The 72,089-nt window shown below is 31.1% G+C and overlaps 2 protein-coding genes and 2 long non-coding RNA genes across 4 annotated transcripts; 3 read left to right on the forward strand and 1 right to left on the reverse strand.

The window, feature by feature from the left end:
- Positions 1–35,047: 35,047 nt before the first annotated feature.
- On the reverse strand, positions 35,048–35,572 carry LOC130950069 (cytochrome P450 94C1-like). The gene has a single exon (XM_057878629.1). The coding sequence runs from the start codon at positions 35,570–35,572 to the stop codon at positions 35,048–35,050; it is 525 nt and encodes a 174-aa protein (XP_057734612.1).
- A 12,884-nt stretch (positions 35,573–48,456) lies between these two features.
- LOC130947519 (uncharacterized) lies at positions 48,457–49,724 on the forward strand. The gene is made up of 3 exons (XR_009072702.1): positions 48,457–48,632; positions 48,758–49,101; positions 49,580–49,724. It is a non-coding gene; the product is annotated as an uncharacterized LOC130947519 (long non-coding RNA).
- On the forward strand, positions 49,725–53,332 carry LOC130950070 (uncharacterized). The gene is made up of 3 exons (XM_057878630.1): positions 49,725–50,392; positions 52,228–52,341; positions 53,157–53,332. Exons 1-3 carry the CDS (start codon positions 49,725–49,727, stop codon positions 53,182–53,184), a joined length of 810 nt encoding a protein of 269 aa, XP_057734613.1. The 3' UTR covers positions 53,185–53,332.
- An 8,970-nt stretch (positions 53,333–62,302) lies between these two features.
- On the forward strand, positions 62,303–65,668 carry LOC130948057 (uncharacterized). The gene is made up of 4 exons (XR_009072912.1): positions 62,303–62,866; positions 62,974–63,514; positions 63,617–63,728; positions 65,235–65,668. It is a non-coding gene; the product is annotated as an uncharacterized LOC130948057 (long non-coding RNA).
- Positions 65,669–72,089: the final 6,421 nt, after the last annotated feature.

Genomic DNA, 72,089 nt, shown 5'->3' on the forward strand with positions numbered 1-72,089 from the left:
TTCCTCTGACTAAGGTCTGATGGTCAAAGAGAGCAGCTCCAATTAGTCTTTGCCTGTCTGTCTGCCATAGATTAGCATAGAACTCTTGAACCATGTTCCTTCCCACTTTCGTTTCAGGATTGGTCAGAATTTCCCAATGCCTGTTTCGGATTTGCTCTTGGATCTCCGGATATTCATCTTCTTTCAGATCAAATCTGACTTCCGGGATCACTGATCTGTGACTCATTATCTTGTAGTAATGGTCTGAATGTTCTTTAGTTAAGAACTTCCCTTGATTCCAAAGTGGCTTTGGAGTACTTTCTTTCTTACCCCTTTGGGTGGGTTGCTTTCCTCTAGGGGCCATGAATTTGATGAGTATGTTTTTGTGATCACGGATAACCAACCACACCAAACTTAGAGCTTTGCTTGTCCTCAAGCAAAAGAGAAGAAAGAAGAGGGATTGAAGGAGAGCAAGTGTTGGATGGTGATGATGAGGAAGTCGCCGAACACAAGATATAGGGAGGGGGGTGGGTAATTTTCGAAAAATAAGAAAGAGATAAGATAGAAGATATGATTTTAAAAGATATGATCAGAAAAAGATATAATTTTAAAAGAGAAAGATATGAATAATAGTTTTAAAAGATAAATCTGAAATTTTTAATTTTGAAAAAGATTTTAAAAAGAAAATTGAGTTTTGAAAACAAATTTTAAAAGAGTTTGATTGGATTTAAAATAGTTTGTCTCTATGGATTAAGATACATTTGATATATTTTTGAAAAGTGGATTTTTAGAAATCAGGGTTTTTGGAAAACTAACTTGGATATGATTGATGACAATTTGGAACATGTTGATGCAAGAAATCATGAATTGAAACATAAAAATTTTGAAAAAAAATAGGATTAAAAACGAATTTGTTACCTTCCCACCATCCTGGCGTTAAACGCCCACATGGTGCATGTTTTGGGCGTTTAACGCCCACATGTTGCTTCTCCTGGGCGTTCAACGCCCATTTGGTGCTTCTTTCTGGCGTTGAACGCCAGGAAGTCCTTCGTCACTGGGTGTTTTTCTGAACGCCCAGGATGCTAGCAGACTGGCGTTAAACGCCCAGAAGGTGCATCTTTCTGGCGTTTAACGCCCAGAAGATGCTCCTTTCTGGCGTTTAACGCCCATATGGCTACCCTTACTGGCGTTAAACGCCCAGTGGGAGCTTCTTTTGGGCGTTTAACGCCCAAAGTATTTCTTACTGGCTTTTTCATGCCAGTGAGCTTCCGAATTTCCCTGTAATTCTGTGACTTCAACCAATTGCTATTTCACCTTTGAAGATACTTGACATATACCTGAAACAAAATTAATTTAATTAATGAATACGAATAAAATTAAATTTTGTGATTAGCTGGGTTGCCTCCCAGCAAGCGCTTCTTTAATGTCATTAGCTGGACTATCACTGATCTTCAATTAAGTCTCAGTCTTGAGCATTCTTGCTCAAAATTGCCTTCAAGATAATGTTTGACTCTTTGTCCATTAACAATGAATTTTTTGTTAGAGTCAGTATCCTGAAGCTCTATGTATCCATATGGTGATACGTTTGTAATAACATATGGACCTCTCCACCGGGATTTTAATTTCCCGGGGAATAATTTGAGCCTAGAATTGAATAGCAGAACTTTCTGCCCCGGCTCAAAGACTCTGGATGACAATTTCTTATCATGCCATCTTTTCGCTTTCTCTTTGTAAATCTTTGCATTTTCGAAAGCATTGAGTCTAAATTCCTCTAGCTCATTTAACTGGAGCAATCGTTTTTCTCCAGCTAACTTGGCATCAAGGTTTAGGAATCTGGTTGCCCAGTAGGCCTTGTGTTCCAGTTCCACTGGCAAGTGACACGCCTTTCCATACACAAGCTGGTATGGAGAGGTCCCTATAGGGGTCTTGAATGCTGTTCTGTATGCCCACAGAGCATCATCCAAGCTTCTTGCCCAATCCTTTCTACGGTTAATTACAGTCCGTTCCAGGATTCTTTTAAGTTCTCTATTTGAGACTTCAGCTTGCCCATTAGTTTGTGGGTGATATGGAGTAGCTACCCTGTGGTTGACTCCATAACGTACCAGAGCAGAGTAAAGCTGTTTATTACAGAAATGAGTGCCCCCATCACTGATTAACACTCTAGGGATACCAAATCTGCTGAAGATATGTTTCTGGAGGAATTTCAACACTGTTTTAGTGTCATTAGTGGGTGTTGCAATAGCCTCCACCCATTTGGATACATAATCCACTGCCACCAGAATATAAGTGTTTGAGTATGATGGTGGGAAAGGTCCCATGAAGTCAATGCCCCATACATCAAACAACTCAATCTCCAAGATTCCTTGTTGAGGCATGGCATAACTGTGAGGTAGGTTGCCTGATCTTTGGCAACTGTCACAATTAAGCACAAATGCTCGGGAGTCTTTATAGAGAGTAGGCCAGTAGAAGCCACTTTGGAGGACTCTAGTGGCTGTTCGCTCACTTCCAAAATGTCCTCCATACTGTGATCCATGGCAATGCCAAAGGATCTTCTGTGCTTCCTCTTTAGGCACACATCTACGGATTACTCCGTCTGCACATCTCTTAAAGAGATATGGTTCATCCCAAAGATAGTACTTTGCATCTGTAATTAATTTCTTTGATTGCACCCTACTGTACTCTTTGGGTATGAATCTCACTGCCTTGTAGTTTGCAATGTCTGCAAACCATGGCACTTCCTGGATGGCAAACAGTTGCTCATCCGGAAAGGTTTCAGAGATCTCAGTGAGAGGGAGGGACGCCCCTTCTACTGGTTCTATTCGGGACAGGTGATCTGCCACTTGATTTTCTGTCCCTTTTCTGTCTCTTATTTCTATATCAAACTCTTGCAGAAGCAACACCCATCTGATGAGTCTGGGTTTTGAATCCTGCTTTGTAAGTAGATATTTGAGAGCAGCATGATCAGTGTACACAATCACTTTTGATCCTACTAAATAGGATCTGAATTTGTCAATGGCGTAAACCACTGCAAGTAGCTCTTTTTCTGTGGTTGTGTAGTTCTTCTGTGCATCATTTAGAACACGGCTGGCATAGTAAATAACGTGCAGAAGCTTGTCATGCCTTTGTCCCAACACTGCACCAATGGCATGGTCACTGGCATCACACATCAGTTCAAATGGTAATGTCCAGTCTGGTGCAGAGATTATTGGTGCTGTAACCAATTTAGCTTTCAGAGTCTCAAATGCCTGCAGACACTCTTTATCAAAGATAAATGGCGTGTCAGCAGCTAGCAGGTTGCTAAGAGGTTTGGCGATTTTTGAAAAATCCTTTATGAACCTCCTATAGAATCCTGCATGTCCCAGAAAGCTTCTGATTGCCTTAACATTAGCAGGTGGTGGTAATTTTTCAATTACTTCTACCTTAGCTTGATCCACCTCTATTCCCTTGTTCGAAATTTTGTGCCCAAGGACAATTCCTTCAGTCACCATAAAGTGACATTTTTCCCAGTTTAAAACCAGGTTAGTCTCTTGGCATCTTTTCAGAACAAGTGCTAAATGGTTAAGACAGGAGCTAAATGAGTCTCCAAATACTGAAAAGTCATCCATGAAGACTTCCAGGAATTTTTCCACCATATCAGAGAAAATTGAGAGCATGCACCTCTGAAAGGTTGCAGGTGCATTGCACAGGCCAAATGGCATCCTTCTGTATGCAAACACTCCAGATGGGCATGTGAATGCCGTTTTCTCCTGATCCTGGGGATCTACTGCAATTTGATTATAACCTGAATATCCATCCAGGAAGCAGTAGTATTCATGACCTGCTAGTCTTTCTAGCATCTGGTCTATGAATGGTAAAGGAAAATGATCCTTTCTGGTGGCTGTATTGAGCCTTCTATAATCAATACACATACGCCACCCTGTAACTGTTCTTGTAGGAACTAGTTCATTTTTTTCATTATGAATTACTGTCATGCCACCCTTCTTAGGGACAACTTGGACAGGGCTCACCCAGGGGCTGTCAGAAATAGGATAAATAATCCCAGCCTCTAGTAATTTAGTGACCTCTTTCTGCACCACTTCTTTCATAGCTGGATTCAGCCGCCTTTGTGGTTGAACCACTGGCTTGGCGTCATCCTCCAGCAAGATTTTGTGCATGCATCTGGCTGGGCTAATGCCCTTAAGATCACTAATGGACCACCCAAGAGCTGTCTTGTGCGTCCTTAGCACTTGAATTAGTGCTTCCTCTTCCTGTGGCTCTAAGGTAGAGCTTATAATCACAGGAAAGGTTTCACCTTCTCCCAGAAATGCATATTTTAGGGAAGGTGGTAATGGTTTGAGCTCGGGTTTAGGAGGTTTCTCCTCTTCCTGAGGGATTTTCAGAGGTTCCACTATTTTCTCTGACTCCTCCAGATCAGGCTGGACGTCTTTAAAGATGTCCTCTAGCTCTGATTCGGGACTCTCAGCCATATTGACCTCTCTTACCAGAGAGTTAATAATATCAACACTCATGCAGTCATTTGGGGTGTCTGGATGTTGCATTGCTTTGACAACATTCAACTTGAACTCCTCCTCATTGACTCTCAAGGTTACTTCCCCTTTTTGGACATCAATGAGGGTTCGGCCAGTTGCTAGGAAAGGTCTTCCTAGAATGAGAGTTGCACTCTTGTGCTCCTCCATTTCCAGCACCACAAAGTCAGTAGGAAAGGCGAATGGCCCAACCTTGACAATCATGTCTTCAATCACGCCTGATGGGTGCTTAATGGAGCCATCAGCAAGTTGAAGACATATCCTGTTTGGTTTAATTTCTTCAGTTAAACCAAGCTTTCTGATAGTAGATGCAGGTATTAAGTTGATACTTGCCCCAAGATCACATAAAGCTTGCTTGGTACAATTACCCTCTAATGTGCATGGTATCATAAAGCTCCCAGGATCTTTAAGCTTCTCAGGTAAGCTTTTCAGAATGACTGCACTGCATTCTTCAGTGAGGTAGACTTTTTCAGTTTCCCTCCAATCCTTCTTATGACTTAAGATTTCTTTCATGAACTTAGCATAAGAAGGTATTTGCTCAAGTGCTTCTGCAAACGGAATCTTTATTTCAAGAGTCCTGAGATAGTCTGCAAAGCGGGCAAATTGCTTATCCTGTTCCGCTTGGCGGAGTTTTTGAGGATAAGGCATTTTGGCTTTGTATTCCTCAACCTTAGTTGCTGCAGGTTTATTACCTGCAGAAGTGGGTTGGGAAGCCTTTTTAGAAAGGTCAGCACTTGTATGTGACTGATTCCCCACTGGCATTTGAATGCCAGTGGTGGGAGCTGGAGTGGCGTCAGACGCCACTTCCTTGTTTGTTACTGGCGTTTGAACGCCAGAACCATGCCCCCTTTGGGCGTTCAACGCCAGATCCATGCTTGTTTCTGGCGTTGAACGCCAGGAATGAGCATGGTCTGGGCGTTCAGCGCCAGCTTTGTTCCTTTCTGGGCTTTGATTGTCCTCAGAGGGATTTTGAGTATCCTCTTGTTCATTTCTTGGTTTTCTGCTGCTTTGAAGTGAGGTATTTAATGTTTTCCCACTTCTTAATTGAACTGCTTGGCATTCTTCTGTTATTTGTTTTGACAGTTGCTTTTCTGTCTGCTTTAATTGTACTTCCATGTTCCTGTTAGCCATTCTTGTTTCCTGTAATATTTCCTTGAATTCGGCTAGCTGCTGAGTTAGAAAATCTAATTGCTGATTGAATTCATTAGCCTGATCCACTGGACTGAGTTCTGCAGTTACTGTTTTAGCTTCTTCTTTCATAGAGGATTCACTGCTTAGGTACAGATGCTGATTTCTGGCAACTGTATCAATAAGCTCTTGAGCTTCTTCAATTGTTTTTCTCATGTGTATAGATCCACCAGCTGAGTGGTCTAGAGAAATCTGAGCTTTTTCTGTAAGCCCATAGTAGAAGATGTCTAATTGCACCCATTCTGAAAACATTTCAGAGGGGCATTTTCTTAGCATCTCTCTGTACCTCTCCCAAGCATCATAAAGGGATTCATTATCTCCTTGTTTGAAGCCTTGAATGTTTAGCCTTAGCTGTGTCATCCGTTTGGGAGGGAAATAGTGATTCAGGAATTTTTCTGACAGCTGTTTCCATGTTTTTATGCTGTTCTTAGGTTGGTTATTTAACCACCTCTTAGCTTGATCTTTTACAGCAAATGGAAACAGTAATAATCTGTAGACATCCTGATCCACTTCCTTATCATGTACTGTATCAGCAATTTGCAGAAATTGTGCCAGAAACTCTGTAGGTTCTTCATGTGGAAGACCAGAATATTGGCAGTTTTGCTGCACCATGATAATGAGCTGAGGATTCAGCTCAAAGCTACTAACTCCAATGGAGGGTATACAGATACTACTCCCATATGAAGTAGTAGTGGGGTTAGCATATGACCCCAGAGTCCTCTTGTCTTGTCCATTCATACTTACTTCCATAATGGAATACAAGAAGAGAATTTATATGTTGAAAATTATTTATTTTATAGTAGTGGAATAAATAAAAATGGAATATATATAAAAAATATTTTGAAAATATTTTGTGAAAATTTTTCGAAAAAAAATTGAAATTGAAATTTGAATTTTATATAAAAATTTTCGAAAATGTAGTTTTAAAATTAGTTAGAAAATTTTTTTTTTTTTTGAATTTTATGATGAAAGAGAAAAACACACAAAAGACACAAGACTTAAAATTTTTAGATCTAATGCTCCTCAATTTTCGAAAATTTTTGGAGGGAAAACACCAAGGAACACCAAACTTAAAAATTTTAAGATCAAGACACAAGAAAAACTCAAGAACACTTTGAAGATTCACAAGAACACCAAGAACACAAGAAAGAACACCAAACTTAAAATTTTTAGAAAACTTTAATAAAATTGTCGAAAATTATGAAAGGGTTAACAAGAAAACACCAAACTTAAAGTTTGGCACAAGATTAAATCAAGAAAAATTATATATATATATATTTTTTTTTTGAAAAAGGTTCCAAAGGGTATAACCAATTATCAAGAACAACTTGAAGATCAAGAAATAACCAAGAACACTAACACGAAAATTTTAGAGAAAATATAAGATATGCAATTAACACCAAACTTAGAATAAGACACTAAACTTGCGAAAAATTAACAATTAATTAAGAAAAATAATATTTTTGAAAAGAAATTTTTGAAAAGAAACTATCCTATCAAAATTTAATGACTCTGTAACAACAAAAATAAATTATTCCTAATCTAAGAAATAAAATAAGCCTTCAATTGTCCAAACTCAAATAATCCCCGGCAATGGCGCCAAAAACTTGGTGGACGAAATTGTATCTCTTTATGGAATATGATAATAGAGCCTGGTCCAAAATCAACTTCGTTCAACTAACCAGCAAGTGCACTGGGTCGTCCAAGTAATACCTTACGTGAGTAAGGGTCGATCCCACGGAGATTATTGGTTTGAAGCAATCAATGTTATTTTATTAATCTTATTCAGGAGATCAATAGGATTTAAAAAGTGAAATTACCAGATTTGATTAGAGGAGTAAAAGAGAACAATAGAGTTACTTGTTATGCAGTAATAAGAAATATGTTGGAGTTTTGGAGATGCTTTGTCCTTTGAATTTCTACTTTTCCTTGAAATCCTCTTCCCACACGCAGGGTCATTCCATGGCAAGCTCTATGCAGGGTGTCACCGTTGTCAATGGCTACCTCCCATCCTCTCAGTGAAAACGTTCCTATGCTCTGTCACAGCACGGCTAATCATCTGTCGGTTCTCAATCAGGTTGGAATAGAATCCCTTGATTCTTTTGCGTCTGTCACTAACGCCCAGCCCTCAGGAGTTTGAAGCACGTCACAGTCATTCAATCCCGGAATCCTACTCGGAATACCACAGACAAGGTTTAGACTTTCCGGATTCTCATGAATGCCACCATCTATCTAGCTTATACCACGAAGATTCTGTTGGGGAATCTAAGAGATATTCATTCAGTCTGATGTAGAACGGAGGTGGTTGTCAGGCACACGTTCATGGATTGAGGAAGGTGATGAGTGTCACGGATCATCACCTTCTTCACAATTAAGCGCGAATAAACATCTTAGATAAGAACAAGCGTGTTTGAATGGAAAACAAAGGAATTGTATTAAATCATCGAGACGCTGCAGAGTTCCTCACCCCCAACAATGGAGTTTAGAGACTCATGCCGTCAAAAGTATGTAATTCAGATCTGAAAATGTCATGAGGTCCAAGAAATGTCTGTGAAAGTTGTTTAAATAGTAAACTAGTAACCTAGGTTTACAGAAAATGAATAAACTAAGATAATTGGTGCAGAAATCCACTTCTGGGGCCCACTTGGTGTGTGCTGGGGCTGAGACTAAAGCTATCCACGAGTAGAGGCCTTTCTTGGCGTTAAACTCCGGATCATGACGTTTTTCTGGCGTTTAACTCCAGACAGCAGCATGTACTTGGCGTTTAACGCCAAGTTACGTCATCTATCCTTGCGCAAAGTATGGACTATTATATATTGCTGGAAAGCCCTGGATGTCTACTTTCCAACGCCGTTGAGAGCGCGCCAATTGGACTCCTGTAGCTCCAGAAAATCCATTTCGAGTGCAGGGAGGTCAGGATCCAACAGCATCAGCAGTTCTTTTTCAGCCTAAGTCAGATTTTTGCTCAGCTCCCTCAATTTCAGCCAGAAAATATCTGAAATCACAGAAAAATACACACACTCATAGTAAAGTCCAGAAATATGATTTTTACTTAAAAACTAATATTATTCTACTATAAACTAACTGAAACATGCTAAAATCTACATGAAATTATTCCCAAAAAGCGTACAAAATATCCTTTTCCGGATAAAAATAAAATAGTTAAGGCTTCAGAGTTATCTATTTTTCCGGATTAACTTTTCTTACTAACTATTTTAATTATGTATGATTTAATTTATGGCAAACTATATGTGACTAGACCCTAATTCCTTAGACCTTCCTAGTCTCCTCTAAAATTCATTATCTGCCAATTCCTTTGTCAATTAATTCCAATTAAAGGGTACATGATCAAATTCCAGTTTGTATGCCACAAAAACTCTAATTACCGAAATAATAAAAGGATTATATGTTACGTATCCCGTTAAATCCAGATAATTAGAATTTAGGAGAATATGTTTTCAAGCTGTTGTTCAAGTATAGAACTTTTCCAAGTTATACAAGAACTCAAATAGAAAGAGGGTCATACTTCCGTTCCACCCAAATTCATAAGATAAAGAACGAAAACAATTCTTAAATATAAATCCAAAACATAAATTAAAATAGAAAAAGTAATAAAATCAATCCATACAAATAGACAGAACTCCTAACTTTAACAGTGGAGGTTTAGTTGCTCATAGAATGTAGAATATAAATTTGTATAGAATTCCCTAATAGAATCCCCCTAATGTAATCTCCTAATAGAAGAGTAGTCTCCCCTTTTTATAACTAATCCTAATTAATTTAAAATCTAATTATCTAAAAATAAAAATAATATCTTTTCCTAAAAGATAAGATTTTGAATTTAAATTCGAATTAATTAATAGATCTTCAGTTGATGGGTGGGGACCACTTGCTTTGTCCATTCTGCAGCTTCTAATCTGTGTTTTCTGGGCTGAAAAGTGGGTCAAAACAACCCATAAATCACCCCCAGCATTTTCTGTATTATTGCAGATCACGTATGTGACGCGTCTGCGTCGTCCACGCGCTCGCGTCATTTGTGCAGATTCCAGTCCACGTGTTCGCGTCAAGCACGCGATCGCGTCATTGCGATTTCTCCATTCCGCGCGGTCGCGTGAGCCATGCGTCCGCGTCGGTCTTCGCTGGTTATCTCTTTGGTTTCTTCTTTTTCTCTGCAGAAACTTCATCAAATCCCTCCAAATGCTACCTAAAATAAATAAAATTGCACAAAACTCAAAATAGCATCCATAGTGGCTAAAATATAATTAATTCTTAATTAAACTCAATAAATTAGATGCAAATTCACTAGGAAAAGATAGACAAGATGCTCACGCATCAGGTCACTGTCCTCAGCCACCTCCAACTCCTTCCTCAACCTCTAACCATCTCCCTGCCACCTTCACATCCCTCAACAGCCTCCTCTTCCTCTCCAACACTGCTCTCCAAGTTACTCCTCCCTCTCCCAACCTCATCACATGCCCCTTTAACCCTAACCACCTCCTGCCCCCTGACTCCCTCTTCCACCACCACCTACGCTGCTCCTCCTCTCCTTGCCCCATCCCCTTCCTTCTCCACTCCCCCGCTTACCCTAACACATTCAACTCCCCTCCCAATCTCACCCTCTCACTCCTTCGCGCCATTTTAGGTTTAGGATTTGCGAAGGAGCGTGACTTGGTGCTGTGAATAATAGCAAACTCACCTCAATACAGCATCGCAATAGCCTCCCTACATAGAAGGAGACGGTGTTCATGATGGCTCACATGAGGAGGTAGAAGAAGGATTCGGCGTTCTTTAAGAAAGCGAAGAAGCTCTTCGTCGTTGACATTTTGCACACTTGTGCTCTCTCTGATGGTGCTAGGGTTGTTGTTCTTGTTTATCGCTTTGTTCCCAAGGGTTTGATTGCTCTTTTAGAAGTGTGAAGTTTCAACCATAATTCCATGTTCCATTTCAAATTTTCATATTTTTAGTATAGCTTCTATAACTGTTGATTAAGTACAACGTAGCTTCTCTTTTTACTTTGTTTTAAGGTGGTTAAGCATTTGGTTCAAATTTTTTGAAATAGCTCTGGTAGGTTTTAATGTTTGCTTCTGCCAATTGGTGGAGCTTAATATTGGTCAAATTCTGCTTTGAGTAGTTGAACTGTATTAATTTTTGGTATTTGATAATTTGTTGAGGAAGCAACTGTATTAGTCTTTTCAAATCAAATTCTTCCTTTGTGGGGTTTGTTAGAAATTGTTTAACAGAGATTAGTAACTGAGTTGTAATTGGCTGATTGATTATAGTTTTATTGGTATATAAAAGATCTATTGTATCAAATTACATTCATCTTTTATTGTTCTCTCAATATATAATTCTCTTTGATTTTGTCTCAATTCTCAAAATTCTATGATGGCCACCATGGTTTTTATTTTTTATTGTTTCAATTCTCAAAATTTTGTGGTAAAGTCTGGTTGGTTTGATATCGCATTTAACTTTATGAAAATAACTGTATGCTTCTATGAAGAGTTTTTGATAGCTCATAGTACAATTTAGGAGTATGTCATAAGCAAAAATGCTTTTTTTGCTTTGATGATATACATAAGGTTCTAATTGGGGGTGTAAATTCAGCAGTTATCTATAACAATATATAATGTCAATACATGGGAGTTTGGTGTCTAATTTTCTATTTCCTATTTTAACCCTACTAACATAATTCAAAAATATTTTATAGTTATCTTATTTCATTAACATATTTCACTAACAATTAAAAAATTCACGCGTAACTTCTATTCAATTCTTTACTCCCACAATCTCTCTTTTTTATTTTTTTTATTTTGTTCTGATTCTCCTTTATCTTATGAATTCTTCTATATACGGCACAATTATTTAAATGAGTTTTTGTGACATCTTAAACTAGGTAAAGATGATGTCAAAATATTTATTTTCGTGGCCATATATGAAATGAGAAAAAGAATAATTAAAAGTCAACAAGTGTTTAACCAGTAGTGTTAAATAGTTTTTTTGTATAAATCTTATTATATTATGAGGTATTCATTTAAATTATATTTTGTTTAATTTTATATTAGTCTTTGTTTGTATAGTGTTGTTTTGAGTATGTCTGTAAGTACCGTATTCTGATGGTCTGTCCAGTAGTTTAGCCTCATTCTAATTATTCTATTACAAATTTTTTCGTAATCATATTTTATATATATATATATATATATATATATATATATATTATTTCATCTATTCTACTGCTTCTTTTTTTGACCTCTTAATACACTTTATTATATTTTTCTTACTGCCATTATTTTTTTTACCTTTAACGCCATCAATTTTATTACATCCATGGTTACAAATTTCATTTAGTTTTATTGCAGTTACTACATTCATGTATAACTTTCACCTATATTTTTTTTCTTTTTAATTTACTTATCCAATTAATATTTTCATCATTCTTTTACCTTTTTAATTTGCCCCAATATTTCACGTACAAAGATAGTGTTCTATCCTTTTCTCTTACCAAGGAAGAACTATTTTTTTTCATATTATATGTATTCTTTATTTTTTTTAAATATATCTATACCTATCAATGATGAATTGAAAAAGTTTAATATTTTGTTAAATTTATTTTTTTCTTTTTTAAATTATTTCATATGGGATAATATTATTTTTTTAATTTTTAAATTATTAATTATACAAAGTATTATATTTAAAATTTGAGTATATAAATATTTATTTTTAAATTAAACTAAAATAAATGAATTATATTACAAAAATATAATTTATTTTGACTTCTATAATATCATTTGTTTGGCATATGGCACTGTTTATTTGATTAACATATAAAAGATGTAACGTATAAATACTTGGTGATAAATAATTAATTAATTAACGGTGGGGTGAAGAAAAAAATGAGAAAGAACAAAATAATATAATAATCACGACTAGACAATGACAGGTATGTGTACAGAGAATAAGAATAAGAGAAAGAATAGTGTTTGATATAATAAGGGGATATAATAAAAATTATAAATTAATAATTTTGAAAAATAATGAAATTAAAAAATTTAAAAAATTAAATATAAAATTAAAAAAAATATTTTTTATCAATTAGAAATATGCATGAAGATAAAGAGTCATTTGAATATAAATTTTTATCTCAACTTCACATTAAATACTATTAAAAATAAATAATTAAACTTAATAACATTTATAAATAGTTAATTTATAAATAATATTTCTAAATTTTTATTTTGATTTTGTTATACATAATAACAACATAATAAATTTATTTAATATCTTATTTAATTTAAATTTATAAATTTTATACATTCTAAAAGTTAATTTGATAATTTAGGTAAAAATCTTAAATGCTTTATGTCTTACTTTTTTTAGCGAAACTTCAACAACTCATACAAGTTTACAGAATACATGGCTATAAATCAAAGTGATAGACAATATTAAAAAGTTACGATAATAATACTTGGTGATAATTAATTACGAACGGTCGGGTGAAGAGAAGATGGAAGGAAAAAGAAAAAACGAGAAAGGAGAACAAGGTAATATATAATAATAATAATGGCGATGAGACAATGACATATAGGTATGTGTATAGAAAATAACAGCAAGAGAAAGAATAATGTTTGATATAGTAAGGGATATAATAAAAATATAAATTAATAATTTTGAAAAAATAATAAAATTAAAGATAATTTAAAAAATTAAATATAAAATTAAATAAAATAAAATATTTTTTAACAATTAAAATTATGCATGAAGATAGAGAGTGCTTTAAATATAAATTTTTATCTTGGTTTCAAATTAAATACTAATTAAAATAAATAATTAAACTTAATAATGTTTATATATAGTTAATTTGTAAATAATGTTTCTAAATTTTTATTTTGATTTTGTTACACATCATTTTTGATTGAATAATCTTGAAGGGTTTATATATTTATCTTTATGGTCAATAAATCTAAATAATTTTTCAAGAGTAAAGAAGTTATTGATAAGAAGATGTATGATGAATTACGAAGATACACAATTTTTATACTCTCCTATTTTATTTATTAATTATTATTATATTTTGATATTTAAAAACAGAAAAAATAAGCATTTTCATTTATTCTATTTTTTTACTATTTATAAAAAAATAAAGACCTCTTCGTATTTAGATTCATATTTTGGCCTACCACTTAAAAAAGATGAAGACAAATATAAATATCCATGACATTTAAGTAAAAATTATCTTTTATAAATAACTAATATGTATTTTAGTTTATATATACTCTTTTTGACTCAGAATAATGTTATTAACATTTTTTTAATTATATTTTGGTTTATAGTAATTTTAATTTTAATAAAATATAATATAAATAAAATCACATCAACATTAAAATAAAAAAATACTTATATAATAAATTTGAAGAGTGAATGATATATTAACAAAAAAATAGAATTAATTTCTTAATAGAAAAGCGACTGAACAGGACTATATGAAATAATGTGAAATTAAGGCAGCTTTTTAACAATTAACAAAAACAAAAAAAAAAAAGAGAAAAAGAAAAAAGAGAGTGGTGAGGGAACCAAAGCTTCTGCCTCATCAATTCCATCAATTCCAATCTTGCTTCAGAAACTTTTTGCTTCTTTAGCTCTGCATATTCAATAGAAGATATAGAACTTTATCACAAAATATATTACTCTAGCAAAAAAGATACTCAGTTCATTGATGTTGCAGCATAAAAGAAAACTACCTATTAACTCTAGCACAAAAAATATAAAGTTAATTGATGTTGAAACAGAGAAGAAAACTACCAATTAAATTTTGGACAATTATGTTAACGTAATTCTAATCAGACTCTTATAAGGAAACATAAAGAAGCAAATTTCGACATCTGTTTTTCTTTTACACATTTGTCAGTCCTCTCCTTCAGCTTTACCTGCTGTTTTTCTACAAAGAATTAGAGACTTGAAATTTTAGTTGCAGGTGAATCACCATCCCAGATCCTCCATGTTTAAGAAATGACATAAGACATGAAAAAAATAAAAAGATCAGCAATATAGTTAACAAACGACAAACATGGTAAGCTATCCAGCAACAAAATGTTTGGAACAAATTTTAATTGTAGATCAATCACAATGCCAGACGTTCAATGTATAACCCATAGGCTTAAACACACTCCACAACGATTTTAGAGCTCCACTGGCAGCATCTTTAGCTTCTGCATCATGCCCAACCCTATGAAAAAAAGGATTAAAAGAATACATCTATTAATACCAAAACCAAAACTCTTTTACTCTGATTCAATCATAGTTTCAAGGAATACATCAATACGCATGGTTGGAGATTGGGATAAGCATTATCTCATTTCTAATTTCATGTTCATTAAAATGGGGTTCTCATTAACCACCATTCCCAATGGTTCCCATAGATGGCGGAACAATCTCAACTGAGTAATCATGCTCGATCCCAATTTTTTGGAACAAAATGAAAGAATGGGTTGCGGGGGTCAAAGAGCCACTGAAGATTTCATACTTATTACAAACTATAAGTCTACAACTCATTTTTCATCCAAATTCACAATTCATAGGAAGAATATCACAATTTCTTACTTATCACACTGCTCATGAGCTAATAATATGACAAAAGTGGAGAAGAATATTTATCCTGGGAAACCAAAATTCCGTTGTCTCCTCATAATTAGATCAAAGCAAGATATGTAACCTTTGAAGAAAAAGACTTTTGCTAGTCTTTTGCGAGTCTTTTGTTATTAGCAAAACAAAAGAAAACTTCTTTAATACAATATCATAAAATTATTTGGCACCCAATAGTGTTTCCTTTCGTCAAATTTTTTCAATTTTAATTTCAAAATTGCATAGATGCATACAACTACAATAGGACTTAATTAAACTACATTGCAGCAATATGATTAATCAGAACAGCATAAAATACTTTACTTTCAATATACTCATTTAAAAATGCTTTTTAAAACAAATCATTAAAGGACCTTAAGAAACACCAATATTGTTGCCTATTGGAATGCTCTACTTACAATTATAAATATGCAAAAATGGAATAAATTAAGTTGCTTCGGTTTAAATTCAAACATGCATTTAGCCATTAACTTGTTAGTTACAAAACTTCTATTTTATTTTTAGTTGTCATTTTCATACATAACCAATTAACCACAACAAAATACCAACTTGAACACTACAAAATGGACAATTAAGAACACATTCAAACATCAATTATGTACATATCATGAGACAAATTAAACCAACTTTTTTATCATCACTATCACATTTAAAATGGACAACTTTAAAAAATGAAACACAAAAGAATTGAAAATCGACGAAGAGAGTTTGTACGTACTCTATCAACTAGACTAAATAAATAACTATCATCAATAAAGTTGATTGCAATTGGTGCCAATTATTGATATGAATAAGAAAGAACTTGTAGATGTATTTTGTCCGATGATTAGGCAATTTTTGAACTAAATATTTGGTTTCTTGAGTATTTTGTGACAGTGTAAATTATGTGTGACAAATTGCCATTCATTCTTTTGCTTAGTGTTTGTTAATGCAGGATTTCTAACAATAGAAACCAAAGAACTAAATAACACTAATATGTGCAACCACAATAACAGCAATGGAATTAAAGGAGGATTAGGTTGTGATACACAGTTCAATATCACTAATCAAATATTCAAAGAGCAATAAAAAGAAAAGAGAAGCAAGGTAATGAAGGAAACTATAAAAGGGTGGCAAAGAATGAAGAGGTTATTATTACGGCCATCAACAGTTAAAATGGTTTACTATCTAATAAACCAAAGAGTATGCCTAATAAAATTCCACGAAGTATTAAACATTATTCATTTTTAGACAGTAATACAGCATTATATGTTAACGGACGATGGTAAATAAGCTAGTTCACAAAGGAAAAGGTAAAGGTCGAAGCGACAGAAGGTTGAGATTTGGGACATGGAACATAGGCACTCTAACAGGAAAGTCCATGGAGGTGGTGGACACCATGACAAGGAGGAAGATTAACATTATGTGCCTACAAGAAACGAAATGGGTTGGTGCAAAGGCTAGGGAGTTGGATACTTCTGGTTTCAAACTTTGCTATACAGGAAAGGTGAAGAATAGGAATGGGGTCGGAATAATTGTGGATAAGCAGTGGAAGAAGGACGTAGTGGATGTCAAGAGGGTGGGAGATCGGATCATCTCTATCAAACTTGTGGTGGAGGGAGGTGCTTTCCATGTGATTAGCGCCTATGCACCGCAAGTGGGTTCGGACGAACAACACAAGATAAGGTTTTGGGAGGATCTAGAGAGTTTGGTTCAAGGCATACCTTTGGGAGATAAGATTTTCTTAGGAGGAGATTTAAATGGCCATGTTGGAAGAGAAGTGACTGGATATGGGAGTATTCACGGAGGCCATGGTTTCGGGGTGATCAATGCCGAGGGTAAAACTATTTTGGACTTTTCCTCAACTTTTGATCTTCTCATCGCAAATACATGTTTTAAAAAGAGAGACGAACATCTTATAACCTATAAGAGTGGTATGACAAGCTCTCAAATCGACTTCTTCTTGTTGAGGAGAGTCGACCGGAAATTTTGCATTAACTGTAAAATTATCCCGGGAGAGAGTTTGACAACACAACATAGGGTGCTCGTCATGGATTTTCGCATTGAGCAAAAGTTGAGGAAAAGACATCATACGAAGAACCCAAGGACGAGGTGGTGGCGGATGAAAGGTGAGGAACAAAGAAGCTTCCTAAGACGGGTAGGAGAAGAGGCAAAGTGAGATGGGAATGGAAGCGCGGAAGAGATGTGGAGGGAGATGGCAGAAGTTATTAGAAGAACAGCAAAAGAAAGTTTTGGTGAATTTAAAGGAATAGGACCAAGAGACAAGGAGTCCTGGTGGTGGAATGCGAGTATACAAGAAAAGATAAAGATAAAAAGGGAATGCTTTAAAGAGTGGTCTTTATGCCGCAATGCAGATAACTGGGAAAAATATAAGGCGGCTAAGAAAGAGACAAAAGTGGCTGTAAGTGAAGCAAAGACAAGAGCATATGAGGGTCTCTACCAATCTTTGGGCACGAAGGAAGGAGAAAAATGTATATATAGGATCGCAAAGAGTCGGGAAAGAAGAACGAGAGATTTGGATCAGGTTAAGTGCATAAAGGATAAGGGATGGAGAGGTGTTGGCTCAAGAGGAGAAGATTAATGAAAGGTGGAAGAGCTACTTCTACGAGTTATTTAATGAGGGACAGAAGACTCTTCCGAGCCTTGGTCGATTATGCACAAGGGAAGAAGATCAAAACTTTGACTACTATCGAAGGATTCGAGACTTCGAGGTAAAAGAGGCTCTAAAGTAGATGAAAAATGGCAGGGCAGTAGGACCTGATAATATCCCGATTGAGGTTTGGAAGGGTCTTGGAGGAAAAGGCATCAACTGGTTAACCAAGCTTTTTAATGAGATTTTAAGGTCAAAGAAGTGGAGAAAGAGTACCTTGGTACCTATCTACAAGAATAAGGGGGATATACAAAGTTGCAAAAACTATAGAGGGATTAAGCTTATGAGTCATACTATGAAGTTATGGGAAAGGGTGATAGAACGGAGGTTGAGAAAAGAGACACAAGTAACAGAGAACCAATTTGGATTTATGCCAGGCAGATCTACCACTGAAGCGATATACCTATTAAGAAGGATGATGGAGAGGTATCGTAGTAATAAAAGGGATCTGCACATGGTGTTTATTGATTTGGAAAAAGCGTATGATAGGGTACCAAGGGAGGTCTTATGGAAGGTTTTAGAAAAGAGGAGAGTAAGGATCGCATATATTCGGGCAATTAAAGACATGTATGATGGGGCCACAACTAGTGTGAAGACTCAAGGTGGTGTGACAGAAGAATTCCCTATTGGTATAGGATTACACCAAGGATCATCCTTAAGTCCATACCTTTTTCACATTAGTCTTGAAAGTACTCACAGAGCACATCCAAGAGCCTATGCCATGGTGCATGCTTTTTGCCGATGATATCGTCCTTATGGGAGAGTCAAGGGAAGACCTAAATAAGAAGTTGGAGTTATGGAGAGAAGCTCTAGAAGTGTATGGTCTGCGCATAAGCCGTAACAAGACGGAATATATGGAATATAAGTTCAGTCTGAGAAGGGAAAACTCCAATATAGAGGTGAAGATTGGAGAAAACATCCTACGAAAAGTTGAAAGTTTTAAGTATCTTGGGTGCATCATATAGGATAATGTAGAGATTGAACATGATGTACATCATAGGATCCAAACAGGTTGGTCAAAATGGCGGAGTGCATCTGGTTTTATATGCGACAAAAAAGTGCCTTTAAAACTTAAAGGTAAATTCTATCGCACCGCTATAAGACCGGCTATGCTGTATGGTACAGAGTGTTGGGCGGCTAAAGGGGAGCACGAACATAAGTTGAGTGTGGCAGAGATGAAGATGTTGAGATGGATGAGTGGTCATACGCGATTGGATAAAATAAGGAATGAAGATATAAGGGAGAGAGTTGGAGTAGCACCCATTGTGGAAAAGATGGTTGAATCGCGTCTCAGGTGGTTTGGACATGTGGGAAGAAGACCGATAGAACATCCAGTCAGGAGGGTGGATGGGATGGAAGATGTACAAAGAGCGAAAGGCAGAGGAAGACCTAAGAAGACCATCCGTGAGGTGGTCAAACGAGATTTACATGTAAACGGTCTCTCTGTAGACATGCTACATGACAGAGCACAATGGCGTCGTTTGATTCATGTAGCCGACCCCATTTAGTGGGACAAGACTTTGTTGTTGTTGTTGTTGTTGTTGTATTAAACATTATTCATTTTTAGACAGTAATACAGCATTATATGTTAACAATCTGGTACCTTTAATATTCTTTGCCTTTTGAGCTGATAACCCCATACTGTAAGCACAAAGGGTGTCATCAAGATCTGCAAACATCAAAAGATATATATATATATATATATATATATATATATATATATATATATATATATATATATATATATATATACTTTATGAAATAAGAATTTATAAAAGTAGAGCGCTAGATCACTAACTTTCTACTATAAGACCACTTTCACTCCAACTTGCAGGATCAGACACCACCATAAGCAGTACCTTTCAACAACATAATCTACTTCTCTGCTCTTCAACAATATTGGAAGTAACTCAACAACAGGATATGGTGTTGAAGATCACTATGTCTCACCTGTTGAATTAGTTCTCTTCTCCAAAGCTTTGTTCCAACATCAAAGAAATACTAACTGCACTTCTAGCTGCACATCAACGGATATGCCCGAGTATTCAAAGATTGAACACAACTGTGCAAATATAGAATTATGAAGACAGAAAGGTATTCATCAAATACAAAGGCAGATCCGCAGGCTTTAGCTTTGTCACCTTAGCATGGCAATAAGGTAAAAGGGAAGCTAAAATATACATAAACCTAAACCATAACATCTATATCCCTAACACTACCAACTACTAACATAATTGAAAAGGAAAAAGGCCTAACTATGAGCTATCCTCAAATCTAAATCTTTCGGCGCCCTTCTTGCAAATGCTACCTGAATCATCATTTTGATTTTCTTCATCAAGATATGCTTAAATATAAAATTTAGCTTACTTTTAAACAACTAAAATGGTTATTTGGTCAACCTTATCATCTAATACAACAACAATTATAGCATTAAAAAGGATAAGGATCGCCTTTTGAACAAAATTTATATAGCTAAATAGTTAAATTCATTTTAAAATATTTTTTTGTTGTTCTTTCTTACTGTTGCTCTCATAATAGCAAATAAAAGGCCTTGCAGAGGAAAAATTAATAAAAAAAAAAAGAAAAAAGCATACATATAATCAGAAGCAAAGCATGAATGGTGGTGCAAGTGCTGAGGCAGAGGCAAAGTACTCTGAATTTGTGGAAGTTGATCCTAGCAAACCTGTAAATAGATATTAAAATTGCCAAACCTATAAATGCCTAAGCCACTCAATTTCAAAGGACAAATAGTAACTGAAATGAATTTTTTTACCATATCAAATTTCAATAGATACAAGCAAAGGAAACAAACAGTGACATCAATTTCAAAATTTTGAGCCTGGATACATTTCTAAATTAATTGGCAATCCAAACCATGCATCAGATGAAATGCCACAAGAATAAAAAATTATAAAAGTAAGTGTTGATGGGGAGTAAAATATTACCTTCCATGCTCTACCATTCTTCCATATAGCACTATGGCTCCTAGAAACAGAGTATGCTCCTCCTATGTCCATGTTCTCTTTGCTTTGCATTTGCATGTGGTTTTCTTGTCTGCAATTTGAATTCGAATGGAAGAAGGTGGTTATGAGAAAAAATGAGAGAAAGATTCAAGTGAGAGACATAATTAGAATTGGATGTGTCCTAAACTCTTCAATAAAATCAATAAATGAAGCCAAGAAGCTAACAATTATTCCTTCAAAGACAAAATTGTTTTATTATATACTAATAATTCGCACCTTGGAGACATCTTTGTCTAAGCTCCTGACAGCGTTGGAAAGCAAAGCATTCTCTTTCACCAAGTAGAACATTTGTCTAAAGCCCAATTTGTCTACTTGACATTCCAAGATTCAAAATGCACAAAAATGAATACGCATCTAAATATTTTAAAAAAAAAAGGCTTCAATTTTCTCACTAAATTCCAAACCAAAAAGAATAAAATGGGTATGAGCATACATACAATTCTAGTAAAAGAATATTGTAGTAAGTGTGTATGATTGTGTAACTACTGAATGTTATACATCTACAAATCAATGCTTTCAATGGCATCCTATAAAGCCTCGAATCTTTCAATAGCCGATTTTCAAACTGTATTTATACCATTTCTGGAAGAAATAAATAAATAATACATTCTTTAGCCAAAAATGACTTGTCAAAGAAAAAGAATACCTACCGAGGGTCCATTCTTCTTCCACCTTGGCAGACTCTTTTTCCCTTCCGCAAGAAGAAGCAGCTGAACTAAGCATTGCTATTAAAATGTTTATAACAGCAAAACACAATTTCCTGGAACTCTGTTCTGTGCTTTGTTCGTTGCTATGAACACCAAAACATGAAGTTTAATAAACACTGTTAAAAAAAGTAAAGACTTAAAAAATGAAAAAAGACTGTGTTTTCAATTAAGTGCTCCTTGAGGCCAAAAATGAAGGCTAACAGTTGGTGAGAGGAAGTGGAAGAGTGGACATCGTTGATGAGCTCTTTAATGGAGGCAAAGAAAGGCTTCATCTGCGCCCCAGAGGCGATGACATTTGCAACTTCTAGCTCTATTCTGATGAGATGAAGATAAAATGAGGAGGACGATCAGAGAAGAGAGAAAAAGGAGAAAGAGTGTCGAAAGAAGAGAATGATTCTGATTTCTGTGGGTGAAGGAGAGAGAAGGTACCTTGGACTCATCCAGTTTCTGTTTATGGCGCACCTGTCATAAAAAATAACTCCACATCAGCTTTTGCGTTATAAACAGTAAATAGAAACAAAAAAAAATCTCTCTCTTCTCTATTAGGAGGAACTAATTTTAATCTCTATTGTGGTCCCACTTAATTAATTAATTAAAATACTTGAAATTAATGTAATTAATTTTTTTAATAATGTAATTTAAATTTATAAATTTATAAATAATTCACTATTAAAAGATATTAATATTAAATAAATTCATATATAATAATAATACACAATATATAATTCGGAATTACACTAATTTTGTAAACTTGGAAGAAGATGAAGAAGAGTAGTAGAGAGTATGAGAATACAAGTGTATCTAAGTGGTATATATAGAGTAACAAAATATTAATTTATTAATAATAATGGTAACATAGTAACGGCCAGTTTTGTAACGACTAGTTTTGTAACGGCTAATTTAATATAATAATATAAATATAAATAATATTTAATATTATTTTTGATATAAATAATTAATATAAATTATTAATTAAATAAAAATTTAATTATTTAATTATTATAATTATTAATAAATTATTAATTAAATAAGAATATCAATATTTAATATAATTAATTATTATAATTATTATTACATTAATTATTATTTAATTATTTAATATAAATAATTATTATAATTATTACTAAATTAATTATTATCTATTTATTTAATATAATTATTTATTATAATATAATTATTTGATATAATTAATATAATTTTATATAATTATTTATTTAAATAATAACTTGCCACTTGGCAAGTTATTATTGGTTTGCCAAAGTCCCTGCTCCGAGGGCCTGGCTCCCCTAGAAATATGTGTGGGGACCTTCACTTGGTTTGTTCCAACGGTTGGGACCTACTGGTGTCAGAAAAAAGCAAAATTGAGTCTCCCCATTAGACTTGCTCTTAGAATTTGGGGGAAAATTGTTGCTTCTTTTCCTCGACATCAGGGAATTATTAACCCCAATCATCCAATCAGAAGCTAGACGGTGGTTTTCGGATTGCTGCGAGAATGACTCTCTCCAATCCGCTGGGCAAAGATTGATTTTTTTCTCTCATGCAATTTTGAGGATTGAAATTAAAAAAATATTTTTTAATACAACCATATATATATTTTATCAATATATTTTATCATGTTAGAAGAATGCATTATCTTCATGTGCAAAATATGATGTGTTTTTATGATATACAATCAAAAATACAATCCCTTAGATCTTTACAAATAGAGTCTCAACCTCAATAAGATCCTTCTTTATTAGAACAAGCTCAACCCCTACAAGTCCAACCTTTACAAGTGGTATCAGAGCCTGCCCAAGGGGAAGGTATATGATAATATTTATAAAAAAAATATTTTTAATTGGATTTTTATTACAAGTCTTCTTGATAAATCTCAAAATTTTATAGTTACAACTTTGAAGTACCAGTGAGAACTGTTAATACGTTGGTCAGCTCAGATTGTAGTCCCGGTTATAAGTCCTAGTAAGGCAGTGAATCCATTGGTTAACGAGGGTGGTCTCGTAACTTACAAAGTTCTAACCATAAAATGGCTAGTTTATTGATAACGATGAGTAGTTTAAATCTAGGAAAAAATAATTCTTTAGTGATAAAAATAGATAATGATGAAGCATCCACCTCTGGAACTAAAAATGAATTAGAAACAGTTAAATTAGAAGAAAGTTTTCATAATTGGAATATACCTATAATAGATAAAGATAAAGTATATAAAAAGAGAAACTTCTGGGAAGGAAAAAATTATAAAATTTATATGTTAGAGTATTGTAAACCAGGAACGAGTAATAATAAGATTATTACCATCTTAGAAGAGGATAAATTGAAAGAACATAGCAGTAAAGGATATAACTTCATCCATATAGGATTAATACAAGTAGCCATAAAACCTAATTTTAGAATAGGAATTAATCTGCCTATATTATTAACCTTAAGAGATACCAGATTTCAAAATTTTAGTGACTCATTAATAGGAATATTAGAAAGTAACTGTCATGATGGACCAGTTTTTTTTAATTGTTACCCAAATTATGCTATGAATTTAAAAAATGAATACACATGACAAGCCTTAAAATTGCAAGTAAAATCTGATGAAACAATTATAAATGAGAAATATGATCCATTCGAAATAATCTATAAGATATATTATAAAATTACTAAGGTTAATTATGACTTTAAAGCATTAAGACAATCCTCAAAAGAAGAAACGATAATTATGCATGCAAATCTAAAAAGATCTAATATACAAACACCTAGAAGATTAAGACATGAAGAATTAAAAAGTAGAATACCTGAAGAATGGATAATACCTGATGGTATTGAAGAACCACAAATACAAAATACTAGAATTAGAGAAATAATCAGAAAAGAACCTGATATTAGAATTAGGATGAATAGATCCCAATCATTAAGAATTCCTGATAATGTTAAAACTATTAGTCATAGAAATTCTATAGATAACTCATCAATAAGAAATATGGATAATATTGTAGGAATTGACAACAGAAGGCCAAATATAGCCACTGCTGTATATAAATCACCTTCGAAATTTGATCCAATGGAATCACAAGTTTTATTAGTAATTATAAAGGAAGAACTATTTGAGATTGATAAAGAATGGATAAGACAAGATTTTAATGTTGATTATAATAAACCACTAAGAGATTGGTATTTTACCAACCATTCAGAAAATGAAGTTATTAGACTAAGAGAACTATTCTATGATTTTATGAAAGAAAATAGAATTAGTTTATACTTCTTTGATTGGTACGTTAATTATTACTCTAAACCCGATAAGAAATTATGTCCTTTAACAAAACCAACTATTGTTCGGAAAACAAGCTCAGGATCAGTAATAGAATCTGAATATCCTCCTAAAGAAACTATTAAAATACCAATTAGAAAAGACTTAGAAGTTGAAGCAACACCCTATAAAGATAGCAATGCAGAAGAAAATATAGAAAAAAGATATATTAAAAAATTATATCAACAATTAAACTTTACTAATACCATGTTAGATATAATGAAAAATCAATTAGAAAGAATGGAAAATATGAAAAAAGTCATTAAGGTAGAAAAACCCATAGAAAAACCTATATATAAATTACAAAGTTTAGATAATATTAGCTTAAAATCTAAAGTAGAAACAGAAGTTGAAGAACTAAAAGAAAAATTTAGGAGTATTAGTCTAGAAAAATTAACAATTAATACATTACAAAAGGAAGAAGAATTAGAACTAAATAAAATATCCCATAAAAGAGATTATCCTAAAACAAGAAATTATTATTCTAGACCATCACCTATAGATGTAGGCCTAGAAAAGCGAACACAATTAGTACAAAATAGTTTCTCAGGATCAGACTTCGTAGAATGGAATTTAGATGGATTAAGTGAGCAGGCCATTTTAGATCAAATGTGTAATATGACTATGGCTGCAACTGCCTATAAGATGAGAAAAGCTTCTGATAAAGAAGCAGCAATTATGATAACCCAAGAATTTACAGGACAATTAAAAGGTTGGTGGGATAATTTTCTCAGCATCCAAGAAAAAGAATTAATTATTAATAGTATTAAACAAGAAGATCAGTCACCAGATGCTACATCCACATTAATATATACTATTATTAAAAATTTTGTAGGAGATCCCAGTATTTTTAAAGATAGAATACAAACTCAATTAATGAATTTAAGATGTCCAACCATGTCTAATTATAGATGGTATAAAGATATTTTTATGTCAAAAGTCATGATAAGAGATGATGCACATGCACCTTTCTAGAAAGAAAGATTTATAGCAGCCTTATCAAAATTATTCTCTGGAAAAGTATTACAAAAACTACAAACATAGTTCGGGACCCAGATTCCCTATAATTCATTAACTTTTGGAAAATTGCATAATATAATAGTACAAACAGGTATAGAAATATGCACAGATACCAAGATACAACAGAAAATAAAACAAGAAAGTATCACGGAAAAAAGAGAGCATGGTACTTTCTGTTATCAATATGAAATAACTCCTGAAAAAGTACCTAGTGGACAGCATAAAGTTAAAAAGAAAAATTTTTATAAAAAACCTAAATATAATATAGACAAACTCCTTTATTATGAACATAAATATTATAAAAAATTTCATAAGACTCCTAAAGTAAAACCTAAAATTTCTAATAAGAAAAAACAAGTAACATGTTGGAAATGTAAAAAACAAGGACATTATGCTAATAAGTGTACGACAGAACAAAAAATAAATAAAATAGAAAATAAAGAAATTAAGCATGCTTTAACAGCTCTACTAATCAATTCAGAGTCAGAAGAAGAATCAAGTTACGAGGATTTTTCTGAAACTGAAGACTATTTTATACAACAATTAGACTTTATGTCAGAAGAAGAGAGTTCAGGAGAAAATAGTGGAAAAGAGGAACATGATAATAATAATTGTTTAGGAATAGGATTATGTAACTGTATAAACTGTGAAAAAACTGTAAATGTTTTGACTAAAGAACAAACTTCTACACTAGTCAAAATAATTGACAAGTTAGAAGATATGCCATTAAGGGATGAGTTCATAAGACAATTAGCTGAATTAGTTAAAAAAGAAGAAGAAAGTAAGCAAGAAATAAGACCCATAGAAATAAAAAAAATTATAATCGTTTTAAAAACCTACAAGAAGAAGTTTTCCTTAATTCTCTCAAAGAAGAGATAAAAAAGTTAAAAAGAGAAGTTTCAGAATTAAAACAACAAAATATTAATATGGACTATAGATTACTAAAAATAGAAGGAGAAAACATAATAAAAATCCAAGAACAATCTTTGCAAAATAATGTTAGTCAAATAGAAGGGACTAGTAACATAACAATCTCCGAGAATTATATTAACCTTGGTACAGAAAATTATATAAATATACTAACTTTATTAGTAAGCCAAAAATGGTTCACTACGATAACCTTAATAGTAGGAGAAGAAAAATTTGATTTAATAGCTATGGTAGATTCAGGAGCTGATGTCAATTGTATACAAGAAGGGTTAATACCCACAAAATATTATGAGAAAACTACAGAAAGAGTTCTAATGGCAGAAAATAAATGACAAAATGACTATAGACTATAAGTTATCTAAAGCAAAAATTTGTAAAAATAGGGTATGCTTTGCCACTACATTCTTTTTAGCAAGAAATATATCTCATCAAGTTATATTAGGAAATCCTTTTACTTTATTATTATATCCCTTTAATGTCGATATCGACGGAATAACTTGTACAAGAATCCCCAATCATCTTGTTCATTTTGAATTTCTCACCAGACCAAAACAGCATGAGCTTAATATGTTACAACACCTATCTACACAGGTTAGTGTTATGAAAACAGAAGTAAGACAAATTAATTGTTTGAGCCAAGAGAAAATTTTACAACACTTACCGCGTCAAGTTAATATTATAGAAAGGAAGACAAGACAAATTAACTACTTAAACCAAGAAGTTACACATAAAAGAATAGAAGAACAATTACAAACTCCGAAAATACAAGATAAAATAAAAGCAATTGAAGAAAAAATTAAGACAGAATTATGTAGTTTAAATCCCACAGCTTTTCAGCATAGAAAATTACATGAAATATCTTTACCATATGAAGATGGGTTTAATGAAAAAAATATACCAACAAAGGCAAAACCAATACATATGAACAAAGAATATCTAAAATATTGTAAAAAAAAAATACAAGAATATTTGAATAAGGGACTAATAAGGCCTTCAAAATCACCCTGGAACTATACAGGCTTCTATGTGATGAAAGCATCTGAAATAGAAAGAGGTGCTCCAAGATTAGTTATTAATTATAAACCTCTAAACAAGGTATTAAAATAGATTAGGTATCCTTTACCAAATAAAAGTGATCTAATTAAAAGATTAAATAAAGCAAATATATTTTTAAAATTTGATTTAAAATCAGGATATTATCAAATTGCAGTAAAAGAGGAAGATAGATATAAAATAGTTTTTATAGTACCCTTTGAACATTATGAATGGAATGTAATGCCTCAAGGATTAAAGAATGCTCCAAGTGAATTCCAAAAAATAATGAATAATATATTTTACCCGCATATAGAATTTACTATAGTATATCTTGATGACGTATTAGTATACTCAAAAGGAATAAAGCAGCATATATATCATCTAGAAAAATTTATGGATATTATAAAAGAACAATGACTGATTTTATCAGAAAAGAAAATGAAAATTTTTACAACTAAAATAAGGTTTTTAGGATATGAAATTTATCAAGGAACTATAGTACCTATTAAAAGAGCTATTGAATTTGTAGATAACTTTCCAAATGAAATAACTGACAAAAAATAATTACAAAGGTTTTTAGGATGTTTAAATTATGTAGCGGAATTCTTACCTGGAATAAGAGTCACATGCGAACCTCTTTATAAAAGATTAAGAAAAAATCCACCTCCATGGACAAAAGAAATGACTTCTATAATAATAAAGATAAAAAATGCAATAAAAGAAATACCTTGCATAAGTATACTAGATCCATTGGCTAAATTAATTGTAGAAACAGATGCATCAGAATTAGGATATGGAGGAATTCTTAAACAAATACCTCCTAATAGCTCAAAAGAACAAATAGTAAAATATCATTCAGGAATTTGGAACCAGGCTCAAAAGAATTACCCAACAGTCAAAAAAGAAATACTTGCCATAGTATTATGTGTTTCAAAATTTCAAGAAGATTTATTCAATAAAACCTTTTTAATAAGGACTAATTGTAAAGCAGCACCAAATGTTTTAGAAAATGATGTCAAAAATTTGGTTTCAAAATAAATATTTGCAAGATGGCAAGCTATTTTATCATGCTTCGATTTTACTATTGAACATATAAAAGGAGAACTAAATTCACTCCCTGACTTTCTTACTAGAGAATTTTTGCAGGGAAAGAATGAAACAAAAAGTAGCCTCCAGTAAAGATTATGGTCAATCTTTTGACCAAATAAAAGAAACGAAATTACCTATTACTGCTGTACCAACCAAACAATTATCATTAAGACCTATGACAATGTCACAGGTTCTAAAAGCCGCACCATCATCGTCATCACCTTCTAAGAGCCCTTTAATTACTACCAATAATAAATTCACATTATTACAACCATCTGACCTCTATAACACTCAACCCCTAAAAGAACAATTTCCTTACTATGAAAAACCCAATCCTATAAAAATATTAACCATCGAAAAAGAGTGGTTCAAAAAAGATAGAAAAACACTATATAAGACTATTTTCCCAAACACTTTCCATTACATTCCTATTAACCCACAAAAAACCCAAAAATTCTATAAATTCATATTAGTAGACACCGAATCAATTGAATTAACCCATTATAGGGATTCGAACACCAAACAGCCTATTTATTCAAAGATAAAAATCATAAAAATATTATCTTTACAAGAATGGGGAATACCTCCCATATCAGTCTAAGAGTTTCTCACTAAAATTCGAACCCCAGAACTATACCTACTATGATTACCAAGAAGCCTGGAATCATATATTATTTCTATCACCAAGTCCCCATTCGTGGTTCATTTGGTTTAAAAAGGGAATATCATTATAATTTCCCAAATGGTTCCAAGCATGGTTCCAGAATTTTGGACCAATGGAGGCTTTCTTCCCAAAAGAAGCCAGTATGGCGTATGAATATTTTAAAAGCAAGTCATCATTCTTACAAGAATATAAATTCATTTCATTCATAGCAGCCATGGGAATAAGCTGATTATGACATGGAAATATGATTCAGCAGCATATGAAGAATCTCCAAGCATACAATATTTAGTAAGAGTAATAAAAATAAAATGGTGGAACAAATATGATATAAATTTACTAAGAAGAACAACTATTGATCAATGGTTAACAACATCACAAAAGCGTCCAGCAATAATAGCCTCAAGCACCACCAATGAACAAATAGCTTATAAAAAAGAAATCCAATTCTTAGCACATAAGTGACAAATTATGGCAGCTCTAGCAGCAGCAACCTCAGAGGAAGATATTCAAAGCTCTCTACAAGCAATACAAACCGTACCTCTTGGAGAAGACGAAGAGGTCCAATCCAGCCCAGCTCATTACTTCAAGATTCTCAAGATCCATTTGAGATGTAATAAGTACTGTATATGCAATCAATGTAAAAGCCCAATCATAAAGAAAAATGATTTCTGTAAAAAAAAAAAGGTAAAAAGTAAAAAGTAAAAAGTAAACAATAAATATCGGCAAACAGTAAAAGCAAACAGTGAATGTCGGCAAAACAGTAAATGTCGGCAAACAATACCCAAATAGTTATCATTTGGGGTCTATAAATACCAAAGGCCTCACTCATTCAAGATCATCAAATACTTGAAAGCTCAAGAAATCTCTCTACTCTTATATCTTCTTACTTTATATATTCTCTAAATATTTGTAATTATCTTCAAGAAGTGTATCAACTTTGCAAGCAATAAGAGTACAAGTTCATCTTTGTAAGCTTACTGTCTTTCTCTTCTTTATTCTCTTAGTTATTATCCCTATTCTTATAACATGAAAGAGTTTCATAAAAAGCTTAAATCTTTAAAGTTAGTTAGAAGAAATATGAAAATAAGAGTAATGGCAATAGAAATGAAAGTAAGAGAATTAATAACTGAATCTTTTGAATTGAAAGAAGAAATAAAAAAGGTGAACAAGAAAATAATTAAAACTAAAAGGTTTTTACAATAAATGAAAACCATAAAATCAGTAAAAATCGTTAGGCAAAGTATTAAGAATAAACGTATTTATCATGTTAGAAGAATGCATTATCTTCATGTGCAAAATATGATGCGTTTTTATGATATACAATCAAAAATACAAGCCCTTAGATCTTTACAAATAAAGTCTCAACTTCAACAAGATCCTTCTTTACTAGAACAAGCTCAACCCCTACAAGCCCAACCTTTTATATATATATATATATATATTTGACATAGGACATCTTTTGATTATATTAAATATAAAAATATCAACCAACTTGGATTGATCGAGTGGTCAGCTCACTCGTCCGCTTAAGCAAGTGTCGGAGGTTCGGGCAGCTTGTGGGAAACAAAAAAAATATAAAAATATCAAATAATTTTAACTTTGAATTTTTTATAAAATAATCTCTAATAATTTTATTATTATTATTATTATTATTGAGTGATATATATATATATATATATATATATATATATATAAGGATTTAATGAATAAATTTATCATTATTTTTGTCCAAAAAATACAAAAAATATAGTACAATATTATTGTGCAATTAATACTAATAATAATAATTTTATTTTGTTTTATTTTTGGATGGAGGATTATTATGTCCAACAGAGAAACGTTGGGGATTGATTTGTACATTAGTTTTTCTTGGGGACTAAAATGTCTGTTTTTAAAATCTTTGGACACTGATCTGGGTAATTACTCTGCCGAAAAATAAACTGGGGACTGATTTGTCTGACGGAGTAAAACCTTGGGGATTGATCTGTGTATTAATTTTCCTTGGGAACTAGAATGTCCGATTCTAAAATCATTGGGGACTGATTTGGATAATTACTCAAAAGTAAGTTGTGTTTTTTGTTAGTGTCCCTGTGTCGTGTCTCTCCTGTCAGAATGGACACAAAATGCACTAATTTAGTGTCTTTGGACACAATATCTCTCTCCATGTCTCATATGTCAAATACAATTTTGTGTATCTGTGTGCTCCCTATAAACAAATGCAGCCTTACATACTGCTATGTACGGGTGTTCAAAACCGATCAATTGAACAAAAAAAAACCGAAAATAAAAAAAATCGACAACCAAGATAACCAAAAATAAAGTGTTTTGCAATTTTTTTCTGTGGTTCGATTCGATTTTCGATTCTAGTAGAGAAAATCCTAACTAAACAGAACAGAATCGGTTTTGTAACTAAACCCTAAATTTAATTCTCCTAAATAACCTAACTCTAATTACCTCTGCCTCCTCAGTCCTCACTCCTCTCTAGCACCGAAAAAGTTGTCTCTCTTTCTCTCTCTCAGTCACAATCCCCTATCAACCTCCCTCTACTCCGCGCCTCCGCCATTGCTGTCGCCGGACAGCACCGACCCTGACTCGCATCCCGCAGTCCTGTCCTCTTCCTCTCCCTTCTTCGTAGCGTCGGTCTCTCTCTGTCGTCCTCCCCAGCACGGCTCCATGCAGCACGTCGTCGTCCTCTCCCAGCAACATGCCATCATCCTCTACGGCTCCACGCAGGCCATAGCAGCATGCCGTTGTCTTTGTAGTGCCTCTTTCTTTGTCGTCCTCCATGCATTCTACTACTTTGTCTGTATAAGCAACTCATCAAGAATGGAGCTTGAGTCAGGTCGGTTCTTCTACTTCTGATTTAGCATCTTGCTATTTTTTACTTCTTGATTTTCTCTGTTATTCTATTAATTTTTTACTTCTTGCTATTGTTAATTGATTTTAATTTGAATTTGTTAATATATTAATTTGAAAAGTGGAGACTCCAAATATGATTTTGGTGGTATTTGTGTGGTTTTGGTGAATTGATGGTGTGATGAGGTTGACAATAAAAAGCCGCTGTTATTGAAAAAATTTTCACACGTGGAATAATTCTAAATCTATTTTTGGAACCTTCGAATACAGTGAAAATGATACAATAAACAAGTCTACTTACGTTATTGGTCGGATGGTTGCTACTATTTTTTGCTTTTAATTTGTTATTAATTTAGTGATTTATTGTTATTCTATTTTTGGTTTTGATTCACTGTTATGTTGATATTTAATATTGTATCTGTGATATTTTTGCAGTTTAAATATAATATAAGTGATAATATTAGTGAAATTGGAGGTGAAACCAGTCGACATATAATGCTCTTCCAAACAAATCCGTAAGTATGAGATCATCAACAAATTGATTGATTGAATCATTTTTTCATTAATTTAGTTTTTTTATAAATATTATTTATTATGATTGTTCTTTGTTTTATATGTTTTATAGAAGTTGCACCCACTTTTTATCCTAAAGTATAACCAATTTTTTTAATATTATATCATTATGATGAGCTATGTGCTCATATTTTTCTATTGGTACTATATTATTATTGAGATATTCTCCACATCCAAACAACTTTTGCATCCAAGTTCATCCAAGTAATTTTAGGTCACGCACTTTTTCTGCTTTCTTCTTTCCTCACGCTTCTTCTCTTCTTCTTCTCTTCTCCCACGCTTTTTCTTATTCTTCTTCTCGCACTCGTTTATGCATGGAGCGTCTTCTTCTTCTTTGCCTTCTTCTTCGTATTCCTCCTCCTCCTCATTCTCCTCCTTCTTTTTCGCGTTCTTTCTTCTTCACGTGTTTTCTCCTTATCGTTATTTTTTTGTTGTTGTTGCTGCTGTATTTTTTTATCTTTTCTTCGTTCTCTCCCTGGTGAAGAAGCAGTAGAAGGTGAGGAGGAAGAGTTTTGAAATGTGCAAAATAGAGATGAACCGAACATATTATTATGGTGAAATAATTATATAGTACTAAATGAATGGAACATTATCTATTATATAAATTCAAATTCAAACAGCTTTCTGCATAATAAACCAAATACGTACTCATAGTGAAACAATTGTATAGTACTGAATGAACGAAACATAATCCATTATATAAAATCAAATTCAAACAGCTTTCTGCATAATGAACCGAATACATACTCATGGTGAAACAATTGTATAGTATTGAATGAACGAAACAAACAGCTTTCTGCATAATGAACCGAACACGTACTCATGGTGAAACAATTGTATAGTATTGAATAAACAAAATATAATCCATTATATAAAATCAAATTTGAAACACTTCTGTGTACAATTTAGAGATTATCAATTGAATTCAATTCAATTCAGATTTAGAACACCTGCGTCCATTCAATTCAATTTAGTAATTGCATTCCATTCAATTCGATTGAAAAAATAATCCATTGGCAAAATGTTGGTGTTATTGGTGATGATGATAACGAAAGACGAGAAGAAGAAGAATCTGCGTGCGTGAAGAAAAAGGAGGAGGAGGAAGTATACATGAATTTGAAAGAAGAAGAAGATGACATATACGTGTATTTGAAACGCAGGGGAGAAGAAGAAGAAGGTGGGAGATGAGAAGATAAAGCGCGTGTAATGATTCTCTTTTAATGAGAGTGGTTTTTGTTGGTGTTGGACCTGCTTGGATAAAACTTGGATGAAAAAATAATTGAATGTGTAGTATAGCCCATTATTATTATTGTTGTTGTTATGTTTTTGCCTTTTGATTTCAGATTAGTTTACTTAAAGATGTTTCACTATTTTGTTGGAGAGAACACTAAAATGTGACTATCTTTTATTGAAAATTTATTTTTATCTTTTATTGTGTTGACAAATTAAACTTTTAATGATTTTAATTGTCATTGTAATTTCTTTTGTTGTTGAATTTTATTGTAGAGTATATACCCATTTTGGTCCTCAAAGAATTTTAGATTGGATATTTTAGTCTTCAACTAAAATTAATTATTTGATTGGTCCCTAACAATTAATTCCGTCAGTCACTTAGGTCCTTTACTCCATTAATTCTAACGAAGGACAAAATAGTCTCTGACAACTCTAACAGGGGACAAAATAGTCCATGATCTTCTCTGTTTGGAAACGACACTGTTTTCTCCCAATTTCCATCATATTTCGCATAACACTAACAGTTTAACACTATAACTTCAAACTACACAATGCACACTCTATAAATTTAATGTTCACAAGAAAAAAATTATCAACTTGTTCTCAACCAATTCATACTCAAGAAACTAATGCCTATGTCTCTCACCTAGTTTTCATCTTCGATGGATCCCATGAATCCAGATAGCAAGTCTAATTTGTTAAGACTCGTCGTCATCGTTGCCATCTCTCTCCTCCTCTGTCCTAACATCTCCATGACCACATTGTCCACCACTTCGATCGCTTCCTTCATATTCTTCTTCGAACCAATGTTCAGTAATCGCTTCAGTTTCCATATGAACGGCAACGGCGACATTGCTCGTTGTAATATCTTGGATGCGAGGTCGAAGCTGTCTGCCAACTTGGACTCCAGAAAAGAAGGAATAAAGTACTCGGTGTCTATTTCAAATGAGAATTTGCATATGATGTCGAAGGAGAATATTGCTTGCCGGAGAGTAGAGAAAGGCGTGCCATTAGAGTAGTTGTAGAACTTGGTCTTGAGGATGTTGTGGACGTTGTCGAGGTTGGAGGTGATGTTATCAAAGACGTGGAAGTGGATGCTTTTGGTGGGTGAAGTGCAGAGGAGGTGGATGTACCAGTCACAAAGATATAGGAAGTGTGTGGTCCATGACATGTTGAGGTAGGTGCAACATGTGTGACAATTACACCATGGCTTAATCTTGGAGTTAAAGAGAAGGAAGAAAAAGATAGAAAATAAGACTGTGAAGGTGAAGAAGGAGAGTATGAATGTTAGGGTTATGCGAGATATAATAAAATTGGGAAAGAACAATGTCGTTTTTGAATAAATGGGTCAGGGATCATTTTGTCCATTGTTAGAGTTGTCAGTTATTATTTTGTTCCATGTTAGACTTTTCAGAGACTATTTTGTCTTCCGTTAGAGTTGACGGAGCCAAAGACCTAAGTGACTGACGGAATTAATTGTTAGGACCAATCGAGTAATTGGACTAAAATGTCTGATTTAAAATTCTTTGAGGACCAAAATACGTATATACTCTTCATTGTAAGTTTTTAATGTTATGACTTTAATGTTAAAAATGCGTATATACTCTTCAAGACCAAAATGCGTATATGATTTTAATGTTATGACTTCGTAAAATAAAATGGTAAATTTTTATTTAAATTAATTGAAAAAATTGAACAAATGAAATCAAACCAAACTAATTTTAATTGATTTTTTTGGTGACTTTTTTGGTGACTAATTGATTTAGTTTAATTCGAACGGTCTCGATAAAATAATTGAATTAAATCGAATCATAATTCTAATAAACGATAGAATTATATGACTTTTTTTTATATAATCAAACCAAATCACAATGTCTGTCATGTATTTTTTTTCCTTATAAATTTATTATATCAGGTAGAATTTAACTATAATATATATATGGCCAAGTTTCTGGTGGTCATGTCTATGGTAACTAGTGGTGGCTATAAAATGCACCTTTAATAAAATTCAAAAATGTGCTTACGTGGCAAAATCAAAACCACACATTCTAAAGCCACACTTTTCACTTAAAACCGTAACTCTTCACAAAAAGCGTCACCTAATGGAAAAAAGTAAATTAGAAGATTTAAGAGAAGAAATAATTAAGTTATCAAAATTAATAGATCAAAAATTAATGATTTTAACTAATGTTAACTGTAATGACACCGAATTCTTAAAATCAATACAAAATAATTTTTCTCAAAATCTTTATTTTACTATAAGTTTTATTGAAGGACTTCAAAAACCTGAAAAAACTTATTTTTCATACGGAATTTCTAAAAAATGTTACCATGGAAATGATTCCCCACATCTATATCATACTTTTAACCCACAATTAAATTCTATAGTAGATATGCTTGAAGAAATATTAACATCCATAAAATTTCAAAAAAATAAGGAAAAAGAGAATCCCAAGGAAGAAAAATTTCAAAACATAATCAACATAACAGATTTAAAAGTAAAACCACCACTAAAATTATGAATATTAAAGAAAAATTAGAAGAAGTTACAATGCTTTTTAAACAATTAAAAATGGCTCAAGAAAATAATATTATGGAACAGGAATTTCAAATAGAAGAAGAATTAGTAAATTCTGAAAATATAGAAAATGAAGAACATATCTTAGATTATTCAAGTGACGAAGAACCAGCAATTCCAATACAAGTTAAAAATGAAGCTGGAACATCTAAGGATAATCAATCTCAATTTAAATGGGAAACAGGTTTTGATAATTATGCTTTAAAAAAAAGGTTTATAAATAAAGATTCAAAATATACAAAAATACCATCAAAATACGTCCCTAAAATCCAGGAAATGGAAGGAGAAAGAATGCTTGACTTAGACTGTAAAAAGAATGAAAAAGAAATTTTTGAAAATTGGTTGAATTCCTTTTTATTAGAAGCTTTTACTAATCTAAAGCTTAGTGAATTGTCTGGAAGAGATATTTGGAATTACATAGGGTTTCATACTAAAGGAACTATAAGAGATTATATGACATCAATAGAAAACTAAATAATAGAAGATTTAGCAACAAAAGCAACAGCTTATGATAAGATATTATATATAATGATGATTCTATATAAAGAATTTTTTGGAAAAAATATTATAGATCATAAACAAGAAGTCTATAATAAAGAATATCAAGAAGCAAAAAACCATTTAGCTAATATTCAGATATATGATCTATGTAATGTGGAATCTTATATATGCGAATATAGAATACATTATTACAAATTAAAAGAAGAAGATAAAAATCATTATCTTAGTATGTATATAACAAAACTTCCATATCCTGCTAATGAATTTATAATGGGAAGATTTATAAGAGAAATAAATAGAGGGACAATTGAAAATAATTTTGGTGGAGCAACCTCTGCAATAAGAGAGGAAATAAAAGAACGTTGTATGCAAGAAGCAACTCAAAAAAGATTTGCGAATATAATTAGAATTTGTTGTCAGAATAATGAAGAGATACCCCAAAAATATGGTCTTAATAAAAATTTTCAAAGAAAAAAAAATATCAATTTAGAAAAATAAAATACTATCCAAACTGGAGAAAAAAGAGGTATTTTAGAAAAAGAAATAACGATAAAAACAAAAGACAAAAAAATGACTATTGCCCGAATAAAAAAGAAAATTGTAAGTGTTGGTATTGCCAAGAAGAAGGACACTATGCAAATGAATGCCCGAAAAAGAAGGATAAAAAAGATCTTACTAAACAAATAGAAATTGCTAAGTCTTGTTTCATGGAACCATTAGAGGAATCTGATGATAACTTAGACTATATTTTTGAATATGTCTCGGAAATAGACTCAGAGACTGAGTAATAATGCAACATTTATTACTATAAAAATAACAGAAAAGTTTATAAATACTTTCATAGATTCTGGAGCAACATAATGCTTTGCTAGTTCAAATATAAAACTTGATTGGAAAAAATTAAAGAAACCATTAAGAGTTAGAATAGCTGACAAAGCAATACATAAAATTGACCAAAAAGCAGAGATGGTTGAAATTTTTATTCAAAATTATAGGTTCATTGTTCCATCAATATATATGTTAGATTCTGGAATGGATTTTATCATAGAAAATAACTTTTTAAAGCTATATCATCCATTCATTCAAGAATTAACATATATAGTTTTAAAAGCTCCACACCATTCTTCAATAAATCAAAAATCAAAACGTATAAAAATACCAACTACTACTATAGACAAGATTCTAAAATTTAAAATATTTTCTATTTTAGAGACATGTTATTTAAATTTATACTTTCAGATAAATATTCCGAAAAATAATCTTGAAATAAAGATAGAAGAACTTTTGGATGAAATTTGTGCTGAAAATCCTTTAGATATTAAAAATACAAATAACGAATTAATAAGCATCAAGTTAAAAGATCCTACAAAAGAGATAAATGTTCTAAATAGAATTTCTTATTCCGCAAGAGATAGAGAAGAGTTCTCATTAGAATGTAGAGATCTTTTGGAAAAAGAAATTATAAGATTAAGTAAAAGTCCTCATGCGGCTCCAGCCTTTTATGTCGAAAACAATAATGAAATTAAAAGGGAAAAACGAAGAATGGTTATTAACTATAAGAAGATGAACGAAGCAACTATTGGTGATGCTCATAAAATTCCAAGAAAAGATTCTATTTTAGAAAAAATCAAAGGAGCAACTTGGTTTTCATCTCTTGATGCAAAATCAGGATATTGGCAACTTCGTTTAGACGAAGAAACAAAGAAATTAACTGCTTTTACTTGCCCAACAAAAGAATCAACAAGTGTGTTGCTCTATGAATGGAATGTATTACCATTCGGATTAAAACAAGCCCAAGGTATTTATCAAAGATTTATGGAAGAAAATCTAAAAGAATTAAATGAATTTGTTTTAGTGTACATTGATGATATACTATATTTTACAAAACAGGATAAAGAAGATCATCTTCAAAAATTATTAATAGTTTTAGAAAGATGTAAAGAAAAAGGATTAGTTCTTAGCAAAAAGAAAACAAGAATAGCAAAACAAAAAATAGAGTTTCTTGGATTAATTTTATCTACTCAAGGTAAGCTAAAACTTCAACCAAATGTTCTAGAAAAGGTAAATTTATTTCCTAATAAAATAGAAGATAGAAAACAGTTACAAAGATTTTTAGGGTGTATAAATTATATTTCCGATCAAGGATTTTTAAAGAATATAACAGAATACACTAAAAGTTTATTTCCAAAAATAAGTACTAAAAAAGAATGGAAATGGGATGAAAAAGATAGTATGCAAATTCAAAGAATTAAAAAACTTTGTGAAAAACTTCCAGAACTTTATATTCCAGAAGAAAATGACTACTTAATAGTAGAAACAGATGCTTCAGACATAACCTGGTCAGGATGTCTAAAAGCTAAGAAAGCTATAAAAAGTTTGGAACGAGAAAAAGAATCATTAGATTCTAAATATTCCCCAAAGAAATTACTTTGCAGGTATATTTCAGGGACTTTTACTCCAACAGAACAGAGATATACCACTCATGAAAAGGAAACTCTAGCAGCAATTAAATCTCTTAAGAAATGGAAAATTGATTTACTACCCAGAGATTTTACATTAAGGACAGATTCAAGTTACCTAACAGGTTTCATACGATATAATTTAAAAGTTGATTATAATCATGGACGATTGGTAAGATGGCAATTATTTTTGTTATAATATCCAATAAAAATTGAATATATTAAGGGTGACAAAAATGTTATTGCAGATACATTAACAAGAGAATGGAGTTCGTCTACAACGCATTAGATCAAGAAATTCAGAAATACGAACAAGAACTCGAAAAATGCAAGCATTGTCAGCAAATAAGGACACAGATCCAATCCCTCAAGAAGGCCATCGAAGCAATGAAATCAACACAACAACCAAAACCATCAGAGTTCAGCCAGCTAAGCGTGGTGGACAAATCAGGTGAAGAAAAAATTTCAGAAAATAAAACAATTGCTGAAATTATCAAAAAATCCACCCAAGATAAAAAATATTATGTAATTTATAATTGCCCCATGAAAGGAGTATATGATGCCTGGGAAAAAGCAGCACCATTTACACATCAATCAAGGATAATTCATAAAGGAGGGTTTTTAACACTGGAAGAAGCAAATGAATCTTTCAGGGAATAGGAAGCTCTTTATCCAGAGCAAACCCTAAAAAGAGCAGATAAAGCTCCAATTCAAACCTAGAGAACAGGAATAATAAGAAACATTCCTACAAGTGCTGAAATCAAGGAAAAGAAAAGGGTCTGTAGATCAAATCTCAGAGAAACCCTTAACATAGTCCTGAATTGGACTGAAGAAAAAAGGGCAATCTTGGGATATTATCCTATTGCCAAAGAACAGCTAACAAAGCTGGTTATATTTCCAGATGCTTCCCCATCTGACACCTATCAGTTTTTCCAGTATGAATTAATTGATACAATTTTAATTTTTAATGATTTGAAAATTATTAGTGAGTTTCTTGCAGGATTCATTGATGCAGTAAAGAGATTTAAAAATATGATTGACAACGTATATCTAAGGGATATATCCTTAAAGTTTACGAATAGTCAACCTATTTTTAATGAAGAAGAAGAATGCTTGGTTCCAGCACATCAAGTAATCTTCATGTCCGTCTTTCCAGAAAATTTTCAACCAATTGATCAAGTTCAAGATTTAACAATCTACAGTCATGAAGGAAGACTAGCCAGCACACTAGCAAGGGTCTTCGAAAGAACTCAAAAGATAACAAGGGAATCTCACACAAGAATCAATTATAAAAGCAGAAATACTTTGCTTGTGTCCAGTAAAAGGAATAAAATTGAAGAAAGAGAGATGAGACTCTTAGTGGAATTTGAATCAGCATTCTACAACTTATCTGGACTCTTAGAAAAGCTCCCCGAAGGGATAAAGAGGAATCTCTGCTATTTGATAAAAGACAGAGAAGACCACAAGTGCCAGCTATGTGTCTCAGAGTTATCTGAAGAAAGCAATAATGAAACGGAATCAACCCACATGATAAAGGAAGAAGACAACGCATCTGAAGGTCACATAATGAAAGAGGAGGACAGCACATCTGAAGCATCTCTCAACATTATTGCATAGTGACGTAAGCGCTTAGGTCATAGAGCATCAACAATGTAGCTGGTGCAAGATAATAAACAATGACGTAAGCAATGACGTCATAAGAAGGGTAAGGATGGGAATTGTCCATCAGACCCAACCATTATAAATAGGTTGCTTAGGCAATTGTAGAAGGCATCAGAAAACAGAAAGCAGGAGGCTAAGAGTACTCATATGCTAGGAGAGCAAGGAGAAAGCTGCCGAGGCGATTCTGTAGTCTGAAAAAAAGAATTCCCTTAGGAAAAAAAATGGTTTTAAACTCCCCTCTGGAGTTAATATCTATAATCTCCCCTCTGGAGATAAAAACATCTTATGTAAAATATACTAACTAAAGGAAGTTTTTCTCCAGAAAGGTACGCCTTTATCCTAATCTCTTAGTTATGAATTATTTAGAAAGCTTAGAATTAATGGAAGAATCTGATTATTATAGATTAACTGCTTTATTAGATAATGAAAAATAGGCTGTTCTAAAAACAGAATTAAATCTCAAATCAAATGAAAATTTTAATAAACAAAATCTTTTAAAAGAAGTTTTTAATAGAAAAAATATAATATACTATGGAAAAATTCAACTTGAAGCCCCTATAAAGATAAAATCCGCTAATGGAGAACTTGAAATAGCTTTGATAAATGATGAAGAATTGAGTAAACAGATTGAGAAAATTAAGGATCAACAAAAAAGATCTAAAATTGGATGGATTCATATTAGTACTATACAAGTCTTAATCAAATCTACATATATGAAATGAATTAATTCACCAATAAGCTTAGCAATCTGTGATAAAAGAATTACTGATGACCCAATAGATCAAAAAATTGGAATTGTTCATGGAATCTTGGCAAACGTAAATGTTAAATTCAATGCCCATCTTGGATACGCTATACCTTTATCAACTGAAAATCTTAGAAGATCTATAAGTTTAGCTTATAAATTTCACAGAAAGAATCTAATGGAACAAGATGATGAACCATTTTCAATTACATATGCAATAAATTACGCTTTAACAAATAGCCATCATAGTATAATATTTAAAAACAGAGAAAGGATTTATGTTGATAAATTATTTCAGAAAATTGTAAAAACAGAAATACCAAAATATAAAGCTATTGAAAACCCAGTTCTATTACTAAAAGAACCATCAGGAAAATTAGTTTTATCGAATTTTCAAATAAGAGAATCTAAAATTAATAGCCCTTTAAGTTTATCTAAGTTAAAAATTAAAGAAGAAAGTTCTGAAATAAAAGAACTAACAAAAAAGGTCAAAAAATTAAATGAGACCCTAAACACTAAACTATGACAATAAATAAAGAAGAAATATATGTAACTTATCAAGACAAGAAGCAAGAGCTCTTTGAAAGAGAAAATCGTTTGAATTATTTACAGTTTTCTGAAATAAATCAAAGAGCATTTGAAGCCCTAAAAATAATCTATGACAAGTTGAAAAGAGAAGTTGAAGAGCTAGAAAAATTAATAGAATCTCTAGAAAATAGTGATGAATCGATGATAGAGTTTGTGGAAATTTTAAATAATGAAGCATAAAAGGATTGAAAAATCAGAAAATAAAATAAAAAGAAATAGGACGAGAAAATTAAAAAGTAAAATAAAGGAGTATAAAAGGGAATTAAATAATCTTCAGATTGAAATTGATGATCTTATAATAAAAAGGATAGAAATAAGAATAAATATAAACAAGTTGAAATTAAACTTAAAAAATTTATAAATGCCTGGAAAACCATATTATGACTTAAAAGAATTAAAACTGCTGAAAGAAAAAATGGAGAATGAAATTGAAAAATTAAACAAATATTTAGAAACAAGAGAAAGTGTAGAAATAAAAGAAGTTATTGAGGATTTGAGAAATTATATTAAAAAAAAAACAAACAGATAAAAGATTTTATATACAGTAATCCATGCAAAAAAGAATATTATAAACTAAAACAAGATTAAAAAGTTATAAATCAAAATTATAAATATACATCAAAGACTACAGAAATAGTAGAAATGGTCAATACTTTAGAATTTACAAATTATTTTTATTCGAAGTTAAAAGTAAAAAATTTGGTATCAGAGCCAAGTTAACGATTAAGGGTAACACTTTCTCTCTAAGCAACACTTTTAGTAATACGCTTTTAAATTTAAAAAAAAAAAAGCCAGATGTCCACAATTAATTGGTAAAATCCTTGTAGACACTATAGCCACAATAAAACAATGACTACGACAGAACGCACCTATATATATATTAAGAATACAAATTAAAATTATTATTTTAATAAATATATAACAAATACATTGAAAATTTAAGTTTTATATTGTTTCAAAACTTCTTCGATGTAATCTTATCTAAATCAGAACTCATAATTTAAAGTTTATTAATGTAGCACCATTTATGATTTAGGGAATCAATGTTAATTAATTACTGCTACGCGGAATTGATGAACTCAAGAAGCCATGAAATCTTGAAAGATACAAAGTATCGTGGCCATAAGTTGCAAAATAGTAATTGTTGATGTATTATTGTATTAGATTTAAAATTTAATATTTAGAATTAAAAATTTTAAAAATATTAATATATTTATATATTTTATAAATTTTTTAATAAAATTTTTGTTTTCTGTTTTGATTTTTTTTATCTATTAAGTACAAGATAAATTAAATATTAATGTAATTTATTTGATATTTTAATTTATCTCAATATTTAATTTTCTGTGTTAATATTCAATAGATTAAGACAGAAGAGGAAGATTCAATTATATGGTGCAATAACAACTCAGAGGAGTACTCAGTAAAATCTAGGTATAGTATAGCATACCAATTCTTTCACCCTCCAGTAAATTTACTCCATTCCCAATATGTAGACTCAAAAATATGGAAAACCTTATGAAAAATGAGAGTAACACCAAAAGTCAAATTATTTGCTTGGAGATTAGCCCATGAAAGCATTGCAGGTAAAGCAAAATTGAACGAGAAATTACCACAAGTTAGCAGCCTTTGTCTCCGCTGTCAATTGTCGCCGGAAACACGGATGCATGCCATTGTCTTCTGCCCAGAAGTTCTTCAAATTTGGAACAGCTCCCAGTAGCTAGCACTATTCCCCGCGACCCTAACCTAAAAGTTTGGGATTGGTGGAGTCAATTCATGGAAGCTGAAAAATCCAAACCCAATTTCAGAATCAGAAGTGCTCAGGTGGCTTACCTTCTATGGCAGATTTGGTTGGCGCGGAACGCTTTAGTCTTTGAGGACCAACGCCAGGAACCTGGAAAAATTCTGTCTCAGGCGATATTGTTGGAGGAGGAATACCGGCGACATCATTTTCTCAAACCACCTTCTCTGTGAACAGCAGTTACTAGCGCGTTGGAACTTCTTCCTCTCTTAATTATTTTCTTTCTCTCCTTTACCCATTGGATAAATTTTATTTAACATCTCGATTGGAAAATTCCTTTGTCTTGACATAATGTACTCTTGGAAAACATAATGTACTCTAGGTATAAAGTTTTTTTATACAATAAAAGATATATCTTTGAAAAAAAAACAACTTTTTTTTTTAAAAAAAAGTTATTGAAATAAAATAATTTTTTTATCAAACAAAAAATTAAATTAAAACAAAAACACACTGATTAGAAATTTTAATTTATTCTTTTAATTATCTAATATTTAAATGAATAAAACTTTAGTATATATATTATTTTCAAAATATAAAAAAATTAAAACTTTCCTTATTTATAGCAATTAAAAAAAATAAGCTAACACTTCCCATTATTTTTTAAATCCAAAACTTAATTTAAAAAGCCAAAACTTAATTTAAAATCCAACCTTACATTTGATGAGGTGTATAGAGCACAGTAGACAAATATTATCCCAAAATCTAGGCCACACGCGACAGATAAAGTAACAGCACAGAGAAAGTAACAGCAAACAATTTAACATTTTCTTTCTTTTCAATTTTTTTTAATTTTTATTTTATGAAGTAATTAATATTTTAATTGGGTCAAAAAATTAAAATTAAAATAATTATATAAATTTTAAAATTTGAAAACTATGATATTTTGGACATAGTTGTCAAAATCGAATCGATAATCGAACCGATCAGGTTATTGGTTTATTGGTTTATTGGTTCAACCGATAAGTTATTGGTTCAACCGGTAAAACTGCTCTCACATAAATAAAAAATATAAAATAGTCAAAAACATAAAATTAAAATTTGAAATACATATTTTTACTAACATTTTAAGAACAGTTAAGTCAAATTCTATAAATAACTAATACAAAGATAAACATATAATTAGTTCATACTACTATATAGTATCTTAATTAGATACAATAAGAATAATAATCTATGAATTATATCCAAATAATAATTTCAAGGTCTAAATATTTTATATAATTAAATAATTATATAAATTTTTTGAAATCATGTATTGGTTGGTAATGAATGTTCTTATTTTGTACAGGGAATTCGTTGCTTGAAATGTTCCTTCTTTTTGACAAATTCATATCAAACACCTCCAACTGTAAATATCGGCGATGCAGGAGATATTCAATATTCCCATGTTTTAACTGCTTTTTATGTTTGCTCAAATATTTTGTATTGAAATCCAATTATCCTTGTGTGCTCTTCATCGTGCAGAATGGCGAATTGCCGAGTGATGCTGGTGTCATCTCCGGAGCTGTGAAACGGATGTTCGATATATTGGAGGCTCAGAATGGAGAGCACGACATGAAAGTAATGTTATTAGAGCTTTACAATGAGGAAATAACGGATCGTATGCCTCCCAAGAAAACTGTAAAATCTGATTGGAAAGGGGGCTTCCATGGTTAATCTAGGAAGAATTGATTAAAAATTTGTAATATATATACTTCATATATGTCTTAGCAATATATGAACAGATTATAAAATGCTTTGATATATATTGCATGGTATTTTTTTTTCTAGTCAAAATTCAATAGAGAGGTCAAGTCTTGAATAAATGAAAAGAACAAAATAGAATGCAAATAAATAAAAAGATATGAAATTTTTTTACATAAATTAATTATATAAAATAAAATATAATTCACAAGACATAAAATTTGTATGACATTGTTGTTGAAATAATAAATGAAAATGACATTACGTCATCGTAAAAATATGAGTTTTTTAAACTAAAATATCTCTATAGTGCATAGAAATAGAGAAAAATTGTAAAAGCTTTCAATCGATTGGGTAACACAACCAATCCATTGAATTGTGAGACCTCAAGTTGTTTTGAAGCATTCAATCGATTTGGTAGTATAAGCAATCGATTGATTTTTGCGAAAATCATGCTGCCTAGTAATTTTCAATCGATTGTTTTGTGATAACATGTAGTCCAATCGATCGAGTTATGGAAAACCTGAAATTCAATCGATTGATTTTCAAAGAAACACAATTTCACAGCCCTGTACTAACATTACGGATCAAATATAAATTTTTAATCGATTGGAATAACCAAAAAGTTTATTACGATCAATGGAAGAGATAGTTAATAAATATAATAGATGAATAATAAAATAATAATTTATAAAATAAAAAATAGTTTTTATAATTAAATAAAATATATAAAATTAATTTGTAATTAAAATAAAAAAAGACTATTTTACCATTATTAAAAAAACTTAAAAAATATGTTTTATTACGAGACAATTTAATAATCCAAATGTTCTGGGATCGTCGAATCCTTTGCCAACTCTCTTCGTACACCGAATTCTTTGCTTATTTGAGAAAACAGTGGACTTCTTTTTTTAACTTTCCTGAAGACGATTTTTACCCGTTTTGCTTGGGAGCTGAGATTGATTTGGGGTCACATCCATGTATTTGTTCTTGGTTTTGCTTTGACGGTAAGGTCTACATTTCTTGTCAATTTTTCTTCTTTTTGTAATGGCACTTTTCTGGATGAATCTTGGTCTAAGATGGAAAGATGTTGAAGGTCTTATTTGATTTTCTACCTGAAAAACTGAAGACTTGATTGGGTGCTTCACCTGATTTTTGTGATCAGTCTTGTGCGGGTTTATCAATTTATTTTTTCTTTCATTCTTTGTTAATGTATAATTTCTGGAATTTCTTTCCCCTCTTCGTTCAGCTCTGATCCATGTCAAGAGCTGTTGAGAGTGTTTGCTGTTTCATAGTTCTAATTCAAAATCACGGATTCTGAATTCTGGGGTTTTTGTTATGTTGCCTGCATGACAGAATGTGCATCTGAAGTCACTTTTCCACTTTGGTTTTGGCCTTTTTGTTACATAATACTTGAATCTGCAGTTGTAGCACTTGGTCTAATATTTGATTTAGTCCTGTTATTTGTACTCATTCTTTTGATCTTATCTCTTGTTGGATTTTTGTTTGGAGATTGACAACCCCCAAGAAATTACCCATTGGTGGAGACTAAGTTTTTTGTTCCCCTAGCTTTGTTTAATTCAACTTGATGCAGATTTGTTCTGTATTCCCTTTTTGTTGCATCAATCTACTAAATAATACTAAGTCTTTTCATTTTGTTTGGAGCTCCTCTTGATTGAATGTTTCTTTTGTGTTTGGTCTATGAAAGGTATCATATTATATTTCTTGTATTCCCTTCTCTCGTAAAAATGTTGTTAAACCTTGAAAAAGCACTTGTTATTTTTGTATTCTATGAAAGAATTAGCATGATAAAGCAATTGTTTGATTCTATTATTATTCTTGATTAATGAACATATGTGTTTTACTATTTCATTCTTTATACGAAACTCTTTTATGCCGACATTTTAATATATAGTATTTGATAAGTATTAAATTACTCAGAAGGGAAGCAAACATTTTAATGAAATAGGAATCGATATTACTACACTGAATTTTATTGGTTCTTTTCATGAATTAGTTGAATGAAGTAATTCAATACTAAGACATAGTTTATTTCTTGTGTCAGAGCAGGAATCAAGCTTTTCGCTTTATTTCTTGTGGTGCTGGTTTGATGGGATCAAATGTGGATGAGAAGAAACAGGATCATGAGAGTAGTTTGAAGTTGAATAGTAAAGTTCCCACAAAGCCTTGAGCGCGAAAATATGAAATTGAATGGTACAATTCCTTTTGCGACTCCACACATTAGTCCAACTTCATCCTTGTCAAGTAGTGGTAGCTGTGTCTCCACCTGCAGTAAACTTCGATATGTGATCTTTCAGGTGATTTTTCTCATTTGACAGGTATAAAAGTGCACACAGTGGTGTGAGTATAATGCTTAACTTAACTATTCTCAAGAAAGCAGTAATGACAATGAGGGTTACATAGTGAGAAATGTGGAGATTGAAGAGATGGAATATTCTCTTCCAAACCTGAGCCAGAAAATCCAGAGGATGATATGGACAACAGTGTGACTTATAATGATGAAGATGAAGACGAGGATAACTGGGGTGATCCTACTACCTATATATTTAGTTCCAAGGATGAAGTAAGTGGATGCAAAGAGGAAAAACAGAGAGCAATGGAAAATTCAAGGCACTTGTGGGCCAGCTTCTTAAATCTGTTGGACTTCCCTCTTCTGATGAAGGTGATAAGAGTTGGGTGGAAAATTAAAAAAAATAAATATCCAAAATAAGTTACAACACCCAATTTTTTCATAATAATAAATAACACAATCAGAAATTCTATTACTAAAAAAAATCAATCGATAAAGTCCGCTTCTGTTTTTAAAATATTTTTAAAAAGTCTAATATTTAATTTATTTTTGATGTTTTAATTATATTTTTTATTAATTTTTTAATAACAAACTATTAGTCACTATTATTTATTTTAATCCTGATCTTAAATTAATATAAAAGTTTAGTCTATCGAGTCAACTCTTTTGTTTTTAATTTTTTATTTTGAAAATCAGTTTGTTTATAGATACTCTGTTTCTTTTATTGTTTCTTTTATTGTTTCATTATGTCGGTCCATCCTAGAATAGGATTTGGAAAATAAAATAGAATTTATAAATGAAACAGAATTTGAAAACGAAAACTTTCTATTTTCCCATAATCTAAAAATAGGAAACCAAGCAAGAAGCAAAGAAGAAGAAGAAGAAGAAGAAGAAGAAGAATGAGTGAAGAGGAATTAGATACTTTCTCAATGATGGATCCTTTGGATATGATAGATCCTTGGGATATGATAGACTTGGATGCGGATAGAAGGAATATGGTAGAGCAGTGTGCCATTGACGTGGGTGGCAATCAACCACCTCAGCTACAGCCTCCGCCGGATGTAAGGGAGATTACAGTAGCTCAGTTTTTCAGTGACACGTGTGGTTATCCTCAGTTGGATATGGTTGTTGCTGAGTGTTTGCCGGAGCCTCAGCCTCAGCCTCAGCAGTTTCTCACTGACGTGTGTGGTTATCAACCACCTTGGTCTCAGCCTCAGCCTCAGCCTCAGTCCCACCCTCATCCTCAGCAGTTTCAGCAGTTTCTTGCTGATTGTGGTTATCAACTACCTGAGTCTCAGCTTCAGCTCCAACCTATGCAACCTCAGGTCTGGACTTGGGAGGAGAACAAAGCCTTTGAGTCAGTTATTGCCAATTGTTTTGAGTATGCTAAACGCAACCGCTGGGAGCTGATTGCTGCTCGTCTCCCTGGAAAGACCCCGGCGCAACTGCAAGAACGCTTCAAGAAGCTGATGAAGGACATCAATGTCATCCATAACGGTTATACTTCAAACACTCCTCTGAATACTGCATTTGAGAACATGACTATGACAATGGCTGCTCCTACCACCACATTGGAACACAACCCTGTCTCCATCCCCATCATCAATGCAACAACAACAACCCCACCACCACCGCCTTATAACACTGATCATCAACATCACAGGTTTGTGCTCAACATATTTTCATTTTCTTTTATTTCTTTATTTATTTTTAGCCGATACATATTTTCATTCTCTCCTCCCACTCTTTCTTTCTTTTTTTAATTACTTATTCTATTCTTCTTTTTTCTTAGAAGTTTTATGAACAAATTGTATAAACAATGAACGTTTTTTCCCTCTTGATTTGTTTTTTGAATAAATAAATTATTTTTAAATTACAATAATAAACTGTATATTTTTCTTTACAAAAATAGTCAAAATAATCTTATACGAAGAAAAGAAAAAATAAATTACTATAATAAACCAAATGGCTTCTAAAATTACCTAAATCTCCCAGAATAAAAAAGGTTATCGTGTAAAATAGTACTAAATCGAATCCATTAGATTTGAATTGCATGCAAACGCAAATTGTCTATAAAATAGCTTTGAATTCTATATAAACACTAAGGATGTGTTTGGCAAACACGTTGGGGAGGAGAGAAGCCCGTTTGAGCTTCTTGAAAATTTCACTTTGATGTTTGGCAATTTTTATCTTTGTGAACGCAGAATTGATTCTGCCTCTGAACCCACGTTTAGGAGAAGCTCAAATTTGTAGCTTCTGCGTTTCACGTTTCACGTTTCATGTCTAGGAGAAGCTAAAATATTTCTTTTTTACCAACCCTACCCTTCATTTTCTTCTATAAGAATGATACTAGTAACTATTATCTTCACAGTTATTTTTAGTAGTTCTTCCTACTTCTTAATAATTTTTTAGTTCCATTTTTTTCATCAAAATCGTTCAGATTTATTTCAATCACTAACAAATTGAAATTTTTTTATTTTTATTTGATTTTATTCATATGAATTTTATTTACGTTTTATGGTATTTTTTTTGTTCATATGATATATGTTGTTGGTTTTATGGAATTTTTATTATTTCTTATCTGTATAATTTTTTTTCTATTTTTTGATGTACTCTATTTTTGTTTTGTATTAATTTTTTTTTATTTTTTATTCTGAATTTGTAAAATTTGTAATTGTAATTATAATTATTATATACTACGTTTATTATCAAAATTTTGAATAATATAAATTATGATCCTATAAAAAAAGGACAAAATAAATAAAAATTAATTATAAGTAACAATAGAGTTATAAATAATAAAAATTTATAGTCTAAAATAATACTAAATTAAAGAGTACCGACGATACTAAAAAAATTATAGAATATTTTCTTTTTGTGTGACATTATAAATTTATAGTTTTCTCTTTTATATTTTTATTTTTTATTGTATTTATTTTATTTATATGTTTTAAATATTTTTTATATTATTTTTTATAGTATTCTGATTTTGCAGGTATATAAAATTGATGTCTATTTTAGTAATTTTTCATCTAAAAATGATTTTGAGTATAATCAATTTTGATATAAAGATTACCAAATATAAATTACGTTAACCCAAACTAACTTATCATCAAAATCAATTTTACAAAATCAATTTTATGCAAACTCTGGTTTGCAAACTGTAATCCAAACACACTAAATCGAAACAATGAGATTTGATTTTTATTTGCATGTAAATCGGAACCCGTAGATTTGATTTAGACACAGTGAACAGCAGTTCATGATAAATCAAAACTCATAAATTCGATTTACAAGCAACATCCCCTCAATAATTTTCAGGTAACCTTTTTGGTTTTGGGGATCTGAGTAATTTTGGGAGCCATTTGGTTTATTATAGTAATTTACACTTATTTTATCATTAAATAATTTGCAAGGTGTTAATAAATAACACAAACATTTGTTTCGTTCTTTTTTGGAAAAGAAAAAAAATTATATTGTTTATTTCTATCATGGCAGGGCGGAGGTAGTCGCGGCCGCAGCACCAATGGAGGCAGCAACAAGGGAACAAAGCCAATCTGCCAACACCAACAATACAAAGAAATATTCTCGGTGGACTGAAGATGAGCATAGGTATTTATTATATTATATTGCTTCTTTTTTCTTCTTTTATATTTATTTATTTATTTGTTTATCTATCATCTAGTTGAATATTGTTTACACAAAAGAAGAAAGTGAAGCAACTAGTATTAGCATATAGGAGCACTTCTCCTGTTTTAGATATATCTCTACTTCGTTGTAGGTTGTCTACAATATACAAGTCTAACATTCCTCTTTCGTAAGACCGACTCTGCTTCACTTCATTGCTGTCTTCTTAATCCAAGCTTTCATATGTATTTGTGCATCAATAACTGCAATTTGAAAGAGCTCTAAAGTAATTGCAAATGAGGCATAGTTTTGTTGATTGCTAAATTTGTTTTGTTTTAACAATAGTTGAGTGGTTGACATAGTAACATTTTTGGTTGGACTGAAAACCAAAAAGGAAAAAAATTGTTACTAATTAAATAGTTTATGTTTTTGTTTAAAATTTTTTAGTGTAAACTTTGTTAATACTTATTTCAAAAATCATGTTTTGGTAGATTATTTGTTAGAGGGTACCAAGCAGAAGGTGCAAATTGGTCAAGAATTTTAGAATATTATGTCAAAACAAGAACTTATCATCAAATTAGCAGTCATGCTTAGAAATATTTTAGACATAAAGAAAGATTAGCTAAAGGAGAAAAGTTAAGAAAAAGCATTTATGATGTAATTTGATCATTGTAAGTCATTTTTTTACTCTCAATTAATTAGTCTAATTCAATTTCCACTAATATAAGAAATATTAAATTGGCTATTTTAAATTCTATTATCCATGATAGTTACACTATTTTAATTGTTTTTTAATGTAGGAATTGTACCCTAATCCAAAGGGTTTAATAGATGGAGGATTTGCTTAAAGGAGGAAGAACATGTAAATGTACTAAAGATTTTTATTTAGGTTGAAAAATGAAAATATAGAAACAATGAGGTAGGAATACAAGACTTGTATGTGAACAGGAACATTCTAGATATAATTGTAATTCATAATTTTTCTTATTAATAATATTTTATTCCTAGCTCTCCGGCCTTGATGGCAATGCCGAAGGGGACGGTGAGCTAGTTTCTATCTAGAGTCTCTATGGCTATGCCGAAGGGGCTTTGGATTGGGAGTGTATCTTTTTAAAAAGTTATTAGTTTAAAATATATTAATTATAAGAACTTTTTGAAAGCATTTGATCCATAGACTCTAGTTACAAAATATTTTTATGTAATTTTTATACTATTATTAATGATTACTTTTTCATATTTTATTTGGTTGCCATTGGAAAGAGTTGAGAGTTAGTATAAAAAGAGCTTGACACAAATTAAATTATAGACGAAGAATTTGACACTAATTAACTTGCTAAGTATTTATACAATTAGTGAATTACTCCAATTTACTGTGATGTATTTACATGGTGGCACTAATAAAATTTTGTTTTATAAATGTTATTATTGCTTCTTTTTCATGAATCAAAATAGTTTGTAATCATATTTTTGTTCTTACTTATGGTAAAGTCTGAATCATATGTAACCATGACAGTCTTAAATAGAAAAATGAAAGCAAGATGTAATAGAATGATCTCTTGTTTATAGACGAAGAAAATAATTTAAAATAAAAGTAGAATTTGTAATTGACTTTATAAGACAATAACTTAGTACATTTTATTTTTATGTGAAGTAAAAGATAATTTAATAAATCAATTTTAAGATAAAATTAATATAAATTCTAACTAAAAGATTTTATTTTTTTAGTTTAATTTATTATGATTATCTTATCATATCTTTATATTTTATTGCATGTTTGTACAATTTAAAGATAAGAATTTATATATATATATACATACCACAAGAAAATTTATAATTTGCAACTATTTATCTTCTTTTTCTTCTGTCTCCTTCTTTAACAATACAAGTGACTCAGTTTTTTCTACATCTTTTTTTTTTAAAACTATGGAATGCATGGAGAATCAAGAAAATAGTGAAAATTATTTGCCACAACTTCCTAGGTCATACAAAGAATTTTATAAAAGCATTCCATTAGAACAAGTTGATACTTTTTATGATGATGTGTCTCATGAATTAATCTTTGTAAGTGAAAAATTATTTGAAGATAATCAATATCCAATACTAGACGGTAGCGACTTTCATATTCCTCAGAGTATTACTGAATTTTTTCATTTATATCCCCTGTATGCAAAAATTTTTCTATCTGATTATATGTTTCAAGAACTATTTTCGAAAAGAATTTCATCAAAAGAGCTTAGTGATGTTCCTAATAATCTATCAACCAATGTTGCTCCAAAGTTTATACGATGCATAATTTATTTTATTATATTTTAAATCTCCCGAATTTCTTTTTCAAAATGCAATTTTTGTTTTATTAATAATTGAAATATTCATATTGACAACAGTTGTTAGAAGAAGCGGTGATGAACAAGTTAAAAGATATCAGCTTGGCCTAGTGGAACTTGAATTTCATAATGGCTTAGCTTGCTTTTTAGTTAAAAATTGTTTTTTCTATTAGTGATAATAAATACGGTTTTTTCACGCAAAAATAAAAAAAAGAAGTAAATTAATGGGTAAATTACTTAAATAAAATAAATGACAATTAAAATTATCTATATATAACTTTTATAAAAAAGTTACTCATATACACTTATTTTTTATAATTCTATGTAAATCGCTGTAGGGTACTCGATGTAGTTGTTTCTGAAGGAGGTGAAGCAAGCATAAACTGCTCGAAGCAGCAGTTAATGTGTTATCCACTGTTACACCCGTAGCACATTATACACATGTTTATAAAGGGTATATGGGCAACAAATGTCTTCTCTTTTGTGTTATTTTGGGCTTTTGGTTATATAAAATTTGTTTTGATTTTTTATCGTATTTTTAGTTCGGGTAAGCCAAGAATTAATCTATTGTAATGTACAATGAACTAACAATGAGACCAACCTAAATTAATTTGTGACATGAATTAAAATTAAGTTATTTTATTAAATTTTTTATGATTGACCTACTATTTTAAATAAAAATAAATGAGTATGAACTCGAACCCAAATAGTAAAAATTGTTATTTCACCTTCAATCCTTCATTTTACAGGCAAGTGTATGTATAATTATTAATTAGGGATGGTTTTAATATTTTTAGTCTAAATAAATAAATATATTATCCAATTCAATAGATAGATTTTTTTTTATTTTTATTTTTTTAACCCTCTTAATGTACTTCTAGTTTTTTCACATTATTTATGAGATTGAGGATGAAAAAAAATTTAGTAATCAATAATAAAATAAAAAAAATTAATTTAATCTACAAAATAAATTATTTTATCTCTATATTATTTATTTAATTTGTACTTTTTTATTTTTTATTTAATTTAATTGTTAGGATTAATTTTTTTAAGAAGATAAGAATTTTATTAATAGCATTGTCATATTTTTTAAGACTTTCTATTATAAAAAAAATTAATTAAACAACTTAATTTTAAGAGTTATTCTACATGTATATTAAAACCAGCTACTAGTATAAAATACATGTTAGAATACAAATATGATTTAATTATGCTGTAGGTCCCTATAGTTTTACCGAATTTTTAATTAGATCCTTATATTTTTTTTTCTTTTCAATTGAGTCCCTATACGTTATTTTTTTTTCAATTTAGTCCATACCGTGACAAAACCGTTTAAGATAACAGAATATTCTGTTAAAAAATCGAATATTCTCTTAATTAAATTAGAATAATTAATTAACCATGCCTTTTTTTTCTAAAATACCAAAACTAACCCTTGATATTTTGTCCAAAGTGAGAGAACCTATCCAGCCCTAACTTGTTCTCTGAAGTTCCTGTTCGGTGACGTTTCTCCTTCGTTCATTGGTGTCATCGTCCATCTGCATCGTCGTTCGTGGCAGCGTGACCATCCGTCGGTTGGTGGTCCTCCGTCGCTTTTGGTCTGCTCTGTGCTGTCCATCTGTCTGCTCAACACAGTTTGTCCGTGGGTTCCGTTGCGTTCCCTCACCGTGCCTCACCGTTCTCTCTTCATATCCTTCACTCTCCAACTGTATTTGCCTTTCTTTTTTCCTTTTGTTTTAAAATGGTATTTGTTTTCCCAGCTATAATGGACAGAGGGTTATTCGGAGTGGATATTGTTGACACAGAGAATGAGAGGTCAGATTGCAGCAATAAAGATGATTTGGAAAATCGTTTTATTGATGATAATCCTAATCCAGAAGTTTTCCCGCAATTTCCTATTTCCAATGAAGGCACGTTTAATGTTCATCCCTCTCCTATCTTGCTTGTGTGTGTTCTGATTTTATTTGACTCCACTTGATCTTGTATAATTTTTTTTGGAAAAGATATTAATTATTGCAATTGTAGAGTACTTTTAATGGAATTTGAAGCATGTTTTGATGCACTCTTAAATCGAAAGACTTTAAATATAAACAAAGTCAAAATAATATCTTTTTGTCTTTCATTACCTTTACAATTTTTTCAATGTCTTTTGATATTCACAAATGATAGGTAGATATATTGTTTATGCTTCTGATGATATCAAACTAGAAGGTAAGAAAAGCAAATATGAATGGCTTAAAAAGAAGTATCATTTGGTAGAGTCAGATGATGATGATGATGGCAATAGTATTATTCAAACAGTTTTGAAAATTAACAATGTTCTTCAAGATAGCCAGATACAATAGGTGATATCACTAATTCTAAATTATAGTTTGTATGCATGCTTGTTTTCTCTGCTTTAGTGTTTTTTAAGTTTTTTAATTTATTCATGATTTTGTTTCAATGAAACAGGGAAGCAGCTTTGTCGGACAAAAAGAAAGATGTTGGAGATATTAAAAATTTGAAAAAGAAAAAGAAAGAAAAAGAAATCAAGAGTTTCCCTAATGGGTATTTTATAAAACTAGATCAAAGTGAGCAAGATAAGCCAAAAATTGAGATGACTCTGGATATTTTCGTAGAATTTTGTTAAGTGATGAATTGATATATGAAATGGTTTTATTGATTATGAATTTTGTTTATTGTTGATTGTTGTTGCTGTGACGATGTTGATTATGAAATTGAATTTCCTTTTTCTCTTTTTATATCGTCCTGAATTTGTCGGGATTGTTTGTAAGAGTTCCTTCTTCTCGAAACTAAATTATAAATGAATAGGTGACTATTGATACTTTTTTACATTGTTTAATTCAGGAATGTGTAGAGAAAATTCTGGACTATTGCCTTATATATCTTGTCTTTTATTGATACTTGAGAAAATATGTATTGCTTGTTCTAACCTAAACATAGAAAAAATTCATGCCTTCAATATACTTGTTTTTGGGATTTTGTCAGTCAAATTAGTTCTCTTGTTTGAGGAACCATATAGAAATTAGTTTTTATAAATCATTTTAGTTATTACTCTATCAATGGTTCTTGTTACCATATGTCATATGAAAGTTCTTTCGTTATGTTGATATGATCATATATGGTTGCATATATTTGCTTTTATATGTAATAAATTACTCTTGCAATTATGTGATGATTAATCTTTTTTTTTTGTTTCAATTTAGACATTGGTTCGGTACTAATTACATGTGGTAGTGATTGTTTTCAATAATAGAGGTGTATATGGCGGTGACTGGAGAACCTCCAAAGAGAGCGGGAGGCTGCAACACAATAACTAATTTTGGTAGAAAAGGATATCTTGTTGATCAAAGAGTGGGAGGCTGCAACATGATTTTCAGCTTATCTGTATTACATTGAAACTACGTTCTCTGTGGTTTTTATTTTTAGATTTCAAATTTCATAACACAAATTACATAGTCTTGTGGTGGTCTATGGTGTACCATGATATGATAAAGATACAAATTATATTCTATGAATCCACACAAATGTAAAATGTTACATGATCATAATGAATATACTTGAATCATAGAAACTGAATTTTATATATACTTATTACTATTAATTTTGTTTCATTTTAGCTATTCCTTTTTTTTGTATGTTCTTAAAATAAGGTATTTTAGAAGTTAAAAAAAGAGAAGGTATCTAGTACAATTTGTATATAAATAAGCAAAATGATGATGGTGACAAAATAAAAGAGATTATAGAAATATCTTTTATGTCCTAAAATTATTTGATAGGGATTATAGGAATATCTTTCATTGAATATTTATAATTTTATCGAATTTTCAATTAGGTCCTTATGTTTTTTTTTTCTTTTTAATTAGGTCCCTAAGGGTATACAAGTAATTTTACTATTTACTAACATTTTTTTGACGTTTAACGTTAACAAGGACTAAATTAAAAAAAAAATAATGTATAAGGACCCAATTAAAAGGAAAAAAAGTATAGGGACTTAATTGAAAATTTGGTAAAATTATAAGGATCTATAAAGTAATTAAACCTACAAATATATATTGAAAATAAATTAAATCACACATGTATTTATACATAAATACATTGATGACTGATTTTAGTGTACAAATAACATTTTTGTAATTTTTAATTCATATCACAAATTAATTAAGTTAAGTTGATCTAGTTGTTAATTCATTAATTTATATTAAAAATTTAAATTTCGTCTTGTACATGACAATAAATTTGTCGTGACGATGAATTATTTCTTGCTTTACTAGAATAAAGGATATGATAAAAAAAAATAAAAACAAATTCTATATACCCAAAACAACACAAAAGTATATGAAACTGCTCTACCTAATGATTTTTAATCATTCACGTGTTGCATGAAAACTACGCTAAATTATGTGGTTTTTGTTATTTTCGTAATTTACATAGAATTATGAAAAAGTGTATACAAGTCATTATTTTTTTATAAAAGTTATATATAAATAATTTTAATTGTCATTTATTTTATTTAAATAATTTGTCCTAAATTAATGTGTTAACATGTTTATTTTACTTAATCCTTCTATAGTCCTATGTTGCCATAATTTTAAGGTGTGGTTAATTTTTGTATTTATATCTTAATATCCATCTTTTTACCATCGTAATAAATTTGATTAAATTACAGTGTAAAATGCTTTTGATAAAAACAATAATAAAAGTTTTAAACTAATATTACTATATAAACTTTTTCTAGAAAAAGTAGAGCCTAAATGTTTGTATATATTATATGGTGACGTAACTAGGTATTGTATATGTAATGTTAGAGAGAAAAAAAATTAAAATTTATTTTATTTAATAATTATTATTTATCATAATAATTAATAAATATTAAATAAAATAAATTTTGATTGTTTTTAGTTAATTTTTTTAGTTATCACTTACCAAATATTTTCGATTCTCGTATTACTTAATTTTGGTATATGCAATTAAATAAAGTTATATTAAAAAAAATAAAGTACAATGCTACTTGTAAATTGGAATTGGGATTTGAATTTTAGATATTTTATTGTGTTCTTTTTTTTTTTTTCAGTACATTCATTCATCTCTTAATTTCTTAAAATTAATTGTTCTTGACAGGTTATACGAAAAAAAGGGAGAAATGCAAAAATTAAAATCGATTTTTAAAAAACTCATCGTCGTTGTAAAAATATTTTTTTAAATAGTTCTTTTTTTTTCTATTATAGCTTTTTAATAGACTTTTTATGTTATTATTTTTAGCTAATAGTTTATGCTAACCATAAATGAAACACAATTGTATTTTTTTAAATAAATGTTATTTGTTTCCTACTCTATATGTTATTCTTTTTTTCTATTTTTTTCAAACAAGCAATAATGTTTTCAGGGTAAAACACCTAAATAAAATTGTCTTTAATATTATATGTCTAACCTAAATTGAATTCAGTTACTTATATATATATATATATATATATATATATATATATATATATATATATATATATATTGTAAACCAAAACGATTTAGGATAATTTAATTATGAATTAGGTGGATTTGTGCATTGCTTAGCTTCTTTTGCTTGGTAAATCGTTTTTGCATACAACGATTTATATAAGCAATTTATTACATAATACCCCTCTTGTTTATTTGGTGTTTGTCTATTAATAATATAATAATAATATTAGTAATGTTTATATGTCTTTTACCCGTGCTTTTATTATTAGTATTATTATTCATTATTTTATCGAGATATTTTTGCACTGTTATGTTAATATTTACACTTAATCGCTTAGTACCATTATTGGAATAAAAAATTTTATTTGAAACTTTCTTAACTTTTTGAAACTGAGGTATCAGTGAAACCATGTCTTCTCATAAAAGTTTAAAGGAATTAAATAAGACTTACGAAATTTTCACAAGTTTATATATTCTCGTTTTAATGCGAAATAGCTATTAATATAACACATATAATGGACTTAGCTATATAACAAAGAATAGTATCATTATTAAAAAAAAAAAAATATGAATACAACTTTGTTTTTTTTTTCTAAAAGATATTATTTATTTATTATAATTTATTATTTTCTTTATCTTATCTTCTTTTTTCTGTTACACTTACAAGTCTATAAAATTTGAACTTAAAGAACTTATACAAATAGTCACAAAAAAAGAACTTATACAAATGCTACTTATGATGCATGGACACTAACACAAATACGGGACACGACATGACACGGAACACGCCGACAGACAAATTTTAAAATCTTACATGACATGAAAATACGCATACATATAAAATATAAAGTATTTTTTAGATAAATCATAATAATATTTTGATATTTATTGATATTAAAATATAAATTAATTTTGTAAATTATTTTTAATATCTTATTTTAATTATATCGAATATTTAAAATATTTTTTGTTTTAATAAATAATAATAATATATACTATATCTAAATTTATTTTAAGAATATATGTTAAGAATAAGATTGAACACACTGAGACGTGATGGTATTTAGGTGTGTCCAAACGTGTCCGAATAAAATTTTTTTATTTTTTATTAAGGCACGGTTGGACACAACAGACACACGTATTGGACGAGTATCGGTGACAATGAATATCGTATCCAAAATGTGTCTGACACATGAATACGACAATTCAGCGAACTGTCTGTACTTCATAAAATGCTACCATAAAAGTTTAAAGTTTTATTAGCAGTAAATATTTTAATAAATAAAAATATTAAAGTTTTTTCATCCACTAAGCAAAAATCGATTATATATCATGTATAATTTAATTCAACAATCATAATTTAATAATGTATAATTTGGAAAAAGAAAGTAGTTCAAGTAATTGACAGTAACTTTTTTATTTACGAATATTTAAGTCCCTGAATATTTGAAAATATATTTAAGTTTCTGACTTTTTTAAAATTTGGACACATCAATTTTTAGGTTTAATTTGTCTCATTTTAAAAATTCTCCCACGTGAACCTCCGTATCGGTCAGGTCGACATAATGAGAGTCACGTTTGATTGTTCTGTTGAGTCTGACAAACTCAAATGAATAATAAGAATCAATGTGTCTAGATTTTAAGAAAGTCAGAAATTTAAATTTAAGATCCAGGATTTAAAAAAATATATATATATATTATGAGTTAGTTTTAATTTATTTATTTATTAAAAATTTTATTTTTAAAAATTATTTTATTAAAAGTAATTAAATTAAATTTTGATAATTAAATTAAAAATTTTACTTAATCTCATAATCATTAAGTAATTTTCTATATTTAAATTATACAACTTAACAGTTATAAAAGGATAAAAATTTTATATGATTTAATTTAAATAATTGAGATTTTAGAATTTAATACTTTAATTTTATAAACAAAAAAATAAATTATATTATCTCTAATTTTAAATTAAAATACTTATTAAAAATTAATTAACAAATTTATAATTAAATAATATTTTAAAATAATTTTGAGGGACTAAATTAGATTTTTAATTAATACTCTATACCTCTAATTTTATTAAAATTATCTAAATCACTTTATTCTAACCTTAATTTATCACCGCCACACCTCAGCCCTTATGCCTCAGCCTTCAGCAAAACCAAAAGAAAAGAAAAGGAAAAAGGAAAAAAATGGAGAGGGGAAAAAAGGAGAAAAAGGGGGAAACGGAAATAGAGAAGAGGGAGAACGAAGGGGAGAAGAGAGCCGAGGATGGAGAGGGAGGAGAAGAGGTCGCCGCTGTCCAGCTCGCACCACCATCGTCACACACTACTACTGCCTCGTCGCCACCGCCGCACCTTGTTGTCGTAATCAAAGCCACCACCGCCGTCTGTTGAAAGCATTCGCGTCGCCGCCAGAACCCTTGCCGTCGTCGTTGCCATTGGACGAAGGAGAGAGGAAAAGATGCGATGTACATAGCAGCCCACTGTCGTGCTTCATCTCCGTCGCTGCCATGGATGCCGGTGAGTTGCACGGTGTCATCGGGGTTTGATGAGGAAGATTCGTAGATTGGGTTTTCCAAAATCAAGGTTTGGAATTTGGTGAAGATTGGTTCATTGGTTGGATTCTTGGAGTTGCTGTTCTGCCACCGCCGTTGCTGTAACCGTGCCTCGATTGCCGGAAAATGGCGTCGTTGTCGGCGGAGAACCACCGTTGAAGCCGCTATTGCTCTGGTGAGCCTTACCCTTATTTCTGATCTCGTTTTGTACGCTTAAGTTGTTTCGTTGCTGTTGTGAGAGAGTGTTTATGTTGAATGAAGTTGTTATTGTGAGTTATTCAGCTGCCGCCCCCACTAGAGGTAGCTATTGGAGCTGCCGCCGGAACCCTTGTCTTCTTGGTTGGTCGTTTAGATGGTATGCAGCAGTTGTGTAAGGTCTTTGGTTGTTCAAGCTGGAACCTTTGCCAAATGAGTGAGAATAAACAACACTAGGAGGAGTTTGCAAGCTGTCCCTAGTATTTCTTATTCGCCTACTCGTCAATTCAAGACATTCCCAGTGATGATGGTGGGTACGGGTTCCGTGTCAAGAAGTGCTGGTTCCCCTGTAGATATGATGCGAGAGAAAGATGATGATGGCCGGTTTGCAAGTGGAGGGTGGAATAGTGAGGATGGAAGGCTTAGCTGTGGGTATTAAGATGGAGGACTTTTATGATATTAAAACATTGAAAATTGGTGGTAATTCAATATGCTTACTTGGAACATTTGATGGTCATGGTGGTTCTCGTGCTGCAGAGTATTTGAAAAAAAAGCATCTCTTTGATAATCTCATGAAGCATCCATTTTTTTACTGATGCCAAATTGGCTATAAGTGAAACGTACCAAGGTACTAATTCTCAATTTCTGTATTCTGAAGAAGACATTTACTGGGATGATAGCTCTACTGCTGTTTTGATTGATAACCATCTCTATGTTGCTAATGTTGAAGATTATAGGACTATAATATCAAAGGCTGGTAAGGCAATTGCTCTCTGTGAGGATCATAAGCCAAACAGAAGTGATGAACAAAAGAGGAATTGATGCGTTTAAACTAAATTGAGGTAGGGGCGTTTTCATTAAACTCATTTTTATTCTTAAGAGTTGTTATAAATTGATATTTAAGCAAATAATTATTTTTAGTGATTATGGAGTCTTATGAATTGAACTGAATTGTCTTGAATGAATGTGATTGCTTACTTGACTGTGGTTATTTCTGAATATTGAGTTGGTATTGAGATAGCTAGTGAAAGATTAATTTGAAATTCCGATTTGAATGTTTATCAAGTATAATTTGAGAAATTGGAAAAAATAATTTGATGTTAGAATTAGTTTGGGTTTGGAAAATGACTTGAGATTTGTGAATGACTTGGATTTGAACCGTTGGAAAGGGTTTGAGTAAATGTTAGGTTGGCTTTGTTGGAAATTAATTGAGATCTGAAAAGGATTATAATATTGAAAATGAGTTTGATTTGTTGAAAAATGAGTTTAAATTGAAAATGGACTAAGATATTGAAATTGGTCTGATTTTGAAATTGAATTGAAAGGAGTTTGAGAAATGGTTTTGTTGGGACCCGAAAAGGGTGGCAGAATCCGATTTTTAGAGGAAATGCTGTCGAAATTTTATAAAATTAGAAGTTTCATTTAAAGTAGTTATTTTAAAAAGATTTAATTTTAAGCATTATATGGTTTAAGATTACTTTATTTATCAAAGAAAGAATTATGTTTTGTATTGGGATTGTTAATGAACGGAATGAAAAGAAGGATGATGATGATTTTCTTTGAAATATGGTTTTTGAATGAATTTGAAAATGAGATATGGCTTATGAATTTGGATTATCTGAGATACGAGGTTCCCTGGATAAAGTGCTGTGGCTTGCCCCCACGTGTACCAGGTTGAAAATTCGATACTCTGTTGACCCTACGACGTAAGTGTGACCGGGCACTATATAAATTCCCGGGTATGTTACCCCCATTGAGCAATATTGATTATTTGAGAAAAAGCTATGCATAGACTCTTGGGGATGCACGTCGGGGGACAGTCTAAGGACAATTCAGACTTGTCGGGTTGGCTGGATAACCGACAGATGAGCCTCATCAGCCATAGGACAGGCATGCATCATATGCATTTGTATGCTTTGCTTGAGTTTGAACTTGTTTTGGTTTGTCTAATTGCTAAACTGTTTGTAACTGCTACTTGAACTATTTGCTGTAACTGTTGCCTACTTGTGCTTTCCTTGTCTGCCTTGCCTGTGTTTGTCCTGGTGTGCTACATTTGAGATTGAACTTTGATGCTGAATTAATGATTGTGTTGTTTGATTGCGTGGTTAGTCTCTGATTGAGATTTTCTTATAAGAAAGGAAAGGTCTCAGATTTCTAAAAGATTAAACATTGTTTCTTTGAAAAAGGTTTTGAACGATTATCTATTGGTTTTTAAAAGATTCATAAGGCAATGATAATCACTAAGCTTGAAAACGGTTTTCCTATTAAACATCTTCTTATGACAACTTTGAAACTCCGTGGTGAGACCGTGTGGTTAGGTTTTCACCCCTACAGCTTTATCTTTTCAGGAACTGGATGAAGAAGTTTTAAGAAGAGTTATACTGCGTTTGGTTTATTAAGTTATTGTATTAATTAGATTATTTTCTTCCCTCGTCTTTGTTATTACAAGTTTATAAGAGGGATAGGAATTATATGTTTTATATGTATATTATATTATGAGTTATTATGTAAGGAGTCTTGTATATGAACCTATGCCTGTTTGTATTTTTCTTAAGATAAAGTGTTTATTTCTGGTTTTAAAAAAAAATCAGCGATACAGTTTCGAGGCACAGGCTCCTATTTTACTATTTAGTATGTAAAGTAGTTGTAATACTTCTTGCTATCAGAGTGACGCAGCCGGAAGCGTGATTTCAGATAGTGAGGGTGTTACATTAAATATATTTTCAAATCATCTAAGACTTAAATATCTGCGGAGTAAAATATCAAAAATCTCTTTATCCTTTTCTCTACAAAAATAAAACAAAAATTATACTTGCTCTAGTAAAATTTTTTAACTGTATTACTTCTTAATTTAAAGTTTTTATATGGTTATCCAAAATAATTTAAAGAGTTTTTTTTTTCAATTTTTGCAAACTTTCCTGTAATAAGCAAAATAAATACTTTTGAATAGAATAAATATTCAATTTTTTTTCAATTTCACTTTCAAATTTTATCTTTATTTTCATTTTTTAATTAAAAAAACATACACAAATATCCATTTTAAAATCAAATTTTCAGTTAGACGAAAATAAAAGAAGATTTGTCAGTTTACTTTACAGAGCAGTAACTTGTATATCTTATTTCTGAATGAAGTAAAAAATAATTTAATAATAAATCAGTTTTAGGATAAAATTAAGGATAAAACACCTCCATAAACCATAGCGTGAATCCCCAAATCAAAATTCGTTACATGCATATTTCAAAACATATTTTTATATAAATCGCATTGATGCAACTCGATTTAGGCATACAAGTAGTAAATTGAATTGATGAAATTCGAATTATTAGCAATAAAAGTAAATCGAATCGGCATGATTCGATTTAGCATGAATGTAAAGTAAATCGACCCTACTAAATTCGATTTAGCATCCATACACCTGGGTACATGTAATTTAATTTGAAGAGGTTAAATTTGGTTTACTGTATCTTATACCAACAATTATATCTATATGGAATCAATGCTAAATCCAATTCAATTAGTTCGATAATGCGAGTCTATGAAAAAAATTGCATTTTACAGAGTTTAAAATTTTTTATGATGTATAGGTTAGTAACAAATACATTACAAATTTTTATAGTACTCGTCATAACGATATTTAATTTCAAAATTATTATTTTTGGTGACTATTTCAAAATTGTTATTAAAAATTTTAGTTGTACTATGTTACATAAATTAACTTACAAGTTGTTATTAAACATTTTTTCTAGTGAACTGATTTATATAAATTGACTTACAAATTTTTATATTACTCATAAAATCTTCTAAAAATTTTCCATATTTTATAAATTATTTACAATAAGAGAATATAGATAATATATATTATAATAATAGTAATAATTATAATAATAAGATTTAAATCTACTTTATTATATTAGGTTAGATAAAAATTAAACTATTTAAATAAATAATTTGTTATTTAGAAGTCAAGCATTAGAATAATTTTTTGGAAAGTGTTTAATATCATAAATTCGTAATTATGTAATTATGTGAAGGATTTATGTTTTAAACTATATTTTTAAATTAATTAGCTTTCAATATTGTTAGATTGTCTATTTTTAAATCGTTCATTCATTTTATATGGTTATAATTTTTAAAATTTTTTTATTCTAATTATTCATTTTATAATGAGTACAACTAAAAGTTTAATAACAATTTTAAATTAAATATTTTTATAAAGTTTTAGATTTTTTATTATAAGCCCCTTTTTTGTAAATAATTTTATAAAATTTAAAAGTTGCTTAAAAGATGTTATGATGAGTACTATACAAATTTGTAATGTATTCGGTACTAATCTATACATACTAAAAATTTTTAAACTTTAGTAAATTAGATTTCATGGATTCGATTGATGGAATTCGTGTATTTTGCACGTAAATCGAATTTAATGGCTGCGAATTATATGTATCTAGATATATGCATGCTATATTGAATTTGATAGGGTCGATTTATCTTGAAGCAAACTTATATCCATACAAAATCGAATCTTGTCAATTCAATTTACTCTCATCATTAGTAATTCGAATTTCATCCATTTGATTTACTACTTGTATGCCTAAATCGAGTTCCATCGATTTGATTTATATAAAAATATGCTCTGAAACATGCTGCGCGTAAACGAATTTTGATTTGGTGGATTCACGTAAAATCCATCTCCCTTTGGTTTATGGAGATATTTTACCCTAAAATAAAATAATATATCAAAGACTAATTAATAGATAATATTTATACTGTAAAAATAATTTTTTATTTTTAATATATTAAACAAACAAGTGTTTAGTTGTTTAATTTTTATATTTTTAATTAGTGATTTTAGAATATGAATTAGTTAGATACATTCTTTTAACTAACCTGTGTTAGTCGAATGATAAGTCCTTAAATGAAGCTCATATTCATGATGAATTACTCTTTGATCGGTCAAACAAAAATACTAAAACACTTAAAAATATATTTTTTTATTATAATTATATAAAATTTGATTTTGTATTAAATTAATTATTATTTTTAAATTTTAATAACTCATCAATTGGTTTATATTTATTATGATCTTCAAGAATTTATAAAATAAAAAATAAAAATAATAATCATTAAAACAAAAAATATGTTGTAATTAATAAAAAAATTATTTTTTTAATTTATAAATATAATTTTATTTTATTTGTGTAATACATTTAATAGAAAAATATCATGTATAGAAAATAATTTTTTTAGTTTGATTGAGTTTTATCTAATTGTTTCTAGTTAATTAACTGAGTTTTATCTGATTTGATCGTGTCAGTTTTAACCGATTTTGACTAAATTAAATTTGACTAAATTTGACCGAATTAATTGTTTAACCGATTTAAATGATAACCGGCTAACCGGATTTTCAATTCGACAAACTGGATCGGCCTAGGTTGAATAACTATGGCCTAATGACAAGGGAATGACCCATTAGACAAGTAGTTTTAGGCCAGTATTAAAGATTTGGGCCACTAATTAAAAGAGATTTGGATATCCATTAAGTTGTGAATGTGGATGTGGCCTAATAAGGAGGTGTTTAATCCCTTATATAGGTTAGATTCTCTCAATGGAGAGAAAAATTCTTTCAACTGGAGAGTAGTTTAAAGCTTCAAGTTCTGTTTTTCAAGGAAAACTTGTTCCTTTATCATCTATATACCCTTTATCATTAATCTTGAAAGATCATACACACATCCTGCCCAACATCTCTATATTCTTAACTTGCTTTGATATGTTCTCAGTACTACATTCACAATATAACAATGTCAGTTTCAAGCCTGAATTTCTTCATCTTATTTTTTCTATTCCTTTTCTTTATCATAGCTTCCACAACTATCCCAAGTCAACGTCTTTATCTTGACCTATAAATATTCTTTTCAAACACATCAGAACAATATCTTCAAACCCATCGCAATTTTTTTACTCATTAAGTTTAGTATATACCACCTGTAATTGAAACGCTTCTATACACCATTACTATGTCTATCTAGTACAACATGTCTAACAACAACGACATTGATCCAATAGAGGGAAAGACCATCAGCATTGATCTAAACTAGAGTCCTGGATATAAAACAGATTACTTAAACATTGTTGGAAAAATCATTGCCAAAAAAGAGGTAAAATTCAAAGTGTGCAAAAACACCATCTTAGGAATGTGGAGTAATTCGAAAGGAATAGCTATCACTAAAGTGAAAAGAAACGAGGTGCTCATTAGCTTCAAAGATGGAAAAAAAGGTAAACAAATGCTGGAAAGTGGACTTTAGAATGTTAAAGCAACCTGATCAACCTAAAAGTTTGGCTACAAGATGAATCCATTTGGGATGTCAACCATGATCACATGGAATTCTGGATACAACTCCATGGAGTGCCTTTAGAATATTTGAATGTGGAAGCAGCCATAGTAGTGGGAGGCATGATTGAAATTTTATCAAAAGCAAAAGACTCGCTTGAGAAAGGTGCACTTATGAAAATTTTCTTTGATTTTAAGCAGTTATAGACGTAACAAAACCTCATCAGACAGGGTTTTGGCTTAAGAGAAGGAATGCTCCAAAAACCTGGGTTATTTTCAGGTATAAGAGACTCTAAAAACTGCTTTTGTTTCAAGTGTGGTATTATAGGGCATGACATGAAGAGCTACAACAAACCTATGGAGATGGCTATTTGGGATAAATCTAAGCCAAGATACACTGCTGATCTTGCAACACACAGTATTAGATCTCTAGCTCTAAAAGAACCCAAGAGAAAGGAGAAAAGTTGGGAACAAACCCAGAATGAGTTGAACATGACGCATGCAAACACAACAAAATCAAAGGAGAGTGAGAAAGGAGAGAGAACGGAAGAGAGTGAAAATATCCAGCGGATTAAAGTTGTGTTTGATGAGGAGGTGGTTTCTAGAAGGCAACTGCTACAAGATATATAGGGGGTAAGGACGGCAAAAAGAAAGATGGAGAGGATGATTTAGTCCCATCAGTAAAAGGGAATGCAGAAAATTCGAATATTAGCATTGTCAATGTAATGGACAGCATTATCAGGGATCTATGAGAAAGAAAAGAAAAGAGGAAAAGAGGAAAAAAGGAATAGAAGAGCTACAAGGGAACAAGAAGGAGAATAATAACCCTAAACATATTGGGCCTACCATCTCAAGGGCCCAACTCAAAAAAAGAACAGGGACAGATAGGAGAGTCTTCACAAAGAGAAAGCAAAATAGAGATAATGGATCCTCTTTCAACAATGGGCTAGAACCAAAGACAAGGAATGAACTAAGAAACAGAGGAGAATTCATGGATCAACAATTTCTCTAAACAAATTCAGCAAGGAGATATCAATAAAGAAGTTTTCAAATACTGCACACTAAGTCTGTGGCATAAAAAGAACACCATGCTATTGAAGACTATGTCTGTTCATGAAGAAAGAAATAATAGGGAGTTAGCACTAAAAGGTTTATGGAGCTTGAGGGACACAGAGGGAAGTTACAAAGGAACAAGCAAAAAAAAAAAAGAAATAGTAGAGTATGATGATGGAAAAGGAGGTTCTTACTATGTTAAATTGGCATCAGAAGAGGACGAAAGTCCAAAGAACAGAGGCAGTAATGAGAAAATCCTAAAGATATGGGAGGATAAATTGAGCAAGCAAGTCAAAGAGGGGTTGAATTTGAAGAGAAAGAGAGCTCAGAAAGAATAGCGGATGCTGACTGAAAACACATGGGATGATATGGAAGAAGTAATGATGAAGAAAGAGAAGAGGACAAAAGAATATAAGATGGAATAGGGAGATGCAACAGAGAGGGACACTACACTCATAACTGAGGAGACATGCATAAACATGCCCCCAACCTAGCCATGAGTATTTTAAGCTGGAACTGTCGTGGTGTGGTGGCTGCTGTGACAGCCGCAGAGCTAAAAAACTTGTGCAAACAGGTGAAGCTGACTAGTCTCTTCCTTATGGAGACCAGAGCCAAAGTGGATAAAATTAAAGCTATAGCTAGAAAGTTATATTATGAAAAAAATTTTTGTGTAGAACTCCGGAGATTGTCCGGCAATGAAATTTAATGTGAAAAATAGAATGAATATTGTTGTTTACTCTAGGTGTCATAATTTCATAATTATAAATATTGCTGACTCGAATGGCAATACATGGAATTGCTGCTTTACTTACGGAAATCCTTTTTTCAAAAAGAGAAGAAAGTTGTCGAAAGTATTGACCAAAAATTTAGAATTCACAAATGAGCCAGGATGTTTGATTGATGACTTCAAAGAAATCCTATGCCAAGAAGAAAAGGAAGGGAAGCAGTTGAAACCAAGGATTTAGATAGAGGAATTTAGAGAAATCGTTTGCACAAACGCTCTAATGGATATGGACTTGAAAGGTAGCAAATTCACTTGGTTCAGTAATCCTAGGGAATGATTTGTCACCAAAGGAAAATTGGACTGAGCTCTCATTAATTGGAAATGGAGGTCTATGTTTAAAAATGCTAATCTTATATCTCTCTTAGCCATATCATCAGATCACTGCCCATTAGTTCTCAACGCCAAACCGATTGAGAAAAATCAAAAGCTTTTTGGATATGAGAACTATTGGAACGATAGGAGAGAATGCAGCGAAGTCATAAGAAGAGGATGGAATAAGTACAACAGCAAAGAGGAGTCGACATATTTAATGAACCAAATCAGTAACTGTAAAGAAGAGTTAACAGCCTGGAGTAGAGAGACTTTTTGGAGGGCAGGCAGAGAAATATTGAAGTGGCAAAACAAGGTCCAGAAATCGCAGAATTCTTATCAAACACAAGAACAACAACAACTTATAGCTGAAGCAAAAAGAAACATCATAGAATTATGGAAGAGAGAAGAGAAATACTGGGGACAAAGAGCAAGGATAAAATGGTTGAATTGTGGAGACAAGAATACCACTTTTTTCCATGATTCAACTATTCAAAGAAGGGGCAAAAATAGGACTGAAAGGCTGCAGAGTTCACAAGGGCAGTGGATCCAATGAAAAGAGAAAACGTTGAAGCTCATAGAGGATTATTTTTCGGAGCTATTCAAAACTAATAGAGATAGAGAGATGAAGGAATGTATAAGCAAAGTTCCAAGAAGAGTTACTAATGAGATGAACAAGAAATTAAAGGAGGATATCAGTGACGATGAGATTAAAAAGGCAACATTTA

Source organism: Arachis stenosperma, chromosome 9 (genome assembly GCF_014773155.1).
Source record: "Arachis stenosperma cultivar V10309 chromosome 9, arast.V10309.gnm1.PFL2, whole genome shotgun sequence".
Lineage (NCBI taxonomy): Eukaryota > Viridiplantae > Streptophyta > Magnoliopsida > Fabales > Fabaceae > Arachis > Arachis stenosperma.

Bases quoted from the DNA above. Each gene is read 5' to 3' on its own strand.
- LOC130950069 (XM_057878629.1), bottom strand. From the start codon at position 35,572: ATGTCATGGACCACACACTTCCTATATCTTTGTGACTGGTACATCCAC.
- LOC130950070 (XM_057878630.1), top strand. From the start codon at position 49,725: ATGGTAGAGCAGTGTGCCATTGACGTGGGTGGCAATCAACCACCTCAG. The intron at 50,393-52,227 runs GTTTGTGCTCAA...CTATCATGGCAG, and splicing joins ACTGATCATCAACATCACAG to GGCGGAGGTAGTCGCGGCCG. The intron at 52,342-53,156 runs GTATTTATTATA...TTTTTAATGTAG, and splicing joins TGGACTGAAGATGAGCATAG to GAATTGTACCCTAATCCAAA.